Source organism: Ranitomeya imitator, chromosome 1 (genome assembly GCF_032444005.1).
Source record: "Ranitomeya imitator isolate aRanImi1 chromosome 1, aRanImi1.pri, whole genome shotgun sequence".
NCBI lineage: Eukaryota > Metazoa > Chordata > Amphibia > Anura > Dendrobatidae > Ranitomeya > Ranitomeya imitator.
The window spans coordinates 1,157,897,411-1,157,969,499 of NC_091282.1; the positions used below are offsets into that span (position 1 = coordinate 1,157,897,411).

General features: G+C 45.8%; 1 protein-coding gene and 1 long non-coding RNA gene across 2 annotated transcripts; one reads left to right on the top strand and one right to left on the bottom strand.

The window, feature by feature from the left end:
* Positions 1-43,011: 43,011 nt before the first annotated feature.
* LOC138657099 (uncharacterized) lies at positions 43,012-44,714 on the top strand. Its single transcript, XM_069744633.1, has 2 exons — positions 43,012-43,650; positions 44,126-44,714. Exons 1-2 carry the CDS (start codon positions 43,231-43,233, stop codon positions 44,651-44,653), a joined length of 948 nt encoding a protein of 315 aa, XP_069600734.1. The 5' UTR covers positions 43,012-43,230; the 3' UTR covers positions 44,654-44,714.
* Positions 44,715-44,837: 123 nt separating this feature from the next.
* Positions 44,838-45,273, bottom strand: LOC138657100 (uncharacterized). The gene is made up of 2 exons (XR_011317009.1): positions 45,219-45,273; positions 44,838-45,028 (listed from the first exon to the last, which is right to left on the bottom strand). It is a non-coding gene; the product is annotated as an uncharacterized lncRNA (long non-coding RNA).
* Between the last annotated feature and the right edge of the window lie 26,816 nt (positions 45,274-72,089).

Genomic DNA, 72,089 nt, shown 5'->3' on the forward strand with positions numbered 1-72,089 from the left:
GGGTTCAAAGTTCTCACAACACATCTAGATAAGTTCCTTGGGGGGTCTAGGTTCCAATATGGGGTCACTTGTGGGGGGTTACTACTGTTTAGGTACATCAGGGGCTCTGCAAATGCAATGTGACGCCTGCAAGCCAATCCATCTAAGTCTGTTACCCTTGGGAAAATACAAAACTGGGTATTAAACATAATTTTGGGGGAAAAAAATGATTTTTTTTATTTTCATGGCTCTGCGTTATTACCTGTAGTGCATCACTTGGGGGCTCAAAGGTCTCACAACACATCTAGATAAGTTCCTTTCAGGGCCTAGTATTTAATATGGGGGAATTTCTACTGTTTAGATACATCAGGGGCTCTGCAAATGCAACGTGATGCCTGCAGACCAATCCATCTAAGTTTGCATTCCAAATAGCGCTCCTTCCCTTCCGAGCTCTGCCATGTGCCCAAACGGTGGTTCCCCCCACATATGGGGTATCAGCATACTCAGGACAAATTGAACAACAACTTTTGGGGTCCAATTTCACCTGTTACCCTTGGGAAAATACAAAACTGGGGGCTAAAAAAAAATTTTGGGGGAAAAAACTAATTTTTATTTTCAGAGCTCTGCATCATAAACTGTAGTGAAACACTTGGGGGTTCAAAGCTCTCACAACACATCTAGATAAGATCCTTAGGGGGTCTACTTTCCAAAATGGTGTCACTTGTGGGGGGGTTTCAATGTTTAGGCACATTCGTGGCTCTCCAAACGCAACATGTCGTCCCATCTCAATTCCAGCCAATTTTGCATTGAAAAGTCAAATGGCGCTCCTTCCCTTCCGAGCTTTGCCATGCGCCCAAACAGTTATTTACCCCCACATATAGGGTATCGGGGTACTCAGGACAAATTTTACAACAACTTTTGGGGTCCAATTTCTCCTGTTACCCTTGGTAAAATAAAACAATTTGGAGCTGAATTTAATTTTTTATGAAAAAAAATTAAATGTTATTTTTTTTAAGCATTCCAAAAATTCCTGTGAAGCACCAGAAGGGTTAATAAACTTCTTGAATGTGGTTTTCAGCACCGTGAGGGGTGCATGTTTTAGAATGGTGTCACACTTGGTTATTTTCTATCATATAGACCCCTCAAAATGATTTCAAATGAGATGTGGTCCCTAAAAAGAATGGTGTTATAAAAATGAGAAGTTGCTGGTCAATCTTAACCCTTATAACTCCCTAACAAAAAAAATTATGGTTCCAAAATTGTGCTGATGTAAAGTAGGCATGTGGGAAATGTTACTTATTAAGTATTTTGTGTGACATATCTCTGTGATTTAAAGGCATAAAAATTCAAAGTTGGAAAATTGCAAAATTTTCAAAATTTTTGCCAAATGTCCTATTTTTTTCACAAATAAACGCAAGTAATATCAAAGAAATTTTACCTCTATCATGAAGTACAATATGTCTCGAGAAAACAGTGTAAGAATCACTGGTATCCGTTGAAGCGTTCCAGAGTTATAACCTCACAAAGAGACAGTGGTAAGAATTGTAAAAATTGGCCCGGTCATTAACGTGCAAACCACCCTCGGGGCTTAAGCGGTTAAAATATATATTTTTTTTCTGTTTAAAAATGTGATACAGTCCGCGTTTTCCAACCTTTTCATTTAGCAATTGCATATTAAAATTATTATTTTTTTGCAAACGTGATACATCAGCAGAGATCTAAGTTTGAAATTGGTTTTAGCCTATCTACTATATTATGTGCATCTTTGGCATCCAATTGGTCATGGTCATCTTTTATGCCTAGCTTGAGACATGCATCTGTTACACCTATCTTCTGACGAGCATCAAATGCTCTCTGGTAATTGGTGTTGGGTAAATGAATAATTGTTGTAGGCTGAATCCTGGATCTCATACCTCCCATAGCCACGCTGTTATTGATCTTGCTGTCTGATCCCATTTCTGCAGTCGTCATGGCCCTTTTCCTGATGAGTTGATGTAACGACATGTCGGCCATATTTCTGCCACAATCCTGCACCTTACTAGCAGCAACTGTAGGAAAGAGGGTGTTCCAAGGTCACGGACAATCTTCTAGATTACATAGGCCTCATCAACACTAAAAATATGTTTTATGTTAATAACGTGATACAGAAGGGGAGATTTGAGTTAAAATTGTTTTGAACCTATCTTCTGGATTATGTGCATCTTTGGCATCTAATTTCTCATGGCCATTTGTTATGCCTAGCTTGAGTCGTGTATCTGTTACACTTAACTTCTAATGAGCATTAAATGCTCTCTGGTAATTGGTGTTGAGTAAATGAGTAATTGTTGTAGGCTGGATCCTGGATCTCATACCTACCATAGTCACCCTGTTATTGATCCTGTTGTCTGATCCCATTCTTGCCGTCGTCATGGCCCTTTTTCTGGAACGACACGTCAGTCAAATTTATGTGGCAATCCTGCACCTTGCCAGCAGCAACTATAGGAAAGAGGGCATTCCAAGGCCACAGACAATCTTCTAGATTATACAGGCCTCATCCAAACGAAATTGAAATTTTTATACGTTACTAACCCGATTCAGAATGGGATATGTCAGTTTGAAATTGTTTTGAGCATCTAGACTATGTTATACAGGCCTCATCGACTAACATAATATAGTAGGGGACATCTCACGTACAAATTAAACAGGCCTCTCCAACACAATATATGTATATATATATATATATATATATATATATATATCTGTTGCTAATGTCATTCAGTAAGGAGCATTTCACTATTTCACTTTGAAATTTTTGGAGCAGATCTTCTTTGCCATACAGGCCTCATCCACACTTAAACAATTCTTTCTTCTGTGATTAACCTGATTCATCACGTCATATTTCACCTTCTAATTTTGTGCTGCTGATATTCATCTGTGTGCAGAGGTGGTGCAGAGTAAAAAAATCTAATTTTTAGTTGCTAATAGTGTGCTCCTAGCAATATGAATGTGATGCCTTTAGATGCCCACTTGTTTGGCTGACACTTTTGTTTCCCCCATAGACATGAACAATCATCCTGGCTATGCATTTACGTATTCTTAATAGAGAGAGATGAAAAAGCCACTGTCAGACATATCTGTCAGGAACTTATTTCCACTAAAAACAAAAGGATCAGATGTTTAATTTCAAACTCCTGATGATTCTCCCCTTCAACATTCCCTGTCATATAGGAGTTAGGAGATTGACATACATATCAGATTGTTGACAATTCACACTAAAAACTCACTTCTTTCTAAATTGTATTATGAACATTAGGCGTGTAATATCAAGAACTTATTTCTCAGTATAGTAATGACATATTAGTAAGCCTTTAGTGGATCTTCTTTAATACAGTTTTATTTCCTTCCTTTCATTTTTTAAATATTGTTATTAAAAAGTTTCAACAGTTAATGGATTTTTTGCCAAAATATTAAAAACTTTAAACAGAACAGGTGCCTATAACTATGAGCAGTTTGCACAAAATATAAGGCAAATGTTTTGTGTGTGTCTCTGTACCTACAGAATAAAGGAAACTAATAGTATTAACAGTAATTGCTGTCCTTTAATTCTTCTTTTCTGCTGTCTGGCAGTAAGGGTGCTATATGCTCTGAATGTGCAGCTTATATATGGACAAATCTCCAATTATGCTCATGCAGTACTCTGCTTTTAATCTCCAAGACTACTTTATATCTATAAATGTATGTTTGAGTCCATTTTATTCTACTTGCTTCTAGACTTTGGCTCAAGTTAATTTGCTCCATATTGATTCCTTTGCGCGGTTAGGATTGACGACCAAAGTAAATGTTCAGACTATTTCAAGATCAAGTAGTTTGCATTCGTAATGATGTACCTGTTTCATGCAAGCTGTTTGAAGACAATTGGTACATGAACTGGTAAGCAAATGGATTGTCTAGTGTTAGCAGCTTTAATGGGTTTGTCCAGTATGTAAAATATTCTTTCTAAATATTTAACTTTACACCCTAACCTCTTTTATATTTAGCTGTTTTATAAAATATCCAACACTTCTACTAATCCTTCTAATTGCTAAATGTGTTTTTTATACTTCACTTCATGTGACTTTTTGGTTGAGAGGAGTCTCAAACAAGATGTCACGGATGGCTGGGGCTGCACTCACTTCCCTGTATCGTCTATTGCCCTTCCTCTGATGATGTCGTGGATCAATCTGTGGGAGAGGTAACAGCAGAGTGATGGCGCTGCACTCGCCTTTCCCATAGATTCTATTACCATGACAGGGATCCACGAAATCCACGAAGGGCGGTGATGCCAGCATCTGTAGTAAGTAACTGCAGTGCTGTCACCAGATGATCTACTATTCAAGGAGAGATGATAGATGCTGCAGTGAAGTGACTGAAGCCCCAGCTTCCTGTCACATCTTATATGAGGCGCCCCTCAATTGAGACCTCACAGAACGTAAAATAAAAAAGCACATCTAGGGATTAGGTAGACATGGAAAAGTGTGGGGTATTGTATAATAAAGGTACTTACAAAAGTAGTTAGGGTGTAAATATAGTTATTTAGTAAGACATTGTAGGTGTCGGACCACCAGGCAGAAAAGTGGTAGCCAAGTGATTTGAAATGAGCTAGGTCTAGGAAATAGAGTGACCACTATTAAAGTCATTAAGGAATATCATTCTAAAATAATAAAATCAGAACTGAAGACTGCTACAAAATGCTGAAAGTTCCATTCCCTTGTATAATCAAATGCAATTATAAAGTGCTTAGCCTATAGTATTCCCTGAATGTCCATGTTTTCAACTTAAAATTTGGATGGTGGACACAGACACGATCTTCATTTTTATAAGTTAACTAGCTGAAGAACCCGGCGTTGCCTGGGCATAGTAAATATCTGTGGTTAGTTATAGCACCTCACTTCTCTTATTTTCCCATCACGCCTCTCATTTTCCCAATCACATCTTTCATTTTCCCCCTCACATCTCTCATTTTCTCCCTCACACCTCTCATTTTCTCCCTCACTCCTCTCATTCCCCCCTAACACTTGTCATTTCAACCTCACATCTGTCATTTTCCGATCACTCCACTATTTTTCCTCACTCCTCTCATTTTGCACTCACACCTTTTCATTTTCACCTCACACCTCTCATTTTCACCTCATCACCTCAGTATATACATGTTTGTCATCTCCCTTATATATAGTATACATCTGTATGTCATCTCCTGTATATAGTATACACCTGTATATCATCTCCCCTGTATATAGTATATACCTTCTGTGTGTCATCTCCCCTATATATAGTATATACCTGAATGTCATCTCCTTCTATATATAGTATATACCTGTATGTCATCTCCTCCTGTATATAGTATATACCTGTGCGTCATCTCCCCTGTATATAGTATATATCTGTGTGTCATCTCCTCCTGTATATAGTATATACCTGCATGTCATCTTCTATATATAGCATATACCTGTATGTCATCTCCTCCTGTATATGGTATATACCTGTAGGTCATCTGCTCCTGTATATAGTATATACCTGTGTGTCATCTCCTCCTGTATATATATGTACCTGTATGTCATCTCCTCCTCTATATAGTATATACCTGTGTGTCCTCTCTCCTGTATATAGTATATATCTGTGTGTCATCTCCCCTGTATATAGTATATACCTGTGTGTCATCTCCTCCTGTATTAGACCTCGTTCACACGTTATTTGCTCAGTATTTTTACCTCAGTATTTGTAAGCTAAATTGGCAGCCTGATAAATCCACAGCCAACAGGAAGCCCTCCCCCTGGCAGTATAAATTATCTCACACATACACATAATTGACAGGTCATGTGATTGACAGCTGCCGTATTTCCTATATGGTACATTTGCTGTAGTTTGTCTGCTTATAAATCAGATTTTTATTTTTGGAGGATAATACCAGACTTGTGTGTGTTTTAGGGCGAGTTTCATGTGTCAAGTTGTGTGTGTTGAGTTGCATGTGGCGACATGCATGTAGCAACTTTTGTGAGATGAGTTTTGTGTGGCAACATGCGTGTAGCAACTTTTTGTGTGTCGAGTTGCATGTGACAGGTTAGTGTAGCAAGTTGTGTGCAGCAAGTTTTGCGCATGGCGAGTTTTGCGCGTGGCGAGTTTTATGTGTGGTGCCTTTTGAGTATGTGCAAGTTTTGAGTGAGGCAACTTTTGCATGTGTTGCAACTTTTGTGCATGTGGCAATTTTTCTGCGTGTGCAAGTTTTGCGTGTGGCGAGTTATCCATGAGGTGAGTTTTGCACTTGTGGCGAGTTTTGCAAGAGCCTAGTTTTTGCATGTGGCGAGTTCTGCGCGTGGTGAGTTTTGAGTGGCGACTTTTGTGTTTCGACTTTTATGTGGCGAGGTTGGTGTATTTGTGGTGAAATGTGTGCTGAGGGTAATATGTGTTCAAGCACGTGGTAGTGTGTGGCGCATTTTGTGTGTATGTTCATATCCCCGTGTGTGGTGAGTATCCCATGTCGGGGCCCCACCTTAGCAACTGTATGGTATATACTCTTTGGTGCCATCGCTCTCATTCTTTAAGTCCCCCTTGTTCACATCTGGCAGCTGTCAATTTGCCTCCTACACTTTTCCTTTCATTTTTTCCCATTATGTAGATAGGGGCAAAATTGTTTGGTGAATTGGAAAGTGCGGGGTTAAAATATCACCTCACAACATAGTCTATGACGCTCTTGGGGTCCAGACGTGTGACTGTGCAAAATTTTGTGGCTGTAGCTGCGACGCCTCCAACACTTTTCCTTTCACTTTTTTCCCCATTATGTAGATAGGGGCAAAATTGTTTGGTGAATTGGAATGCGCAGGGTTAAAATTTCACCTCACAACATAGCCTATGACGCTCTCAGGGTCCAGACGTGTGACTGTGCAAAATTTTGTGGCTGTAGCTGCGACGGTGCAGATGCCAATCCCGGACATACATACACACACACACACATACATACATACACACATACACACACATTCAGCTTTATATATTAGATTGGTAATTGAATAACTACACTTTTTCAACTGTTCACAAAAAATAAGTGTCTGATCCAATGTTTGAATGGAGCAGTGTTTTTCGTTACACAAAAACTGAAGCTTTCAGTAATTTTGTATGGAACTAACAAAGGGTCAAACACAGTTACCTCCATCAGTACTTTAGGCAGTGGCAAACACTGCATTATGCCCCTTCCTTACTGTCTATATGACTGACAATGATAGTAAAGTACTGTACTTGGCTTTCAGTCCTAAACTAAATGAAGAGTGGAAGAGTTGAGCATGACTAGTGCATCAATAGAAAAGAGGGGTACAGGTACAAGTTCTCATTAAAATTTAGAACCCCAAGGTAATAGTTGTGTGACAATACCTGTAAGTATAATATGTATTTCATTAATTAAAGAAATTCTATATTCACATATAAAGGCAAAGTCAATGGTTACTTACAACAACACAAAACATTACAATATTCCATGCTGCCATGGGAACGCAATGTTTTTGTTAATCACATCAGAAGCAATATTGCTTTTCATAGCCTAAATAAGATATTTAGGAAGAAGTGCATCATATGCATATTAATTCAAATGAAACTCACATCAATAAGCTCAACTTTAAACAAACAAGAAATCACAGGGGATGATGTCTAATGATTAATCTGAAAACACTTGTTCCCTGCACATGCCTGCAATATAATGTGAAAGCTCAGAAGACCGGAAGTATTAGACGGAGCAGAAGAACCAATTAAAATTTAAAAAGACAAGTTTATCACACCATATTTTCTATTAATGTTTTATCTTAAAGTGTACCTGTCATCCCAAGTGACTTTTGCAATATTTTTTTTTCTGACCATTGCATAACTAGCATCTTGCATTTTTCACCAGTTTTAATATCTCACAACCACTTTATTTCCTCAGTGCACATAGAATAGCCACTATAATGTCTCCCATACACAGTAGAAGAATTCCTGTCTTCATGTCTGTGTAGCACATGTTCAGAGGCAGCATACATTACTATATATAGCAGTATTAAGCAGTGTAGCTGTAAATCCAGCTGGAGGTGATATTGAGATAATCACTAGAAAGCATATGCACAGCCTGTCTCTCTACGACTGTTGATATGATCCTTCCTCTTCTCATCTCCTCTTCATAAATTTTAGTAAATACTGGTAATAAGATACCTCATTTCTTATATTTGCTTGCAGAGATGAGCTGATCACTTTGACATAAGTCAAATTCACCTTAAATGTGAGAACAATAATCAGCAGGCTAGCAAGCATTTTTATACATTTAAAAAAGCAAGGAAAGCTAGGAAAGTGTTATGTGGAAAATTAAATTCTTTTCCATGCTCTGACATTGTCTAGGCAGCTCCTTTCTTCATCATTCTCTTCCAGTCTTTATTCATTCACAGTTTACTGAACTGCTTTTCTCGACAAGTCGCATCAAGTCTTTGCTGCCTGTGGCACCCATTAATCCTTGCAACATTGTGACTTCTCGGCCTGATGCACATCATAACATCATAATGTTGTTAGATCTAATAGGCATTGGAAGTACTGAGAACCCAAAAGTACCAGTGACATGACAGTGACCGACATCTGGAAGGGCTGGGGAAAAATGAATATTACTTACCTAATTTTTTTATATTCTGGGGTCTAAAGAGACCTTGAGGCATAATTTGACACATTCAATTCACAGTGAGTAAGGTCAATGTCAATCACATGTCCTGGTCAAATTCAAACAATCTACAAAATTTGAATTTTTCCAAATCATCACTATTAGCTTGTACTATTGATTACCGTATTTTTCCAACCATAAGACACACTTTTTTTCCTCCAAATTCCAAGGAAAGTGTGGGTGCGTCTTATTGTCGGAATGTAGCATGTGGGGACGGGGGGCAGTGGCTAGTGGGATTGCACTGTGATCCCACTTGCAGGAGGCAGAAAAATGTCCCAGCTTCCTGGAATCCAGCCCTGGGGAAACCACATGGTCCCGATGATTAAAGTGCAGTGAATATTCATTAGCCACTTCCCCGCCCACCTGTCAGCTGAGCAGTCAGGGGAGAGCAGCCATTGAATACTCCTACACTGAAACACATATGGTTTCACCACCACTGGATTCCTGCAGCAGCTGGGGAGATCTCTGTCCAGTGGAGAAAGGGCAGCAGCAGGGGCCTGAGGGGACAAGATCACTGCATACCTGCCTGGCTGTGCCGGATGCTGAGGCATAAGGACCTGGGTGATGTCATGAAATGGGCGGGCTGGAGCATCACATGATGGCAGAGAGCCCTCCCTCTTCTGATGTCATCACAGGTCCATCAGACTCCCCACTAGAATCTGCTGGCTTCCTCTTATGACCTGTGATGTGGAGAGGCAGGGAGGGCTCTGTGTGTGCAGTCATGGGATGCTCCAGCTTTTTACCTCACCACAGTGGCTGGCTAGCTGCCACAATTAAACAGTTAGTCTTTACAACAGACAATAAAGCACTCTGCCACTCCTGTGGTGAACTATAACTCCCAGCATGCCATAGGATCTGCAGGACATGCTGGGAGTTATAGTTCTCCCAATAGGATCTTAAAGCAGCACTCCAGTGTTATTTTTCAGTTCTAGAGTGGTGCTTTAAATATAAGCCCTGTGCCCCCATTCTTATACTCACCCTCCAGGGTCTTCATATAGTACTTTACAGACACTACACTGTTCCCGCAGCACCATCTTCTACCCGAAGCTTCCAACATAATAACATACTATTATTTATAATAACACCACATATAATAGTATGCTATTAAATTTTACCACTTTTTTTTTTTGCTTCAAATATTTTTTTCCCTATTTACCACCTCTAAAACCTGGGTGCGTCTTATAGTCCGGTGAGTCTTATAGTTCGAAAATACGGTACATAATTACATAGTTAGCACTGCTGAAAAAGAGACATTTGAAGAGAATGGGATACAGGTACATCTGAATGCATGATCCAATTTGCCCTAAAGAGCAGGTATTTCTATTCTTATCCTGAAAATCAATTATAATAATAATAATAATAATTTTTATTTATATAGCGCCAACATATTCCGCAGCGCTTTACAAATTATAGAGGGGACTTGTACAGACAATAGACATTACAGCATAACAGAAATACAGTTCAAAACAGATACCAGGACGAATGAGGGCCCTGCTCGCAAGCTTACAAACTATGGGGAAAAGGGGAGACACGAGAGGTCAATTGATTTGATCAATATTTAGAACAATAATTTTACATATGTGCATAACTACTTTTTCTTCTACAAAATCATCTAGGGTTTTTTTTTTTTTAAATCAACGATGATTCCCACTGGGACAAGATCCTCAGCTTGGCTGTATCACTGATTAATAAATATTATTATTATTATTATTATTATTATTATTATTTTGTTTTAGTGCACCATTGATTCTATGGTGCCATACATGAGAAGGGGTTTCGTACAAAATACAATTCTAAATTACAATGAATAAACTAACAATGGCAGACTAGCTGTAATGGGGATACTGTGACAGAGAGTAGCCAAATAATTGTGGCTTCTGGTTACCCAAACTGCTGCACTGGTTAGAACTGCTTCACAGTCATACAAAACAGTGCAAGTTTTCTTTGCTCTGGTATTACTATGGTTAGTGAGTTCAAATGGTCTATTTGTTGCTCTCCATCATGAATTGCCTCAGCTGTTCTGTGCAGGACACTCCCCTCTGGTACATATGCTTGCCACTTCCATTTGGGAATTGCCAGTGATAGTTCATTCTGCCTTGTTTGGAGTTGGAGGAGTTGTTCGGTGTTTGGAGTTGACGTTTGGAGGGTTGGTCTGTCAATTTCTTTGTGGAGTTTGCTTGTGTATTCATCTTCATCCTCTCCTATTTGGTTTTCACCAACCTTACCCCCCTGTGTGCCACTCTTTGTTTGTTTGTTTTGTTTGGTGAGTGTATTTTGTGTGTTTTCAGTTTTCATTTATCTGTGTTTGTTTTCCCTTATTTGTCTGATTAGTGTATTCCTATACACTTCGGCCTAACACCATCCTGGGTGGGTGACGGAGCAGATAAATGTAAGTTAGGAGCATAGCAAGGCACGTGACCTCGGCATCTTCACCTTCAATAGAGCACCCCCTAGGATGAAGAATAGGGAAGGAGCCCTTTTCCCCAAAAAATCCTGTAGCAGTGCCATGACAATACAGCATTTTTTCTTAATTCGGTCAGACAAATTTCACAGTAGGTCAGGAGAAAAAGGCCACTGTTCAGATGAGCCTGACCATTAACTCTTGAATTGATGTTTGTTATAGTTTATGGTGCTATCCTTGAAGAACAGGGATGCAGGGCCATTGAACAATCAATGTTTGCTAATATGTTGATTACCCATTGTATCAGTCCATGCAGCTTGTTGACCTGAAAACAATGAAGAATAAACTATGCAGATTGCCTGAATAGTCGAACAATGAGAGTTGACCTCAACCCTCCTTCCCCTGACCTGTGGACAATGGCCTGAAGGATAGATGTGGGTATACAAAGGGCATATCCTCCTTTGGTAAATTCAAAAAAGTTCATTTTTATTCTCATTAATGTACACTTTGCCCCCAATTTTGACTAAAAAAACAGAAATGTAGAAATTTTTGCAAATTTATTAAAAAAGCAAAACATATCACATGTTCATAAGTATTCAGATCCCTTGCTCAGTATTGAGTAGAAGCACCCTTTTGAGCTAGTAAAGCCATGAGTCTTCTTGGGAATGATGCAACAAGTTTTTCACATCTGGATTTAGGGATTCTCCTCTATTCTTCCTCGCATATCCTCTCCAGTTCTGTCAGTTTGGATAGTGAACATTGGTGGACAGCCATTTTCAGGTCTCTCCAAAGATGCTCAATTGGGTTTAGGTCAGGATTCTGGCTGAGGCAGTCAAGAATGGTCACATAGTTGTTCTGAAGCCACTACTTTGTTATTTTAGCTGTGTGCTTAGGGCCATTGTCTTGCTGGAAGGTGAACCTTCAGCCAAGTCTGAGGTCCAGAGCACTCTGGAAGAGGTTTTCATCCAGGATATCTCTGTACTTGGCCGCCTTTATATAAATACAATGTCACCAAAAGCAATTCAAAATACCGCGGCCGATGAGGACCAAAGCCTCACTCCCAAAATAAATGCATTAATGCAAAACTCACATAAACAGATGGAATGCTCCTATAGAATTGAGAAACACCAGAGAAATTGGAGTACATGAATCACCACACAGTAGATAAAATCCAAAAAGTTTATTATATTAATACAAGCAATAAAAGCCATACATATTGGCGACAGGGAGGTGAATAGGTGTGGAGACACACTGGTACAGCAAAGAAGATAGACACGGACTCAAGAGTATCCAGGGGTAGAGCAGATCAGAGCTCATATAGGAAAACCATAGCATCAACAGGATCAATAAATGGGCCACCCAAAACATATGCATATAATTAATCCATTAATCCTGCTCACCGATAATGACTGGCGCAGTCCTTGCGTCTCTTTCCTCGCCTCCTTGATGCGTATTTCACGTAGATGCTTTCTCAAAAGGGGAGTGTCTGGTGCCATGTCCTCACAAGTATGTATAGGGGAAGAAATGCCCCCCCCCCACAAAAAAAATGCTGGTTCATGTGGTGCACGCATCCCGGATCTCGTGGACCGGAAGTATCTCCTTCCACCGCCACCATGAAAAGCGGTGTGCGCATATCGGTGAAAGTTCACAAAATTATGTTAGTAGACATACGAACATCACAGATATGATAGTCCCAGGTGAACAGAGGTGGAACAGAGATCAAGGCGCGCATGCGCACCACAGCAGCCATCTTAAAGGAGACCAAAGGGGCAGACATAAAAGAGAAGACCGTGCAAATATCCATATAATATCGTGCAATGTGGCTACAAATAGATTTCATATTAAAGTAGAAGGACCATATACAACATACAATTTACAACGATGTAAAGGTCAGTCAGACAGCTAAATTGCTAAGTGATAATTAAGGTGACATAGTGCTAAATATCTTAATATGGCAGCTCAAGCATAATAAGTGCAGTCATGTTAATACAAAATATTAAAACTAAAAATAAACTGTCATGCTGCTGCAGTGCAGTATAATGCAACCTCCACCAAAGGGAGCTTGAGAGGGAAGGGAGACTGCGTACACAGAGAAGCACCCCAGAGCAGCAGCACAAGCCCCACCAAGTGTCGAGAGAGTGGTCAGACAGGCCGAGTCAAATTACAATCAGAGGCAGGAGTACTCAAAAAGGATAAGCAGTAAACATGTTCAGAAGAAAAGCCAGCAGGTTCAGCAGCGATCAGAAGTGGGCAAGACAAAGTCAGAAAACAGAAGCGAGTCCGAATACGATCCAAGTCAGGAACTAGAGAATCAAGCAGATAAACAGAGAAATGATGGGAAAAGGGCAGATAGAGGGAGTAAACATACATGTGACCAGTCAGGGATTACAGCAGGACAAATCAAGAGTTACCAGAGTCAGGTTCACACGCCGAAAACAGAACTATAGCTGACACGACCAACAGGATGCCTGGGAGCTAAATAGCAAACCTGAGCCCAGAATGAGGCAGAGCAAAGTTAACCCTTGACATGATCCACCCTGAAAAAGAGCAGCCAGGACTAAACCTTAGAACGGATCATGACAGTACCCTCCTCCCAAGGGGGGCCACCGGACCCCAGGTCTCCCAGGATAACGTGCATGAAATGCCTGGACCAATCGATCAGCATGGACAGCTTGCGCCGGGACCCAAGATCGATCATCAGGACTGTAACCCCTCCAATGGACCATATACTGAAGTGAACTACGGACCATGTGAGAATCAACAATCTGTTCCACTTCAATCTCGTTCTGACCATCCACAGAGACAGGAGGCGGAGGAGATGGAGGCCCAGCAGAGGATGGTACAAATGACTTAAGAAGGGACTTAAGGAACACATTGGGGATCTGAAGTGAAGGAGGAAGCCATAAGCGAAAGGCAACTGGATTGACCACCTCAATGATCTTGTAAGGACCAATAAGCCTTGGACCTAGGTTAGCAGAAGCAACCTTAAGATGAATGTTCCTGAGTAGACAACCACACTTTATCTCCTACCAGGAATATAGGTCCTACAGACCGTCGATTATCTGCAAAAAGTTTATGTTTGCCCTGAGCCTCCTCAATGTTCTTCTGGACCTCCCTCCACACCTCCCCCAATCGTTGCACTGCCGTATCAGCCCCTGGACATCCTGAATCCAGCCTAGAAAATTTGCCAAAATGGGGGTGAAAACCATAGTTACAGAGGAATGGAGATGTGCCCATGGACTGGTTAATCCAATTGTTAAATGCAAATTCAGCCACGGCAACGAAGAACACCAATCATCCTGCTGAGATGTAGCAAGACACCTTAAAATCTGTTAAAGTCACTGATTGGTCCTCTCCATCTGACTGTTGGTCTCAGGATGGTAAGCAGAGAAGAAGTTCAAGCAAACACCCAATCTTTTACAAAATGCCCTCCAAAATGTGGACACAAATTGTACCCCTCTATCAGAAACCACATTCAAAGACATGCCATGCAGCCATACAACGTGCTCAACAAACAGCTTAGATAGTGTTTCAGCATTAGGCAATCCCGCCAGAGGTACAAAATGTGCTTGTTTTCTAAATCTGTCAACAACTACCTAGATTACAGTTTTGCCATTAGAAGGAGGGAGGTCAGTGATAACATCCATGGACAATTGAGTCCAAGGTCTATCCGAAATTGGCAATGGCACCAATTCCCCGGCCGGCCGGTTATGGGAGCTCACAGCACGGGTACAGATATCACAAGCAGACACAAACACAGTGATATCAAATGTCATGGAGTGCCACCAAAACAGCCTAGCAATGGCTTTCCAGGTGGCAGAGATCCCCGGGTGTCCACTGAGAGCAGAATCGTGGAACTCTCGGAGAACCCTCAACCGGTACTGAACCGGGACAAAGAGCTTATTGTCAGGTAAAGAGGGAGGAGCAAGAATCTGAGCCTTCAGAATCTCTTGTTCCAATTCAGAGGATACCCCCAAAACAACCACCCCGTGCTGAAGAATGGAGGAGGGAGGTTTGTGGGGTGATATCAGATCAAAACTGCTAGATAAGGCATCCCCCTTGACATTCTTGGAAACAGGCCGAAAAGTGATTACAAAAGGAAAATGAGATAAAAAAAGCGACAACCTAGCATTAGTGATGGGCGAGCACTAAAATGCTCAGATGCTCGTTGCTCGGGTCGAGCAGATTGGAATACTCGGGTACTCAGCCAGAACAACGAGCCCAATGTAAGTCTATGGGAGACCCGAGTATTTTTACCATGATCCCCCCTGGGGGTCCTTTTAAGATATAAAAACATCTGAAAATGATGGAAACACTGCTCAAATGACACAGGGACATCATGGGGATCGCCCCTGGAAGCATTCCTGACTCCTAGTTCACAGCTTTAATCATTTTTTTCCGAGATTCATGCCATTTTTCCCGGTGCCACAAAAAACATGAAAACGAAACGGGTTTTGCTAGGAAATATGTCAGGTACATCCTTTGCAGGTTAATGACTTACCTGTAAGGCCAAACATTTAACCCCAGACCGAAAATTTCCTCTCCCACTTAGGCTTAGTTCAGACACAGTGTTTTTGAAGCGTTTTTCAACTTTAACATTGCTTTCAACCACTACAAATGCATTCACTGGGAAATGTCATTGCAACATTTAACATCCCTACCTGGCCATGTGGAGTGTGACACATAAGCAGACCCATCTTGTTTCATGTACGAAGGAGGGACTCTTAAAGTCACAGAGCCTATTTTACTGGTGCACCAGGTGGCATTAATCTTCTTAAAGGGCCATTATGAAACAGTGGGCCTCCTAAGCTGTTGTACACTCCCTGACAGAAGTTATGTCGCTTATCCATGTTATGTAAATAAAAGCTTATAACCTGATGTTATATTCATCCATTGGTTGAATAAATTATTCTTTTGAAAGCTGAAACTCTCCGAAATATTGTTTAGGTTATGAAAATAAATTGGCTTCAATGCAGAAATATTGATCAGTTAATGGACACAGAATGGTCAGATTTCGGCAAGACAAAAGTTTTGTCGCCCACAGAAAGTAATGTGATATTCAAAAAAATAATTAACTTAAAATACAAATATATGCTGCATAACATTGGTGAATGAAGTTGTGGTGCTATTAGGGTCATGTTTAATATTTTCTTTGACTTCCATGAGCTTGAAGGATGGCATCCATGCGGTTCAACAATGATTCATACAATTTATTAATGAAGTCTTCAGTAGTGTTGAGCATTCCGATTCTGTGTGTGTGTGCCGGGGCTCGGGGCAATGATTAAACTGTGTTAGAAAGCTCCCTTTGCAAGTGGTTATGAGACGAGGACAAGGCCCTCTGTTCCACAAACAGGTCTTGTATCATCACTGTCAAACTGTCCATTTGATCCGCCAAGGTATGGTGCGGATCCATAGAAAACAGAGCACAGAAAAAAATGCAGAAATCCCTTTAAATGTATTGGTCAGCTATAATGTCATGCTGCCGCAATGCAGTATAACGCAACCTCCACCAGACGGAGCTTGAGAGGGAAGGGAGACTGCATACACAGAGAAGCACCACAGAGCAGCAGCACAAGCGCCACCAAGTGGCAAGAGAGTGGTCAGACAGGCCGAGTCAAAATCCCATCAGAGGCAAGAGTACTCAAAAAGGATAAGCAGTAAACATGATCAGAAAACAAGCCAGGAGGTTCAGCAGCGGTCAGAAGCGTATAAGACAGAGTCAAAAAACAGAAGCGAGTCCGAATACGAGCCAAGTCAGGAACTAGAGAATCAAGCAGATAAACAGAGAAGTGATAGGAAAAGGGCAGACAGAGGGAGTAAACAGGCATGGGACAAGTCAAGGATCACAGCAGGACAAATCGACAAATCAAGAGTTGCCAGAGTCAGGTTCACACGCCGAAGCTAGAACTATATCTGACACCACCAACAAAATGCCTGGGAGCTAAATAGTAAACCTCAGCCCAGAATGAGGCAGAGCAAAGTTAACCCTTGACATGATCCACCCGGAAAAAGAGCAAACATGACTAAATCCTGGAACGGATCATGACATAAACAAATAATAATATAAAAAGCACAAAGGGCCTCCTAATGGTTCAAATCAGATCGGTTCTAAATGTCCATAGCATATGCCACAGGAACGGGAGGAACCGGGTCCACAGGACATCTAAAGATCAAGGATCCATGATCCGGCATAGTATGACTAAAAATAAGAAACTGAGACACAACTCAAAAATTAAAAATAAAGATAATAAAACACAGTGATAGAGACTCCAGGGAATCCATATGGACACAACTAAATTTATAACCGTGTTTAAGTGAGTCAGGACAACTACTTTACAGGCCACCAAAGAGGGTGGCCGCATTTATGTTTCCTTCAATGGTGACCAGTTGTCCTGTCCCTTCAACTGAAAAACACCACCATAGCATGAGGATGCCACCACCATGTTTCATTGTTGGGATTTTATTGGGCAGGTGATGTGCAGTGTCTGGATTTCTCCACACATACCACTTAGAATTATCACCAAAAAGGTCTATCTTCATCTCATCATACCAGAGAATCTTATTTCTCATAGCCTTGGAGTCCTTTATGTGTTTTTTAGCAAACTCTATTTGGGCTTTCATATGTCTTGCACTGAGGAGAAGCTTCAGTTGGGCCACTCTGCCAAAAAGGCCTGACTGGTGGAGGGCTGCAGTGATAGTTGACTTTGTGGAACTTTCTCCCATCTCCCTACTGCGTCTCTGGAGCTCAGCCACAGTGATCTTGGGGTTCTTCTTTACCTCTCTCACCAAGGCTCTTCTCCCACAATTACTCAGTTTGGCAAGATGGCCAGGTCTAGAAAGACTTCTGGTTTTCCCAAACTTCTTCCATTTAAAGATTATGGAGGCCACTTTGCTCTTAGGAACCTTGAGTCCTGAAGAAATTCTTTTGTAACCTTGGCCAGATCTGTGATTTACCACAATTCTGTCTCTGAGCTCCTTGGCTAGTACCTTTGACCTCATCATTCTCATTTGGTCTGACATGCACTATGAGCTGTGAGGTCTTATATAAACATGTGTGTGCCTTTCCAAATCAAGTCCTATCAGTTTAATTAAACACAGCTGGACTCGAGTGAAGGAGGAGAACCATCTCAAGGAGGAACACAAGGAAATGCACAGCATGTGACTTAAATATGAGAGTCTGAGCAGAGGGTCTGAACACTAATGACCATGTGATATTTCAGTTTTTCCTTTTTAATAAATATGCAACAATTTCTAAATTTCTGTTTTTTTTTCAGTTAAGATGAGGTGCAGAGTGTACGTTAATGAGAGAAAATTACCTGTTTTTGAATTTACCAAATGACTGCAATGAAAAGAGTTAAAAATTTAAAGGGGTCTGAGTACTTTCTGCACCCACAGTATTTTATCAAAAACAGTGATTGATCTGGTTAGTCATATTGGACTGCTATAATTTTGAACACTGTACAAATGCTGATGTCAGTATCTTCGTCTCCTTAGGGCTGTGAACTGAAAATACCATGTCAAACCAATCCATCTGAAATCTAGTAAAATATTTTTCAAATGTTTAGTCCTTCTTTTGTGTAACATCAGTCAAAGTTCCAGATTGCTGCATTTGTTTTTTCCACCCACTTTTTTATTAGTGAGCAAAATTATTTGACACTATCTCTTTAAGCAGGGCTGCCACTAGAAATTTTGGGGCCCCATACTGGCAAAATTTTCGGGGCCCCCTTGAGACTCCGCCCAGGCTCCACCCCAGCCCCACCTCCAGGCTCCACCCCTCGAACTGTCCACAGTCCCACCGCCATCTCTTGGAAAATCTCCACTTCTCACCTATCACACATTAACAGTTCCCATCACCAGATCACACATATAGCCAGCAGCTTTTGTTTTGGCCAAAAGATTTTTTAAGCCGCCACCAGAACACGGTAGACACTTTTGGCCGGGCCCTACTCTACTGTAACCTACTAAATATTTGTTAAAATATGCAATACAATTTAGGTATATTTTTATTTATTTTTCATTTTTTAAAATGACCTATAATACTACATACAAGGAACAAATACGACAGCACTATGACCAGATGACATATTACCACCACAGTGACCGAATAATATCAAACACAAGGAACAAATACCACAACACCATGACCAGACCGCATATTACCACCACATAGTGACTGAATACTACAATACTGATCAGTAATAAAAAAAAAAAAACACAATACTATCACCATCAGTGCCATTATACACAGGAGATCTGTAATTAGTAAGCAGTGTCTACAGGTAATACAGTGATCACCGGTGACATTATACACAGGAGCTCTGTATATAGTATACAGTGTATAGTGTCAGTGTATAGTTAACACTGACTCACCAGTGACGTCTCTAGGTGAAGTCCTTCATCTTTCATCCAGCACAGACCGCCATCATTTCTTCCAGCCAGGACTCGTCTCTGCAGAAATAACACAGTTATCTTGAGTTCCACTTGCAGAATACATTACTTAATTTTCACAGCCTCTACATTACACCACATAAAGAAGGTGACATAGTATCACTCTGCACAGTAACAGGACCTCCCCCCATTTAAAACAGTATACTCAAAAAATAAAATAAATACATCACTGCAATAATAATATCCCTTAATTAACACCTATGGTAATATTCGCCATCCTAGCCCCCGTGTGTCTCATTGCAGGCTCCAGCCATATGTTCTCCCATCCTGCCCTCATGAGTATCCATTCTGCCCCATATGATCTCCCCATCCAGCACACTCTGCCCCCTCTGCGTCCAGCACACTCTGCCCCCTCTGCGTCCAGCACACTCTGCCCCCTCTGCGTCCAGCACACTCTGCCCCCTCTGCGTCCAGCACACTCTGCCCCCATCTGCGTCCAGCACACTCTGCCCCCTCTGCGTCCAGCACACTCTGCCCCCTCTGCGTCCAGCACACTCTGCCCCCTCTGCGTCCAGCACACTCTGCCCCCTCTGCGTCCAGCACACTCTGCCCCCTCTGCGTCCAGCACACTCTGCCCCCTCTGCGTCCAGCACACTCTGCCCCCTCTGCGTCCAGCACACTCTGCCCCCTCTGCGTCCAGCACACTCTGCCCCCTCTGCGTCCAGCACACTCTGCCCCCTCTGCTTCCAGCACACTCTGCCCCCTCTGCATCCAGCACACTCTGCCCCAGCGTTCTTCCCTGGGCCCCCGGATCGCCGCTCTCAAGAAAAAAAAAAAAGTTCTTCTTACCTGCCGCGGTCCTACGGCGGGCGAAGTCTCCACGCAGCTGCAGCGTGCATGCACTCGCCGGCGACTGACAATGATGTCAGACGCCGGCGACATGCACGCACGCTGCGGCTGACGTCAGCGCCTGCCAGCCTCAGATTGGCTGGCGGCGCCGCGGCTGTTAACTATTGACGTGCGGGCCCGCGCCCGCACGTCAATAGCTTTAAACAGCTGCAGCGTTGGCGCTAAGGGCCCGGTTCAGCCTGCGGCTGCCGGTTGGGGCCCGGTGAGCAGATAAGACGGGGCCCGATGCGGGCCCCCTCTGCTCACCGGGCCCCATACGCCAGTCACGGCCGTCATGCCCTGATGGCGGCCCTGTCTGTAAGATTCTACTCAATGTAGTCTTCTGCCTGGTAATTGGTACAGTAAAGACATATATCTTTGTACTGTGTAAGGCAACTTTCACACTTCTGTCTTTTGTCCTCCGTCGCAATCCATCGTCATGGGCAAAAAACGAATCCTGCAAATGTGCTTGCAGGATGCGTTTTTTGCCCATACACTTGTATTAGCGACGGATCGCGACGGATTGGCACACGTCACATCCGTTGTGCGACGTATCTGTCATGTTTTGGTGGACGCGACGCACAAAAAAACATTCAATGTAACTTTTTTTGTGTGACATGTCTGCCATTTTCGACCGCGCATGCGAGGCCGAAACTCCGCCCCCTCCTCAACCGACTGCAGAATGGGCAGCGGATGAGTTGAAAAACTGCATCTGCTGCCCACGTCTTGCAGTTATTTCACAACGTCCGTCGGTACGTCAGCCTGACGCATTGCGACGGGCCTGTACCGACGGAAGTTTGAAAGTAGCCTTAGCCAGTAGATAGAAAAAAATTTCTATACTTATTCTGAAGGGACCTGAGTAGTCTCGAAAGCTTGCAATTTGTTACCATCTTTTCAGTTAGCCATTAAAAGGTATCAACCGCTGAGGACTCTCAATTCTAAATATTTTGGTAATTGGTAGTCGGTGTCGCAGAACTTAATACTTGTGCTTTTACTTTAGTCAGCGCTTCTAAATCACTCCAGGTACAGGCATAGATCACTCGTTTCTTCCATACAGTTCTGCCAAATGCTGTTAGGCTCTTCTCGGGGTCTGGAAGCTGTTTTGGCATGGTCAGCTGGTCCTCTGAACTCCATGGATGGTATTCAGTCACTGTAACCTTTTTTGTGTCACCTCTAGCCCACATCGGTTTGGGTATCTCATAAGTAGTGTTGAGCATTCCGATACCGCAAGTATCGGGTATCGGCCGATATTTGCGGTATCGGAATTCCGATACCGAATTCCGATACTTCCCGCGTATCGGATACCGGAATCGGAAGTTCCCAGAATTCAAACTGAACGCAGCAGCCAATGAGGAATGATTGGAAGTGTGGGCACATCCTGTTTAGCATGGTGGGCATGTAAGTACTGGCAAGGCTGTGATTGGCTGCTGAAATTATGTCACTCTGCACTATAAAAAACGCTGCCGCCATTTTGCGCTCACTCTGCTGTGATTTCAGTTAGGGACAGGACGCTGTGTTCTAACTGAGGGCCAGTTGAGATAGCTAATTGCTTTATTTTCCTTTCCAAAGGCTAATTTAGCAAAACGCTGTGTGTTCTTCACTGTTCACCTTGCTCTTGCCTTGCAGCGCTGTTTTAACAGCGTTCTGCAAGGTCTCTGTGTGTGTGTGTGCAGCTCACTCTGTAGTCTGTGTGCAGCCATATACCCAGTTGTATTCAGCTCAGGGGGGGTTCACACTGCCTCACACAGTTGTCCTTTTTTGCTCATAGTGCAGCCTGCTGCACATTTTTTCTCAAATTTCCTATTAGTGTTTTTCCACCCGTCTCCAGCTAAATTGTGGAAAAACACTACATAGGATAACCTAGAGGGGGGTTTTTGGGCCTTGCAGCGCTGTTTACGGCTGTCTGCACGGTCTCCTTGTGAGCCCAGCTCGCCCTGTAGTCTGTGTGCAGCCATAGCCGGTTGGATTCAGCTCAGGGTTCGTTACTGCCTCATACCTTGAGAAAAATTTTCCTTTTTTTCAAATAGTGCAGCCTGTTTAAAAATTTTTAAAAAAAATTCAGTGTTTTTCCACCCGTCTCCAGCTAAATTGTAGAAAAACACTACATAGGATAACCTAGAGGGTTTTTTTTGGGCCTTGAAGCGCCGTTTACGGCTGTCTGCACGGTCTCTGTGTGAGCGCAGCTCGCCCTGTAGTCTGTGTGCAGCCATAGCCGGTTGGATTCAGCTCAGGGTGCGTTACTGCCTCATACCTTGAAAAAAAATTTCCTTTTTTTCAAATAGTGCAGCCTGTTTAAAATTTAACAAAAAAAAATCCCTATTAGTGTCTTTCCACCCGTCTCCAGCTAAATAGTGGAAAAACACTAAATAGGATAACCTAGAGGAGGTTTTTTGGGCCTTGCAGCGCCGTTTACGGCTGTCTGCACGGTCTCCGTGTGATTTAAACTAGCTCTGTAGCCCGATCTGCAAAAAAAAGTAAAGTTCACCAAACACAACTTAACACTTGTGTAGGCCACATTTGAAAAATAATAAAGTTTAGTCCACACTTTACAACATTAGTGTTTCTTACACCTGTTAGGAGGAGCATTTCAGGAATAAGCACACTAAGGCCTTAGTACTTTTCTGCTTATCTTTATCTGTCAACCAAGATGAAGAGGGCAGGGAGTAAGGCACGTGGGCGTGGGCGCGGAGCAGGGAGAGGAGCAGGGAGAGGACGTGGTGATTCTGTGCCTGCTGCGGGCGCCGGTGACTCGTCGTCACTCAGTTTCAGCAGGGAACAGTCCTTCATGCGCAGCTTTGTCGGAGAGCGCCGTGCGCCGCTGCTGCGTGAAGACCAAATTGAAGCCGTTGTCGGGTGGATGGCAGCTAACGCCTCGGCATCGACTTCAGTTAGTGCCACATCCTCTCAGGCACAGAGCACTGGAGAGCAGCCATCTGTCTCTTCACCACCTGCCAAATTGGCCAGGCAGTCAGAGAGCACAGGACAGGAGCCGTCTCTACTTCTGTTCTCTGAATCTCTTGGCTTGGAAACAGGGGGCCAGCCAAGCAGCATTGGAGAAATGGAAGAAGAGGCAGTGTGCAGTGATGCCCAACACCTTTTTCTCTCTGACTCTGAAGAGGCAGGTGGGCCAGTGCCTCCGGTGACCACAGCGCAGTACGCATCTGATGATGAAACTCAGGTGCCGCTTTCTCGTGCGTACTGTGCTGCTGAGACTACCCAGGAGGAGCAGTTGGTGGCAGAGGGTAGTGGAGATGATGAGGTCCTTGACCCATCGTGGCGTGAGGAACAGGAAGGTGGTGGGAGCAGCTCAGAGGAAGAGCTTCCTCTTACGGGCCAAAGAGGGAGAGGGAGGGGGAAGACTGCGGAGCCTGTAGCCTCCACTTTGGCACCCGTTAGGAGCCTGTCTCTTTCCAAAGCCAAAAAGGGCGCTCCCAAGACTTGCAGTGCCTGGTCCTTTTTTGACACAGTTGCAGATGACATTTGTTTTGTCAAATGCAAGCTGTGTCATCATAAAGTAAAAAGAGGGAAAAATGTCAGCAACCTCAATACCACAAATATGTGGAAACATGTGCGGACCAGGCACGCGGTGGAGTTACAGAAACACACTGAAGATGTAGGCCAACCAACAGCGGCAGCTACCACCTCTTCAGCTCGTGTTGCCTCTTCCTCCAGCTCACGCACAGCTGGTTTGGCTTCCTCCCAGAGACCTTGTGTAATTCCACCCACAGCACCACCTTCCCAGTCATCCTCACACTCCCAGTCTACTCTACAGCCATCGGTAGTACAGGCATGGGAGAAAAGGCGGGCATTCTCGGCCAACCACCCCCGAGCACAGGCTCTGAATGCAGGCATTGCCAAATTGTTGTCCCTGGAAATGCTCTCGTTCAGGCTGGTGGAGACTGACAGCTTCCGTGACTTGATGGCATTGGCAGTCCCACAGTACAAGGTGCCCAGCCGCTTTTACTTCAGCAGGCAGGCTGTCCCTGCCCTGCACAGGCATGTTGAGGCAAACATAAAACATGCGCTACTGAACGCCGTCAGTAGCAAGGTCCACCTCACCACCGATGCGTGGACCAGTCAGCATGGACAGGGGCGATATGTTTCCCTCACTGCCCATTGGGTTAATGTTGTTGAGCCAGGTACAGATCGTGCGAGTGGCGCAGGACGTGTCCTGCCCACTCCAAGGATTGCAGGAATCCAGTCTGTACGCATCGACTCCTCCTCTTACACCAGTTCCTCTGATTCCTCTCTGCAGGATCCGTCACAGTCCACCCCCACATGGACCCGTGAACGTTTACCTATGACCGACATGAGCACAGCCGTGGCCAAACGTCAGCAGGCCGTCTTGAAACTAGTTTCATTGGGGAATCGAAGCCACACAGCGCAGGAGCTCTGGAATGCCATCAAGCAGGAGAGCGATGTGTGGTTACTGCCAGCGAATCTCCAGCCAGGCATGGTAGTGTGTGACAATGGCCGAAATCTGGTGGCAGCTTTGGCCCTTGGCAACCTCACTCACATCCCATGTCTGGCACATGTGCTCAATTTGGTTGTGCAGAGTTTTCTGAGGGACTATCCGGATCTTGATGCCCTGCTGCACAAGGTCCGCTTAGAGTGTGCTCACTTGCGGCGTTCCAGCTTGGCCAGATCCCGCATTGCTGCTCTGCAGCGCCGATTCCGCCTTCCGGAACACCGCATCATATGTGACCTACCTACCCGGTGGAATTCCACGTTACATATGTTGGAGCGGTTGTGTGAGCAGCAGCAAGCAGTTATGGAGTACCAGCTGCATCAGGCGCAAAGAAGTCGCAGTCAGCGCTGATCAGACTTCACAACCACAGAGTGGGCCACTATGAAGGACGTCTGCCAGGTTTTGCGTCCTTTTGATTATTCCACGCAGATGGCAAGTGCAGATGATGCACTAGTCAGCATGACTGTCCCCCTTATCTGCCTGCTTCAGCAAACTTTGCAAGGGTTAAGGGATGATGTTGTGGAAGAGGTGGAGGATGAGGAGTCACCTTTTCCATCAGCTTCTGGAGAGTCAGCGCCACGTGGTTCCTCACAAAGGGGTACGCAGGGGCCAATTTGTGAGGAGGATGAGGAGGAGTCAATGGAGGAGGAAGAGCTCCGTCCAGAGGAGGGAGCGACACAATTGTCCAGTGGTCAGTGTGTACAGCGAGGGTGGGGTGATGACGAGCGGGCAGAGATCATGTCTCAAGCAGGGGACAGCGTTTCTGGGCCAGTTGGCAGTCTGCAGCACATGGTGGATTTCATGCTGCAGTGCCTGAGAAACGACCGCCGCATCGACCACATTCTCAACATGCCTGATTATTGGGTGTTCACCCTCCTCGATCCTCGCTACCGGGACAACGTCCAAAACCTCATCCCAGCGTTGACCCGGGAGCGTAAATTGCGGGAGTACCACGACACACTGGTGAATTCCATCATCTTCTCCTGTCCAACTGAGAGGAGTGCTGCTAGTGCTTTACAAAGCAGCTCAGTGCGTCGAGGCAGTGGGGGAGGCTCTGCCCAAAGAGGGAGCAGAAGCAGTGCCTCTGCCCAAGGCAAGCCCAGTATGGCACAACTCTGGCACACTTTTGTGTGCCCGCCCCAAATATCTACACCATCACCGGCGGCTCCAGTCAGCAGGAGGCAACGGTTCCGTCAGATGGTGACAGACTACATGGCTTGCCCTCTTACTGTACTCCCAGACGGCTCTTCCCCGTTCAAGTTTTGGGTCTCTAAGCTGGATACATGGCCAGAGCTAAGCCAGTATGCATTGGAGGTGCTGGCTTGCCCTGCGGCTAGTGTCTAATCGGAACGTGTCTTTAGTGCCGCAGGTGGTGTACTAACAGACCGTCGCATGCGACTGTCCTCCGATAACGTTGACCGGCTTACTTTCCTGAAAATAAACCAGGCCTGGATCTCGCAGGAATTTGCCACTCCTCTGCCTGATTAAGTAATTGGGTGTCATCCAGGTCTCCTGCTGTGTTCATCTTTCTACCACCTGAACTGCTATTCCTGGGCTCCAACACCTCCAGTTGCGGCTCAGAAGTGCAGGCTGCACAGTAAAAACATACGACCCAGTGTTATTGGGTTTCAGTAACGTCAGCTGATCCCCAGCTGTGTAGCCGGCAATGTGTCCTGCGACCGCCACGCTGGCACAACAACCTAAATGTAAGGGAACCTGTCCCCCCCCCCCCCCGTCGTTTGTTACTGAAAGAGCCATCTTGTGCAGCAGTAATGCTGCACAAGGAAAAGGTAGCTCTTTTGGTTTAGCTCCTTGTACACACAGAACTTAACACTTATAAAATGTGTTCACTGATACCGTTATACCGTCCCGGAGCTGGGACTTTCCTTCGTAATGTCACAAAGCACAGCCGTCATTCCTACCCCCTTGGTGCCATGCGCTGCCTCCTCAGCGTTGTTTTAAGCTGTCACGGAGCCTGCGCTGTTCTGTTATCCCTTGGGCATGCCCTATTTGCGCTGCCTGTCTTCTGACATAATTTGGTGTCAGGCTGGCTGCGCCTGTGCGGCCGCGCTGCCCGAGATCCCGCCTCGCAGTGTCTTCTGATTGAGTCACACTGCGGGCCTGGGATCCATGGGCATGCGCAGTGCATATACTAGCCTCTCACTCCCCTTCTTCACGCTTCTTCAGACTAGGCGGCGTCAGCTGATCCCTAATAGCATGCCACGGCCGTGACGCCGCACAGTCTGAAGAAGCAGGAAGGAGGTGAGTGAGAGGCGATGATATGCACTGCGCATGCCCATGGATCCAAGGCCCGCAGTGGGATTACGTTAGACGAGACTGCGAGGTGGGATCTGGAGCAGCGTGGACGCACAGGCACTGACAGCCTGACACCAAATTATGTCAGAAGACAGGCAGCGCTAATTGGGCATGGCCAAGGGCTAACAGAACAGCGCAGGCTCCGTGACAGCTTAAAACAACGCTGAGGAGGCAGCGCACGGCACCAAGGGGATAGGAATGACAGCTGTGCTGTGTCCCATTACGAAGGAAATTTGCACCTCCAGGACGGTTGAACGGTATAAGGGGACACATTTTTAGTGTTTACTTCAGTGTTTGCAAGGAGCATAATTAAAAGAGCAACCTTTTCCTTTTGCATCCTTAGTGCTGCACAAGATGGCTCTTTCAGCTACAAACGTCTTGGGGGGGTTAAAGGTTCCCTTTCAACTTGCTCCAATCAGGCTTCGGCCTACACTCTGTTCCTCTGCTCCTCCTGCTGACCCTGGGCTCTAACACCGCCAGTTGGTGCCTGGAAGTGCTGTGTGCACAGTTAACAGTCGCTCCTCTGTTATTGGGGTTCAGTAACGTCAGCTGATCCCCAGCTGTGTGTGCGGCAATACTTCCAATCTGCTCCTCCTGCTGTCCCTGGGCTCTAACACCGCCAGTTGGTGCCTGGAAGTGCTGTCTGCACAGTTAACAGTCGCTCCTCTGTTATTGGGGTTCAGTAACGTCAGCTGATCCCCAGCTGTGTGTGCGGCAATACTTCCAATCTGCTCCTCCTGCTGTCCCTGGGCTCTAACACCGCCAGTTGGTGCCTGGAAGTGCTGTCTGCACAGTCAACAGTCGCTCCTCTGTTATTGGGGTTCAGTAACGTCAGCTGATCCCCAGCTGTGTATCCGGCAACGTGTCATGCGACCGCCACGCTGGCACAACTAAAATGTAAGGGGACCTGTCCCCCTTCCCCCCCCTAGGCGTTTGTTACTGAAAGAGCCACCATGTGCAGCACTAATACTGCACAAGCGAAAGGTCGCTCTTGAAATTATGCTCCTTGCAAACGCTGAACTACACACTCATGTAATGTGTTCCCTCACACCGTCCAACCGTCCCGGAGGTTGGACTTTCCTTTGTAATGTGACGCAGCACAGCCGTCATTGCTACCCCCTTGGCACCGTGCGCTGGCTCCTTAGCGTTGTTTGATTCCGTCATGGACCCTGCGCTGTTATGTTATCCCTTGGCCATGCACAGTTTGAGCTGCCCGTCCTCTGACATCATTTGTTGTCGTCCTGGCTGCGCCTGTGCGTCCACGCTGCCCGAAATCACACCTCGCAGTGTCGTCTAATGTGATCCCACAGTGGGCCTGGTATCCATGGCCATGCGCAGTGCATATACTAGCCTCTCACCCCCCTTCTTCACGCTTCTTCAGACTAGGCGGCGTCAGCTGATCCCTAATAGCATGCCACGGCCGTGACGCCGCACAGTCTGAAGAAGCAGGAAGGAGGTGAGTGAGAGGCGATGATATGCACTGCGCATGCCCATGGATCCCTGGCCCGCAGTGGGACTACATTAGATGACACTGCAAGGTTGGATCTCGGGCAGCTTGGACGCACAGGCACTGCCAGCCTGACACCTACATGATGTCAGAAGACGGGCACCGCTAACTGTGCATGGCCAAGGGATAACATTACAGCGCGGGCTCCGTGACAGAACCAAACAACGTTGAGGAGGTGGCGCACGGCACCAAGGGGGTTGGAATGACGGCTTTGCTGTGTCACATTACAAAGGAAAGTCCCACTTCCGGGACGGTTTGACAGTGTGAGGGGACACATTATATGAGTGTGTATTTCAGCGTTTGCAAGGAGCATAATTTTCGGAGCCACCATTTTCCATGTGCAGTATTACTGCTGTACAAGATGGCTCTTTCAGCAACAAATGCCTGGGGGGGGTTAAAGGTTCCCTTTCAACTTGCTCCACTGCAGTCTTCGGCCTACACTCTGCTCCTCTTTGATTCCCTGGGTTTCAACACTGTCAGTTGCCACCTGGAAGTGTTGTCTACACAGAAAAAACACTAGGTGATGTGTCAGTGGGGTTCAGCACCGCCAGCTGTTCCCCTGCTGTGTAGTCGGCAACGTGTCCAGCACAAGCCACGCTGGCACAACAGAACAAAAGCTGCCACCAGTGCAGGCTTCGGCCTACACTCTGCTCCTCTCCTCCTCCTGCTGGCCCTGGGCTTAAACACCGCTAGTTTTTGCCCGGAAGTGCTAGCTGCACAGAGAAAAACACCAGCCAATGTGTTAGTGGGGTTCAGCAACGCCAGCTGTTCCCCTGCTGTGTAGCCGGCAACGTGACCTGCAAACGCCACGCAGGCACATGAACTGAAATTAAAGGGAACCTGGCCCCACCCCCCCAGGTGTTTCTATGTATAACAGCCACCTAGTACAGCAGTACTGCTGCATTTGTACAAGGTGGCTGTTTTTTTATCCTTGCCCACGCAGAATTAAACACGTAAAATATGTGTCTCATTACAGACCATTACAATGTCCCTGAGGTGTGACTTTCCTTTTTAATGACACGCACCACCCCCCTTGGTAGCGCTGCCCGTCTTCGGACATCATTGGTTGGCTGCCTGTGCCTGTGCGTCCGCCCTGCCCGACACAACCCCCCTCGTTTCATATATTTTGGCTGCGAGGGTGTGATTGATGGGCATGTGCAGTGCATATGTTCGCCTGTCTTAACTCATCTCCTTCCGCCTTCTTCAGACTGTGCGGCCTCCTGGCCGTGGTAGGCGATAAAGGATCATCTGAGGCCGCCCAGTCTGAAGCAGGTGTAAGGACATGTGTGAGCGGCAAACATATTTACTGCACAAGGCCACAAATCCCAGCCACGCAGTGTGATTTTTTAAAAACACTGCGGGCCTGGGATTCATATCCATTGCTAACCGCAACGGCCAACATGAAATGAGGTGAGAAGACAGGCAGCGCTCACAGCGCATGGCCAAGGGATCACAATAGCGCAGACTCCTGTACAGCTAATAACAACGCTCAGGAATCTGCGCCCACCACCTAGGTGTAAATTTTGACACCTGTGCTGCGTCTCCTTAAAAAGACAAGTCACGCCTCCACTACTGTTTGACAGTATAATGGGCTAAATAGTGTACGTGTTTTATTCAGCGTGTGCAAGGAGCAAACTAAATAGAGCAACCTTTTACTTGTGCAGCATTAATGTTGCACAAGGTGTGGCTCTTGTACCTTGCAACACCTGAGGGGGGGTTAAAGGTTACCTTTGAAATTGGTTCATCTAGGCTTCGGCCTACACTCTGCTCCTCTCCTCCTCCTGCTGACCCTGGGCTCTAACACCGCTAGTTTTTGCCCGGAAATTCGAGCTTCACAGAGAAAAACAACAGCCAATGTGTTAGTGGGGTTCAGCACCGCCAGCTGTTCCCCTGCTGTGTAGCCGGTATCGTGTCCAGCACAAGCCACGCTGGCACAAGCGACCAAAAGCTGCCACCAGTGCAGGCTTCGGCCTACACTTTGCTCCTCTCCTCCTCCTGCTGACCCTGGGCTCTAACACCGCTAGTTTTTGCCCGGAAATGCGAGCTTCACAGAGAAAAACAACAGCCAATGTGTTAGTGGGGTTCAGCACCGCCAGCTGTTCCCCTGCTGTGTAGCCGGCATCGTGTCCAGCACAAGCCACGCTGGCACAACCGACCAAAAGCTGCCACCAGTGCAGGCTTCGGCCTACACTTTGCTCCTCTCCTCCTCCTGCTGACCCTGGGCTCTAACACCGCCAGTTTTTGCCCGGACATGCGAGCTGCACAGAGAAAAACACAAGTCAATGTGTCAGTGGGGTTCAGCAACGCCAGCTATTCCCCTGCTGTGTAGCTGGCAACGTGTCCTGCAAACGCCACGCAGGCACATGAACTGAAATTGAAGGAAGCCTGCCCCCCACCCCCAGGTGTTTCTATGTATAACAGCCACCTTGTACAGCAGTACTGCTGTATTTGTACAAAGTGGCAGACTTTTTCTCCTTGCCCACGTTTAATTAAACACGTACTAAATGTGTCTCATTGAGACCATTCCACTGTCCCTGAGGTGTGACTTTCCTTTCTAATGATACGCAGCACCACCCTTGTTAGCGCTGCCCGTCTTTTGACATCATTGGTTAGCTGGCTGTGCCTGTGCGTCTGCCCTGCTCGAAACAACGCCCCTCGGTGTCTTATTTTTTTGGACAACGAGGATGTGATTGATGGGCATGTGCAGTGCATATGTTTGCCTGTGTTCACTCATCTCCTTCCGCCTTCTTCAGACTGGGTGGCCTCATGACCGCGGCATGCGATAAGGGATCAGATGAGGCCGCCCAGTCTGAAGCAGGTGTAAGGACATGTGTGAGCGGCAAACATATTTACTGCACAAGGCCACGAATCCCAGCCACGCAGTGTGATTTTTCGAAAACACACTGTGGGTCTGGGATTCATGTCCATCGCTAACCGCAACGGCCGACATGAAATGAGGTCAGAAGACAGGAAGCGCTCACAGTGCATGGCCAAGGGATAACAAGAGCGCAGACTCCTGTACAGCAAATAACAACGCTCAGGAAGCTGCGCCCATGCACCAAGGTGTTATTTTCGACACCCGTGCTGCTTTTCTTTAAAAAGACAAGTCACGCCTCCACTGCTGTTTTACAGTAGAATGGGCTAAATAGTGTACGTGTTTTATTCAGCGTGTGCAAGGAGCAAAATTAAGAGAGCAACCTTTTACTTGTGCAGCATTAATGCTGCACAAGGTGTGGCTCTTGTACCTTGCAACACCTGAGGGGGGGTTAAAGGTTACCTTTGAAATTGGTTCAACTAGGCTTCGGCCTACACTCTGCTCCTCTCCTCTTCCTGCTGACCCTGGGCTATAACACCGCCAGTTGTAGCCTGGAAGTGCTAGCTGCACAGAGAAAAACACCCGCCAATGTGATAGTGGGCTTCAGCACCGCCAGCTGTTCCCCTGCTGTGTAGCCTGCATCGTGTCCAGCACAAGCCACGCTGGCACAACTGACCAAAAGCTGCCACCAGTGCAGGCTTCGGCCTACACTCTGCTCCTCTCCTCCTTCTGCTGCCCCTGGGCTCAAACACTGCTAGTTTTTGCCCGGAAATGTGAGCTGCACAGAGAAAAAAAACAGCCAATGTGTTAGTGGGGTTCAGCACCGCCAGCTGTTCCCCTGCTGTGTAGCCTGCATCGTGTCCAGCACAAGCCACGCTGGCACAACTGACCAAAAGCTGCCACCAGTGCTGTCTTTGGCCTACACTCTGCTCCTCTCCTCCTCCTGCTGACCCTGGGCTCTAACAACGCTAGTTTTTGCCCGGAATTGCTAGCTGCACAGAGAAAAACACCAGCCAATGTGTTAGTGGGGTTCAGCACCGCCAGCTGTTCCCCTGCTGTGTAGCCGGCAACGTGACCTGCAAACGTCACGCAGGCACATGAACTGAAATTGAAGTGAGCCTGCCCCCCACCCCCAGGTGTTTCTATGTATAACAGCCACCTTGTACAGCAGTACTGCTGCATTTGTACAAGGTGGCTGACTTTTTCTCCTTGCCCACGTGGAACTCAACACGTACAAAATGTGTCTCATTAGAGACCATTACAATGTCCCTGAGGTGTGACTTTCCTTTTTAATGACACGCAGCACCCCCATTGTTAGCGCTGCCCGTCTTCAGACATCATTGGTTGGCTGGCTGTGCCTGTGCGTCCGCCCTGCCGACACAACGCCCCTCGTTGTCTCATATATTTTGACTGCGAGGGTGTGATTTATGGGCACGAGCAGTGCATATGTTCGCCTGTCTTCACTCCCCTCCTTCCGCCTTCTTCAGACTGTGCGGCCTCATGGCCGTGGCAAGCAATAAGGGATCAGCTGAGGCCGCCCAGTCTGAATTAGGTGTAAGGACATGTGTGAGCGGCGAACATATTTACTGCACAAGGCCACGAATCCCAGCACCGCAGTGTGACTTTATGGAAAGGCACTGTGGGTCTGGTATTTATGGCCATCGTTAACCGCACCGGCCAACATGAAATGAGGTCATAAGACGGCCTGCACTAACAGGGTATTGCCAAGGGATAACACAAGAGCGCACTCTCCTGTACTGCAAATAACGGTAAGGAGTCTGCGCCCAGCACCTAGGTGTAAATTTTGACACCTGTGCTGCGTCTTCTTCAAAAGACAAGTCACGCCTCCACTACTGTTTGACAATATAATGGGCTAAATAGTGTACGTGTTTTATTCAGCGTGTGCAAGGAGCAAAATGAAGAGAGCAACCTTAGACTTGTGCAGCATTAATGCTGTTCAAGGTGTTGCTCTTGTACCTTGCAACACCTGAGGGGGGGTTAAAGGTTTCCTTTGAAATTGGTTCAACTAGGCTTCGGCCTACACTTTGCTCCTCTCCTCCTCCTGCTGACCCTGGGCTCTAACACCGCTAGTTTTTGCCCTGAAATGCTAGCTGCACAGAGAAAAACACCAGCCAATGTGTTAGTGGGGTTCAGCACCGCCAGCTGTTCCCCTGCTGTGTAGCCGGCATCGTGTCCAGCACAAGCCACGCTGGCACAAGCGACCAAAAGCTGCCACCAGTGCAGGCTTCGGCCTACACTTTGCTCCTCTCCTCCTTCTGCTGACCCTGGGCTCTAACACCGCTAGTTTTTGCCCAGACATGCGAGCTGCACAGAGAAAAACACCAGTCAATGTGTCAGTGGGGTTCAGCAACGCCAGCTGTTCCCCTGCTGTGTAGCTGGCAACGTGTCCTGCAAACGCCACGCAGGCACATGAACTGAAATTGAAGGAAGCCTGCCCCCCACCCCCAGGTGTTTCTATGTATAACAGCCACCTTGTACAGCAGTACTGCTGCATTTGTACAAGGTGGCTGACTTTTTCTCCTTGCCCACGTGGAACTCAACACGTACAAAATGTGTCTCATTGAGATCATTCCACTGTCCCTGAGGTGTGACTTTCCTTTCTAATGATACGCAGCACCACCCTTGGTAGCGCTGCCCGTCTTCTGACATCATTGGTTGGCTGCCTGTGCCTGTGCGTCCGCCCTGCCCAACACAACGCCCCTCGTTGTCTCATATTTTGGCTGCGAGGGTGTTATTGATGGGCATGTGCAGTGCATATGTTCGCCTGTCTTTACTCATCTCCTTCCGCCTTCTTCAGACTGTGCGGCCTCATGGCCGCGGCATGCGATAAGGGATCAGATGACGCCGCCCAGTCTGAAGCAGGTGTAAGGACATGTGTGAGCGGCAAACATATTAACTGCACAAGGGCACGAATCCCAGCCACGCAGTGTGATTTTTTCCAAACACACTATGGGTCTGGGATTCATGTCCACCGCTAACCGCATCGGCCAACATGAAATGAGGTCAGAAGACAGGAAGCGCTCACAGCGCATGGCCAAGGGATAACAAGAGCGCAGACTCCTGTACAGCAAATAACAACGCTCAGGAATCTGCGCCCAGCACCTAGGTGTAAATTTTGACACCTGTGCTGCATCTCCTTAAAAAGACAAGTCACGCCTCCACTACTGTTTGACAGTATAATGGGCTAAATAGTGTACGTGTTTTATTCAGCGTGTACAAGGAGCAAACTAAATAGAGCAACCTTTTACTTGTGCAGCATTAATGCTGCACAAGGTGTGGCTCTTGTACCTTGCAACACCTGAGGGGGGGTTAAAGGTTACCTTTGAAATTGGTTCAACTAGGCTTCGGCCTACACTCTGCTCCTCTCCTCCTCCTGCTGACCCTGGGCTCTAACACCGCCAGTTTTTGCCCGGACGTGCTAGCTGCACAGAGAAAAACACCAGCCAATGTGTTAGTGGGGTTCAGCACCGCCAGCTGTTCCCCAGCTGTGTAGCCGGCAACGTGACCTGCAAATGCCACGCAGGCACAACAGAACAAAAGCTGCCACCAGTGCAGGCTTCGGCCTACACTCTGCTCCTCTCCTCCTCCTGCTGACCCTGGGCTCATAACACCACCAGTTTTAGCCTGGAAGTGCTAGCTGCACAGAGAAAAACACCAGCCAATGTGTCAGTGGGGTTCAGCACCGCCAGCTGTTCCCCAGCTGTGGAGCCGGCAACGTGCCCTGCAAACGCCATGCAGGCACATGAACTGAAATTGATGGGAGCCTGCCCCCCACCCCCAGGTGTTTCTATGTAAAACAGCCACCTTGTTCAGCAGTACTGCTGCATTTGTACAAGGTGGCTGACTTTTTCTCCTTGCCCACGTGGAACTCAACACGTACAAAATGTGTCTCATTGAGACCATTCCACTGTCCCTGAGGTGTGACTTTCCTTTGTAATGATACGCAGCACCCCCCTTGGTAGCGCTTCCCGTCTTTTGACATCATGGTTAGCTGGCTGCGCCTGTGCATCCGCCCTGCGTGAAACAACGCCCCTCGTTGTCTTATTTATTTTGTCAGCGAGGGTGTGGTTTATGGGCACGAGCAGTGCATATGTTCGCCTGTCGTCACTCATCTCCTTCCGCCTTCTTCAGACTGTGCGGCCTCATGGCCGCGGCATGCGAAAAGGGATCAGCAGAGGCCGCCCAGTCTGAAGCAGGTGTAAGGACGTGTGTGAGCGTCGAAAATATTTACTGCTCAAGGCCACGAATCCCAGCACCGCAGTGTGACTTTATGAAAAGGCAGTGTGGGTCTGGGATTTATGGCCATCGTTAACCGCAGCGGCCAACATGAAATGAGGTCATAAGACGGGCAGCGCTAACAGGGCATTGCCAAGGGATAACACAAGAGCGCAGACTCCTGTACAGCAAAAAACAACGCTCAGGAAGCTGCACCAAGCACAAAGGCGTTATTTGGGACACCTATGCTGCGTCTCCTTAAAAATACAAGTCACGCCTCAACTACAGTTTGACTGTAGAATGGGCTAAATTGTGTACGTGTTGCATTCAGCGTGTGCAAGTAGACAAATTAATAGAGCAACCTTTTACTTGTGCAGCATTAATGCTGCACAAGGTGTGGCTCTTGTACATTGTAACACCTGAGGGGGGGTTAAAGGTTACCTTTGAAATTGGTTCAACTAGGCTTCGGCCTACACTCTGCTCCTCTCCTCCTCCTGCTGACCCTGGGCTGTGACAACGCTAGTTTTTGCCCGGAAGTGCTAGCTGCACAGAGAAAAACACCAGCCAATGTGTTAGTGGGGTTCAGCACCGCCTGCTGTTCCCCCACTGTGTAGCCGGCAAAGTGTCCTGCAAACGCAACGCAGACACAAAGCTGACTCCAGTGCAGGCTTCGGCCTACACTCTGCTCCCCCTGCTTACCCTTTGCTCCAACACCGCTAGTTGGGGCTGTAGGAAGACAATGTTTGATAGGCAACGCATCCGGGTTCCAGCACCGCCAGCTGGTTCTCGGCAGTGTTTTTGTCACAGGTACTCCCTCGTGCCAAACCTGGTTTCAGCACCGTCAGCTGTTTCCGGGTTGTGTCAAGCTCACTGAGACGCCTATGCTTGCCCCGTCGTGGTGCGGTCGGGTTGGCCAACTCCAGGGTGCCTCCAGTTTAGGAGCTTCCTATGTGGGCTGCGTGAACTGGTAGTCAAGGCTGGTTCTGTAGTGCCAGTAGGCCCAGCTCCCCCTGTAGGACTGTTGGGGTTCGGTAACTGCGGCTGCCTCGCGGCCTAGCTGTTCTCTCCTCTCCTGTGGGCCTTCGGGTCCACCACCTGGTTCCAGCACCGTCAGCTGGTTCCGGGCCGAGCCTTTGGCTTAGGTGCCTCCTCCTGGGTATCTGAGTTCCGCCAACGTCAGGCGATCCTTGGTAGTGCTTTTAAGCGCGGGCACCTACAGCTTAGTAACCGGGTTCCAGCACCGTCAGCTGGTCCTCGGTCGTGCCATTGGCTCTTGCACACTGGGGCAACGCATCTGAGTTCCAGTACCGCCAGCTGGTTCTCGGCAGTGTTTTTGTCACGGGTACTCCCTCGTGCCCAGCCTGGTTCCAGCACCGTCAGCTGTTTCCGGGTACTGTCAAACTCACTGAGACACCTATGCGTTGCCCCGTCGTGTTGCGGTCGAGTTAGCCAACTCCAGGGTGCCTCCAGTTTAGGAGCTTCCTATGTGGGCTGCGTGAACTGGTAGTCAAGGCTGGTTCTGTAGTGCCAGTAGGCCCAGCTCCCCCTGTAGGACTGTTGGGGTTCGGTAACTGCGGCTGCCTCGCGGCCTAGCTGTTCTCTCCTCTCCTGTGGGCCTTCGGGTCCACCACCTGGTTCCAGCATCGTCAGCTGGTTCCGGGCCGAGCCTTTGGCTTAGGTGCCTCCTCCTGGGTATCCGACTTCCGCCAACGTCAGGCGGTCCTTGGTAGTGCTTTTAAGCGCGGGCACCTACAGCTTAGTAACCGGGTTCCAGCACCGTCAGCTGGTCCTCGGTCGTGCCATTGGCTCTTGCACACTGGGGCAACGCATCTGGGTTCCAGCAACGCCAGCTGGTTCTCGGCAGTGTTTTTGTCACAGGTACTCCCTCGTGCCAAACCTGGTTTCAGCACCGTCAGCTGTTTCCGGGTTGTGTCAAGCTCACTGAGACGCCTATGCTTGCCCCGTCGTGGTGCGGTCGGGTTAGCCAACTCCAGGGTGCCTCCAGTTTAGGAGCTTCCTATGTGGGCTGCGTGAACTGGTAGTCAAGGCTGGTTCTGTAGTGCCAGTAGGCCCAGCTCCCCCTGTAGGACTGTTGGGGTTCGGTAACTGCGGCTGCCTCGCGGCCTAGCTGTTCTCTCCTCTCCTGTGGGCCTTCGGGTCCACCACCTGGTTCCAGCACCGTCAGCTGGTTCCGGGCCGAGCCTTTGGCTTAGGTGCCTCCTCCTGGGTATCCGACTTCCGCCAACGTCAGGCGGTCCTTGGTAGTGCTTTTAAGCGCGGGCACCTACAGCTTAGTAACCGGGTTCCAGCACCGTCAGCTGGTCCTCGGTCGTGCCATTGGCTCTTGCACACTGGGGCAGCGCATCTGAGTTCCAGCACCGCCAGCTGGTTCTCGGCAGTGTTTTTGTCACGGGTACTCCCTCGTGCCCAGCCTGGTTCCAGCACCGTCAGCTGTTTCCGGGTACTGTCAAACTCACTGAGACACCTATGCGTTGCCCCGTCGTGTTGCGGTCGAGTTAGCCAACTCCAGGGTGCCTCCAGTTTAGGAGCTTCCTATGTGGGCTGCGTGAACTGGTAGTCAAGGCTGGTTCTGTAGTGCCAGTAGGCCCAGCTCCCCCTGTAGGACTGTTGGGGTTCGGTAACTGCGGCTGCCTCACGGCCTAGCTGTTCTCTCCTCTCCTGTGGGCCTTGGGGTCCACCACCTGGTTCCAGCACCGTCAGCTGGTTATCGGCAGTGTCTTTTGCTCTTGTACCTTCTGCTCCCCATCCTGGTTCCAGTACCGTCAGCTGGTTCCGGGCAGAGCCTTTGGCTTAGGTGCCTCCTTCTGGGTATCCAAGTTCCACCAACGTCAGGTGGTCCTTGGTAGTGCTTTCAGGCACGGGTACCTCCTGCTTAGTAACCGGGTTCCAGTAACGTCAGCTGGTCCTCGGTAGTTCCATTGGCTCTTGGACCTTCGGCTACCCATCCGGGTTCCAGTACCGTCAGCTGGTTCTCGGCAGTGTCTTTTGCTCTTGTACCTTCTGCTCCCCATCCTGGTTCCAGTACCGTCAGCTGGTTCCGGGCAGAGCCTTTGGCTTAGGTGCCTCCTTCTGGGTATCCGAGTTCCGCCAACGTCAGGCGGTCCTTGCTAGTGCTTTTTAGCACGGGTACCTCCTGCTTAGTAACCGGGTTCCAGTAACGTCAGCTGGTCCTCGGTAGTTCCATAGGCTCTTGAACCTTCGGGTAGCCATCCGAGTTCCAGTTCCATCATCTGGTTCTTGGCATTTTCTCAGCCTTCTTGTACCTTCTGCTACATTTCCAAGTTGAAGACCCTAAAGTCGACGACCAGGAAGACCACCCCGATGACGACGACGACAACCCGGAAGACCACCCCGATGACGACGACGACGACGGCGGAGACGACGACGGGAAAGACGACGACGGCGGAGATGACGACACTGGAGACGACGACATGGAAGACCGAGAAGCAGAAGAACAAGAGGCTGCAGAACAAAGAGCAGAAGAACATTAAGCATAACACTTAATATCAGAGCAAAAGATATTATCTCAATTATATGCAGAAGAAGACTAAGCAGTGTATGGGGGTGAGTCCGTTCCTCCTCGTGGTGCCCCTGGATAAAGCCTGATGCTGCAGGCCAAACTGAACGTGGACAAATGTAACTTTTGTGACTGGCAGAACGGAAGGTGTAATCTTCCAACTTTTATAGATAACAACTACGGGAATGCCTGTCACAAATGAGAATATGATGAAGAAGTATAATAGGAAGAATAATAACAGTTGAATAAAATGAATATGTAGAATAGGAAGAATAATAATAGTTGAATAAAATGAATATGAAGAATGTAATAAAAAATAAAAAAAGGTAAAGGATGAAGAAGAAGATGAATAAGGTGAAGAAGAAGTTGATGTCAAAGATGCTGATGATGATGAAGATGAAAGTGTGGGAAAAGTAAAAAAAAAAAGAAGGGGAAGGGCGTGGAATAGTGAAACATCAATATCTGACAAAATAAAAAAAATATTTACATAGTCAATATCTTTTTCACTCCGAACGTCTTTAAAAAAAAAAAAAAAAAAACATGCTATTCTATTTGATTGGGCTAAACCTCTATGACTTTAATGTCTTCGCCACCTCCCCAAATACATCCTGCATTATTCTTAGTTGTTTTCCTTCATGTAGAATGAACCTACAAGGAAAGAAAGGGTTTATTTTAATTCCGATATTTTGGTCCCATTGACTTGCATTGGGATCGGGTATCGGTATCGGCGATATCCGATATTTTTTGAATATCGGCCGATCCAATCCGATACCGATACTTTCCGATATCGGAAGGTATCGCTCAACACTACTCATAAGTGATAGATGTCTCATCTTTCACCATGATCTGTGGACAGTCCTGTATGATATAGGCTAGTTTTTAAAGCAGTGGAGGAGGAAACGTTTGGTCTGTGCTGTTGGGAATCTGTTTTTATGACATGGGTGTACACCTTTCATCATCTTATGTTGTGGAGCACCACACCTAGTGTCTCTGCAGTCTGAGTGTTGATTTCCAAAGTTCCAACATGTATATATTGCAGGTCCATTGTATGAAGAAGGCGCCTGTGAAGTAGCACTGGCAGCAATACTACTTGTTAATTTGTTCAAGGGTCATACACATGATAATGATAACAAAACTTATCGCCCTTACAAACTTCTTTGTAACCACCCCTCTACACATCTTTTGAAACTTTAAAAAAAACTATGGGATGTGCCTTCCAAGACATGATCTTTCAACCAACCACCATTATTCTTTATAAACCTTTCCCTTTTTACATCATTTTTAAACACCACTTTCCTCATTTCTCCACTGCACCATTTCCTTTTCTCAAATATCTGATATGCATTGCCAACAATTTTATTCTCATTCTCATCTTCTTCCATCGGCAGATTTCTTCCCATCTTGCTTTATTCTTTACTTAAGCACAGATTCCTTTACTGAATCCATTTTCACAGCAATCTTATTCTGGACTTTCAAAGCAAGGCTAACAGCTGCAGGGCTATTGCACCTTCCTTCTCCCTTCTCATTCTATCTAGGCTTTTTGTACATCTGCCTCACAGAGTGAAACCAAGGGGAGTTTCTACCCTTATTCACAACCAATGCAAAATTCTATGGGGTGGGAATCCTTAACCTATTACTTTACGTACTCCACAGACCAATGACAAACAAAAACATGCTAGTACAATTAAAACCAACAAAGAAGCAGACAGCAGCAATCGTTTTCCGGGGGAAAGGCAACATTTACTAACTCATCAAATCTGTTTTAATACAGGATAACTGACCGGACTTAGTATACAGCTCACCAGACTCAGAAAGCATCAACAGGTAGAAATAGATGAATTGTAAGAAAACATTTCTTACCTTGGTGTTTGTACGTGGCCACTTTATCTGTACATTCTGGGAGACATCAATAAAGTGGACCAGATGGAAGTAATTGTTGTTCAGTCCATTTCGGGAGCCAAATTTACTGTGGACGCAACTGGCTAACCAAAGTTGATGTGCAAGGCCAGATTAGAGGTGTTGTTATGAATGTAATGGAGAACCAATGAACAGCACACAGTGGCCAGCAAGAGATTCCACTTTAATGAAATGCGGTTGACGTTTATATACAACCTTGAACAGGAAGGGCTTTATATCAGTAAGCAAGCAACTGTTTTCTGGGATTTAGAAATAAATGCGTCTAATGGTACCGTCACACAGTGCAATTTAGATCGCTACGACGGCACGATTTGTGACGTTGCATCGTCGCTTAATTATCGTTTCAAACATCGTAGACTGCGGTCACACTACACGATGCACGACGCTGAAGCGATAAATTCATGACGTATTTGCGATGTAGAAGTCGTATGGGACAGTCGTACGGTCGTGTCACACACGACGATTCAGAGCAAATTTTGCATAATCTGTGCGTGACGTTGTTCACAAGGGGCGTGTTGTGCCACTAGTTAGTGTGGTGATAGGCCAAAGGTTCTGTGCACACAATTGGTTGGAAAATTTGTCACCTGAGCGCTATTGTTCCCAATGCCACTTCACTGCTTTCAAAATTTCCTTTCTTCACTTCGTACTTGGACACTTGGTGGACCTGGACATCGGAATTTTGTACCTCGCTGAATATACCACGCTTTGCACCGCTGCTTCGAGGTATGTAAACCGCTTGGGCGTGGTGGATGGAACGCTGTATGGACGGCATGAGTGCTTCGTTCCACCACTGAAGCGAAGTGGATGGTACACTGTTGTGACTGGAGGGCTACAATGTGGCAGATGGTACGCTGTTGTGCTTGGTTGTGACTGGTGGGCTACAGCGTGGTAGATGGAACTCAGTTTGTTCGGCATGACCGCTTCGTTCCACCGCTGAAGCGATGCGGATGGTACGCTGGTGTGACTGCTTATGACCGGTTGTGTGTGATGAGCTAGAGCGTGGCAGATGGCACAATGTATGGTCACCATGAGCGCTTTGTGTGGCTGCTGTAGGGAAGCGGGCGGTACACTGTTTTGGGTTATGGTGGCCTATGGCGCGGCAGATGGAAGAAGCGATGCGGATGGTACGCTGTTGTGACTGGTCGTGACTGGTCGTGACTGGTGGGCTACAGCGTGGTAGATGGAACTCAGTTTGTTCGGCATGACCGCTTCGTTCCACCGCTGAAGCGATGCGGATGGTACGCTGGTGTGACTGCTTATGACCGGTTGTGTGTGTTGAGCTAGAGCGTGGCAGATGGCACAATGTATGGTCACCATGAGCGCTTTGTGTGGCTGCTGTAGGGAAGCGGGCGGTACACTGTTTTGGGTTATGGTGGCCTATGGCGCGGCAGATGGAAGAAGCGATGCGGATGGTACGCTGTTGTGACTGGTCGTGACTGGTCGTGACTGGTGGGCTACAGCGTGGTAGATGGAACTCAGTTTGTTCGGCATGACCGCTTCGTTCCGCCGCTGAAACGATGCGGATGGTACGCTGTTGTGACTGCTTATGACCGGTTGTGTCTGTTGCGCTACAGCGTGGCAGATGGTACAATGTATGGTCACCATGAGCGCTTTGTGTGGCTGCTGTAGGGAAGCGGGCGGTACACTGTTTTGGGTTATGGTGGCCTATGGCGCGGCAGATGGAAGAAGCGATGCGGATGGTACGCTGTTGTGACTGGTCGTGACTGGTCGTGACTGGTGGGCTACAGCGTGGTAGATGGAACTCAGTTTGTTCGGCATGACCGCTTCGTTCCGCCGCTGAAGCGATGCGGATGGTACGCTGTTGTGACTGCTTATGACCGGTTGTGTCTGTTGAGCTAGAGCATGGCAGATGGTACAATGTATGGTCACCATGAGCGCTTTGTGTGGCTGCTGTAGGGAAGCGGGCGGTACACTGTTTTGGGTTATGGTGGCCTATGGCGTGGCAGATGGAAGAAGCGATGGTAGGCATGAGCGCTTTGTGTGGCTGCTGTTGTTAAGCGTTTGGCACACTGGCAAAAGTATTGTTAATAGGACTCTTTGTCAACCATGTAATTTTTTTTTATAATTACTTTTTAGATGTCAAATCGTGTGGAGTTCATCAGGGATTTCATCGAGATTTATCAGTCTTTTCCCTGCCTCTGGAAAATAAAATCTCCTGAGTATTGTAACAGGGAAAAGAGGAGGGAGGGTTACTTACAGCTCATTGAGCTTTACAATCGTCAGGCACCAGATGAGGCAGCTAATGAAGCAGTTATTAAAAAGAAAATCCAGGCGCTCCGCATGGTCTGGAGGAAGGAGCTGAACAAGGTTCTTCAGACTACAAGGTCCGGAGCTTCCACTGAAGAAGTTTATGTGCCAAAACTGTGGTATTTTGAGCATCTTAATTTTCTGAGGGACCAAGAGGTGCCACGGACTTCAACGTGTCTTCGATTGTTGGCACCTGTGGAACCAATAGTTTCGGAGAACCACGCCGAGCAGGAGTCACAAGGGCAACAAGTAAGTAGCTCTTTGGACGAAAGTTCACCAATGTGTCCTATAATTACATAATTTTTCTCTGCATTTTAGGTTTTATACTTCTGATTATCACATCAGTTTGAAGTTGTTACAAAAACATGTACACATAAGTAACCCTGTCGCAGTCAAGTATTATATGGGGAACTTAATATGTATGAAATGGAGATATATGTAAACCATACCATCTAAGCAATATAGAAAATAGTATCGCTTCAAGCTGCCGATGTACTCTTGTTGAGACTATTTAGACTATAAAATATTGGTCAGGTTCCCATAGCAGTCAGAACAGTGTAGTTCAAAGTATTCAATAAAAGGGAGGGTTAAAGAATATTACTAAGCATCAAATATATTATAATCTTTTTGTTACCTACTATGAATATATAGTTTGGATGCGGTTATGGTGGTACTACTTTTTGTTGCCGGGTTCATAACTTGTTTTTTCCCCCCCCCCCCCCAGGATGACAGTGCGCAGGAGAGTACACTAGACTGTTCACAGGACTGCACAACAACAGATTTAGTGGAGGCTGCACCTGCCAGGACTCAATCGAGGCAAGGTCCAAGAAAACGGAAAGCCACCTCAGACGCCTCAAATGAACTATTGAGCCTGGCAAAGAAGGTGTTGACAAGAAATGTTAGCCCTGCGTTAGAGGGGTTTGGACACTATGTGGTTGACAAACTGGCCAAAATGGACGACAACCAAAGAATACTAGCAGAGCGTCTGATTCTGGAAGCAGTAAACAAGGGTACTGATGGCGATTTGGACAAGAACACTTGTTTGGTCTCTTCCCGGCCAATACAGCGGACAGAGCCATCAAATTTCAATGGTTGGTCACAGGGTCAGACATCGATGCGACACAATCCTCACGTTTCCCACTTCGGCCAGCCACCCCCTAATAACTCCTACACGCCAATACCTTTACATATGGCTTCGCCCATCAGGCACCAAAATTTTCAGCCGGAACAATCGTCGTATCATAATTTGTGATTTCCTAACTACTTTTACATTCCTTTTTTTTTATTGTCTTGTTAAAATAATGTTTCAAATAAAAGCTTTTACTATAAATTCTATCACTACTTTTTGATTGGTGTGTCTCAATCACAGCACTGTATGAGGGAACAAATTAACGTAACAAATTCATGTACAGTTAACTAAAAAAAAAAATCGAATGAAAGTTTAACAAAATCTTTTAATTGGAACAACAAAAAATGGATTATTGGCCCGCCTACAACTGCTGGCACATGTCCCGCAGCTTCTGCAGCTCCTCCATTGCCACATTGTGCTGCTCCTGAATATGTGCCATAGTGTGGAGTAACTTGTCTATGCCGGCTTCAATATCCTCCTTGTTGACAGTGACGAGAGCTGTGGGTCAAAAAACATAACATTAATAACACAGTAGTCTCCCGATGTGTCTTTGCTTCTGTGAATGAAAAAAAAAAAAAAAGTAAGCAAAACTGACTTGGGGGGGAAGGGGGAGGGGGTGGGGGTTTGGGTTGGGGGTGAAAGAGTGGGCCTGCAACAAAATCAAAATAACTTAATTGTGGGAACCTACTAGGATGTTGAGGCACGGAGGGCACTTCTGGATCTGAGTCGCTGTTGAATGCCTCCTGCTGTCGGCGGCGGCGCTGTCTCTTTGCCTCTGTGAAGGAAAAAAAAAAAACAAGGTCTGTCAGCATATATGGCAACAGTGGCTGCCGGGGGAGGGGGGGTGTTAAGAGGGGACCTGCAACTTAATCCAAATCACATAATTGTGGGAACCTACTAGGATCTGGAGGAGTTGACCCGGAGGGCACAGATCCAGGAGAGGCTGGGCGGGATGCCTCGTGGCGGCGGTGGTGCTGTGTCTTTGACTCTGTGAAGAAAAAAAAAAAAAAATTTTTTTTAAAAAGTTCTGTTAGCATATATGGCAACACTGGCTGCCGGGGGGGGGAAGGGGACCTGAAACAAAATCCAAATCACATTATTGTGGGAACCTACTAGGATCTGGAGGAGTTGACCCGGAGGGCTCCGGGACATTGGACCCTGAGGGCACAGAGCCAGAAGAGGCTGGGCGGGATGCCTCGTGGCGGTGGCGGTGCTGTGTCTTTGCCTCTGTGAAGGAAAAAAATTTTAAAAAAAAAATTAAAAAAAAAAAAAAGGTTGGTAAGCATATATGGCAACACTGGCTGCCGGGGCGTGAAGGGGACCTGAAACAAAATCCAAATCACATTATTGTGGGAACCTACTAGGATCTGGAGGAGTTGACCCGGAGGGCTCCGGGACATTGGACCCTGAGGGCACAGAGCCAGAAGAGGCTGGGCGGGATGCCTCGTGGCGGCGGCGGTGCTGTGTCTTTGCCTCTGTGAAGGAAAAAAATTAAAAAAAAAAAATTAAAAAAAAAAAAAAGGTTGGTAAGCATATATGGCAACACTGGCTGCCGGGGCGTGAAGGGGACCTGAAACAAAATCCAAATCACATTATTGTGGGAACCTACTAGGATCTGGAGGAGTTGACCCGGAGGGCTCCGGGACATTGGACCCTGAGGGCACAGAGCCAGAAGAGGCTGGGCGGGATGCCTCGTGGCGGCAGCGGTGCTGTGTCTTTGCCTCTGTGAAGAAAAAAAAAAAAAATAAAAATTTTAAAAAAGGTCTGTTAGCATATATGGCAACACTGGCTGCCGGGGGGGGAAGGGGACCTGAAACAAAATCCAAATCACATTATTGTGGGAACCTACTAGGATCTGGAGGAGTTGACCCGGAGGGCACCGGGACATTTGACCCTGAGGGCACAGAGCCAGAAGAGGCTGGGCGGGATGCCTCGTGGCGGCGGCGCTGTCTCTTTGCCTCTGTGAAGGAAAAAAAAAAGTTAGGTCAGCAGTTCGCTGTGCCACATAGTACTTTTCACCGTTCATACTGTCCCATAGCTGTGGCACTGCAACGTTGAAACTGTCCCATAGCTGTGGCACATAGTGGCTCTGCAACGTTCAAACTGTCCCATAGCAGTGGCACATAGTGGCTCTGCAACGTAGAAACTGTCCCATAGCAGTGGCACATAGTGGCTCTGCAACGTTCAAACTGTCCCATAGCTGTGGCACTGCAACGTTGAAACTGTCCCATAGCTGTGGCACATAGTGGCTCTGCAACATTCAAACTGTCCCATAGCAGTGGCACATAGTGGCTCTGCAACGTTGAAACTGTCCCATAGCTGTGGCACATAGTGGCTCTGCAACGTTCAAACTGTCCCATAGCTGTCCAACATACTTTTGGGAACCTGAGTACTAACCTCTGCTAATCTCCTGGCGAAGCTCCTGCAGGCGCTCTGGCCTTTTCGACTTGAGATCGCCCCATTTTTTAACAATCTGGGCCTTGGTCCGAGTTATCCCAAACCGCTTCCTGAGGCCCTCAGACACCACACGGACAACTTCCTCCTTGTGCTGGTTGCGGTGCAGCACCATCCCTGTGGTTTCATACTGCATCCTATCCATTGTTCCAATAAGGAACTTGAGCTCTGGGATGCCCATAGGTGGACCACGGCGACTGGCAGCCATTATCACGATGTCAGGGGACAAAAACAAGCTAGGGCAGGCACGCAGGAACGCTGTAACGTCATCACGCCGTCATAGACCACGAGCGTACATTACGTGCCACTCCGGCGTTATATAACGATACTTCGAACGGCATTTACTATGTGCGTTCCTTTCTTAACGCTCAGTCGTCACAAATGTGACGCTGTTCATAAACGGCAACGCTATTGCGATGCCAATGGCGCGGCAGGACGGCGGAGCGCAGCTCCTCCTCTGGGCGTTGCTCTTCAGGGTCATTCCATCTAAAATGGCGGCGAGAATGCGTTCTGCTCCTCTGGGGCAGCCAGAACTCCTTTTTTTTATTTCTCAGATGGATGCCATGGATTACGAGGGTCTGGAGAGCCGCCCTGCCCACCCACACATCCACAAGCGAGAAGTGCTTGGACAAATAACAAGAATGATGGAGAGGAGGTTTGGTGTCTGCCGCAGTCAGCTTCAGCTGCGTAAAAAATGGGCTGACCTCCGCTATAAAACGCCACAAATGTTTGCGGAGTTGCGTGCGGAGGCAAGGCGAGGCAAGTACTAGTATGGGGGGATTGGGAGATGCATGCTGTCAGGAGGGGGGGGGGGGTTTGGGAGGGAGTCTTGCGCTCATGGTTGCCAACGTGACCTCAAATGCATTAAAACACATGCCCCGTTTTTGTACAATTTAGTTATTCTCCAAGCAGAATATGCGTTGTCCGTGAGAAAACTTGTCGGGTTCCCTAATCTCAACCTCCATCTTGAAATTATTAAGATGTCCATAATTTTTACTTTCTCAATTTCCCATAAATATTAACGGAGGAGGTTGGCCTACAGATGAAATAATACGTTTTCCAAAGACAGGAAGACCATTGAACCCCAGAGCCCACAGACATGTCAGAGTATCGCACCCCTGTAAAGTGTGATCTCGATTTTATGTTTGAGTATATTGTAAGCTTTGCTCTGCAGCACTCAACATTTGTGTGTAAACATTGTGATTCTTTACTTTAGGTGGAGAGAGACAGCGGCGGCAAGTCAGACCCACCATTGCCACCAGTACCCCATCTTCAGGCACCAGTGGGAGCCCACAGTCCGGGACATCACGTAAGTTCACAATCATTTATTGCATTTTTTTTAACATCACACGGGACATAACAGGGTACCTGAAATATTTGAAGACATTACAGACGCAGTAATGACCCAGCGGCCTACCACACCTCCACCATCTGTTGCGACCATGCACCCTCGCACCCCTGTGAAGTGTGATATAAATTTTATGTTTCAGTATATTGTTAGCTTTGATCTGCAGCACTCTACATGTGTTTTTAAAGATTGCGTTTGTAAACTTTATGTGTAGAGAGACAGCGGCGGCAACAGGTACCTGCCATTGCCAGCAGCACCACAGCATCCACCACCAGCGGGAGCCCACAGTCCGTGACGTCACGTAAGTTAACAATCATAGATTACAGTTTTTCAACTGCATACGGGACATAAGAGGGTAGCGGAAATATTTGAATACATTACAGACGCAGTAATGACACAGCGGCCTACCACGCCACCACCAGAGAGCAGACGGCCTCGCACCCCTACACCACCCTCAACACCTCCCTTTCGACACTCCTCTTCCTCCCCCGGGTCCGCGGCATTCTCCCCAGAAGCTAACATATGTAAGTGACCAAAACTGCGAGCGCTTCCCAACGGCGTGTTCCATAGTTAACCAGATCTGTTATTATTTGCTTTTAGGTGCTGCAGCAGTGGCCAGATCGCTGGGATGGGACATTAGCAGCTCTGGTTCTGGCAATGAGGAACCGGCGTCCCTTCTCCGTAAGTATCAAGATAATGCGAGTGGTTTTCTGCTGGATGTCACCATAGACAACCAAAACTGTAAAATTTAATAAAATTTACATCGCCCTGTGGTGCCGGACCAAATATAAATTTACAACACAGAAAATTAGGTCCTGCACCAGAGGTCGAGATGTATTTTCAGAGGAATCAACGTTGGTTCTCCAACCTCTTCTATCCACAGAAACGGCCACCGTAAGAGAGCTCCTGGCGAGACAATTGCGACTGGAGCGGACAGCAGCGCTCCTGCAGCAGACAGCAGCGCTCCTCCAGAGTCAAGTGGAGCAGCAGGGCGTGACGCTGCGACACCTCTTGGGCAGGAGATAATATTTTTTTTGGTGGGGGGGTTATGTTATATTTTGTTGTAAAATAATTTAAAACCAAGAAAGTGTTACAAAAAAAACCAAAAATCTTCGCATTCTTTCTTTAATGTTTACCAAGCTATAAGGGTTAACAGCACCATTGTATAGGCATCACATTTAAAGTTATTTAGAGAGGTTTATATGACAGCAAAGCAAAAAAACAAATTTTTATGTTATACGGCGCGATCCTGCCACGGTACAGCTCCAGAACCATTAAAGTACTGACAGTATTTTTCGCGACAGTCCCTTGCATCGTCTGCCTGTCTGCCAGATCCAAGAGCTTGAAGAGCTGTAAAATTTTCAGGTTGTGTACGCCATTCCCCGGGCACAATATCTCCGGTTCTTGCGTCCACTGCATCAATAAACGAAGGAGGAGAATAGGAGTTCGTATCATGACGTCTCAGGAAATTATGGAGCACACAGCATGCCAAAACCACAATGTCTATAGACGGCAGCTTCAAGTTGATAGCTGTGTGGAACACTCTAAACCGATTTGCCATTATCCCAAAGGCATTTTCAACCACACGACGGGCCCTCGACAACCGGTAATTAAAGATTCTGCGCTCCGGTGTGAGTGTTCTCTGTGCAAATGGCTTCAGCAAATGTGGATGAAGAGGGAAAGCTTCATCAGCGATGAAGACAAAATTTGGGTTTGCTTTTGTGTCTTCATTTAGTGGCAACAGCAGTTCATTGTTCCTCAAGCTTTCCCCAAATGAAGTGTGTTCAAAAACACCACCGTCGGAGACTCGACCATTCATGCCAACATCCACATCGACAAACTCATAGTTTGCATTGACAAGGGCCATGAGGATCACACTGAAATATCCTTTGTAGTTGAAAAAAAATGATCCAGAGTTGGCTGGTTGCGTGATGCGCACATGCTTTCCATCTAATGCACCACCGCAGTTTGGAAACTGCCACAGCTCATCAAAATCGGAACCAATCCTCTTCCAGTCATCCGCCGTCTTGGGAAACTGCAAGATGAGAAGGAAACATGTGCAAATTAGGTCAAATATATTATGCACATACACTCTCATGTGGACATCCTACAGTGATTGAGGCGCAGTATGGATTAGTATAACAAAGTCAACAACACAGAGTATGCAGGCAGCCATTTTTTTACAGATGGCTTCGGTGACTCAGAGGGGGTGCTAAACAATATATCTAAATAATAGAATCAATAAAATTACGTTGGGAGCAGCAAATAAAAAAGGGTGGCGCAGGGTTGGAGCAGCACATATCAGAATGGAGCCGCAAAATGGTAGCAGCACATGTCAGAATGGAGGCGCAGGATCACAGCAGCACATGTCTGAATGGGGGCGCAGGATGGGAGCAGCACATGATAGGATGTAGAACATATACCTATAGAAATGCTCGCCATCAGGGCGTAGAACTGGTTCAATAGCTAGTATAATATATCGACATAACACAGCAGCCAAAAAAATATAGTAGTACCTCCATATAATGCCTTAAGCTCTGCACAATGGCCTCGCATGTCTCCGGAATCACAACGCTCAGGAAAGGTCTGGAAACAGCTGCGGAAAACTGCAAATCCTGAAGAGACCTTCCTGTTGCCAGGAAGCGCAGTGTCACCGCCAACCTTTCCTCCACGGGCACGGCTGCACGCATCGGCGTATCACACCTTTGTATGAGTGGCGTAACAGCAGACAGTATTATTTTGAAGGATTCCTCGGACATCCGAAGGTAGTTTCGGAAATCTTGAGGGTTATTGTCACGTAACTCTCTTATGAGACCCATGTGTGACAATGTGGATCTTTTCTGCAGCCAGCTCCGGGTCCACATGCGACGTTTTCGTTTAGGACGTCTCTCCTCTTGGAGACGTGCTGCCTCAAACACCAGGGCAGCAGCAACAACAGAACTCTCATCGGAAGTGAGCATAGTTCCTAAAAAGAAAACAAACGTACAATAAATACACGTGCTTACAAAACAATTTTCTGACCATTGATCTAATAACTATATATGTTACTACTGGTATTAAATGGGGCAGTCAACCATCTCGATCTGTAAAAGGATTAATTAATTGGGCCACGCTACAGCTGTGTACCTGAGGTTCTCAGGCCTACTCAAAGGAACAATCAACCACACTCCAACGTTTATTCCCGTTGAAGCGCAACATATGCTACGCTGTAGCATTATACATACCTTTAGCGGTAAAAGTCTAGTAGTTAAAAGTCCAGGGAATCCAGCGAATTTAGTTCTGTTTACAGCACGTGCTAGAGAGAAATGAATAGCGCGCTCGAGAGCTCCGGTTTTATCCGCTGGGAACAATAGTCCTTTGTCGAATGAGCGCACAGTATTGTACCGCCCAATCAGCACACGGGAGGTGGAGAATTCAGCGCTCCTACGTAGCCAGCTCCTCCGCCCTTTACATCGTATACAATATCGTGCACACCTTTGTCACACCATGCGATCATGCCGCCACAGCGGGACACTAGACGACGAAAGAAAGTTTCAAACGATGTGCTACGACGTACGATTCACAGCGGGGTCCCTGATCGCAGGAGCGTGTCACACGCTGCGATATCGTACCTATATCGCTCGAACGTCACAAATCGTGCCGTCGTAGCGATCAAAATTGCACTGTGTGACGGCACTCTAAGTGTGTGGTTTGATTCAGTTTCAAAGAAATTAGAAATGCATAGGGGAGTTCTGTGTAAAAGTGCAATGTGATAGGCTTAGCATAAAATGGTTGCTGAGAAGACAAAATGGATCCTTATTTCCCACATAGGCTGTTTTATGGTATAAAGACACCATTGGAGAGGAAGGTGAATGACACATAGCATCATCTGTACTGTGAATATCCTGGGTGTAAATTTATTGTTATCTCAATTGTTTATGGTCATGCACACTATAAGATATTGCTACCTGCTGTATCTTGGAACTTTAGTGTGTGTCTTTTACAGAGAGCAAGAGGACTAGATCGGGCTGGTTGAGTTGGCTTTTATCCCAAGTCAAATAGCAAAGCTTTTTAAAAGGGTCAATATTGGCTTTTAGGATTGTTACTTGCATTAGGTGGCACTACAGTTCTAGTCCTCTTAAGGCCCCGTCACACTAAGCGACACTAAAGCGATCCCGACAACGATACGACCTGTCAGGGATCGTTGCTGCGTCGCTATGTGGTCGCTGGTGAGATGTCAAACAGTGAGATCTCCCCAAAGACGCAGCAGCGATGCGGGGACCTGTAGCGACCTGTACAACGATGTCGTTGGTCGTTGTGACCCTGTCACATGGCAGCTATTTTGACGATTCAGACCTCGGTCAAACACAGCGATGTGTGCTACCCAGCGGGACCTCAACAATCAAAAAAAGGTCCAGGCCATTCCGACACGACCAGCGATCTCACAGCAGGGGCCTGGTCGCTGCTACGTGTCACACATAGCGAGATCGCTACTGAGGTCGCTGTTGCGTCACAAAACTTGTGACTCAGCAGCGATCTCGCTAGCGACCTCGCTTAGTGTGACGGGGGCTTTACTCTCTGAAGAAGCAATTTGCATAATTAATTTCCAGAATAGAATTTTATGACTTACAAGTTTGCTTACACTTATCCTGCTCATTCTATGATACTTTCACTTACTGTTTTTTTGTAATATAATGTGCATAGACTTCTACCTGTCCTGACCAACTCAATATTTTTTTTTTGTTTCAAGACAGTTAAAACTTTTTAATCTACATAATGTTTGTCCAGATTCTGCATTGTATTTTCTTTTCAAAATATTATATGCCTATTTCATTTATGTCCATTTATTGGCATTTCTGCTTCAAAACTTAGACTCGGGTACCATGATTCACATGAGTGTGCATATCGGTTCATATTATATTGCGTAATATTTTTCTTCCCATTACATCTGTCTATTTTGCTTCATATAGGGTGTTATTTTATCTGAATATATTATAAATGTTATTTCACATTGTCTCTCATTATATAATTTCAAGCATACTCAGTCTTTTATATCTGTCTACTTTGCTTCATATTTCATGTAGCATCCAGGGCAGATGATAAATGTTATATTGCATTTACTTTTATCAATTTAAGCTGTATTCATTCCCGGCCAATTGGTTTTAATCATGTCTATGTGTTTGTAAGTTTAATTAGATTGTGACTATTGTCTTTGTATATTTAATAAAGTGAGACTAAGTATTTTACTTTGATTAGAGTGGTCATTTTATCGAGGTTATTGTAAGCATATTTGGTTTCAATAGTTCTCGATGTCCACTTCTTTGATTGAAGTTACTTCACAGTGTTATGTTCCTTTGATTTTCTGTTCTCTTTTACTTTTTGACCTGGCTTTCAAAAAGAGCATAACATCAGTCTAACTATGTCTTAACGACACCATGCAAAGATTATTTTTGGATTAAAACTACATAAAATGATGTAAGTATGGAAATGATTCCCTTCTAATGTTCAAAAATATTTAATAATTTGACATAGTTAAACTTATTCACATACATAGTTCACACTGATAAGTTCTCTTTAAAATCTTTATTCTTTACTGTTATATCTGTCAGAAACCATTGGCTCAAAATGGCTATCTTGTACAGACTTTGCGAAAGCCACTCCATCTGGCAGATTCAAGAGGAACACTGGACTTTACTCATTAAGAGAAAAATGGAAAATTTAGCTCACCCTTTTGATGCTTTCATAGTCCTTGAAACAGATCCGAGCACGGACAAGCGTCTCTGCTACACGCTGTTCTCAGCGTCGCAGCTCTTCCTGTATGAGTGGTCACGTGGTGCCGCTTATTACAGTGATGAATATGCGGCTCCACCCTTTTGGGAGGTGGAGCCGCATATTCATCACTGTAATGTGCGGCACCACGTGACCGCTCATACAGGAAGAGCTGCGACGCTGAGAGGATGGGAGCGCCGAGGGAGCTGGGTAAGTATTTTAATGCCAGGGGGCGGATGCACAGGGGGTGGGAGGGGGGAGATTAACGAGAACTTTATTTTAAAAACAAAAAAAATTAAAAAAAATGATTTTTCATTCCTTCTCTCCAGCAAACACTGGTGGAGAGAAGAAATCAATGGGGCTTCAGCACCACAAGCTGCACATGGACAGCATCCTTGTGCGGTATGTGTTTTACACGGACACATTGACTTTAATGGGTCCGTGTGATCCGTGCGTTCCCACAAACACTGACATGTCTCTGTGTTTTTCAAACGGACACACGGTCCGTGAAAACAAACTGACATGTGCAGAGACACATTAATGTGTCTACGTGAGTCAGTGTCTCCGGTACGTGAGGAAACTGTCACCTCACGTACCAGAGCCACTGACGTGTGAAACCAGCCTTAAATAGCTTGCGTCCCCACCCAAACCAAACAGCAGATAAATCTAATTTTCCCAGTATGGATGGGACTACAAGTCCCAGAGAACACAAAACTAGAACTATCTCCATGCGTTACCTGCAATGACAGTGTTGCACTGCCAGGTGACAGAATCAGAGGCAGAAAGACCAGTGAATGACACAGATACCATATTTACCATGTATTCCTTTGTTGTATCACTTTATTATTTAATCTTCACCTGGTCCATCAACAGGGTTTGTGTATTAAATATTATATAATTAATATATTGGTTTTCACAGGCACAAGTTATATTATAACATCGAGCACATTACAAATGTTGCATATTCTTTAGCTTTATAGTATCCACAACTGTGTGAGAACTTCCCACCATTATAATCACACTGTTGTATTGCTTCCTGGCTCTTTCCTCACATATTTTTCAGCTATATAACTTTATGAAAGGATGTTAAAACGATTTCCGGGAGTCTCTATAAATGTCAAGTATTGATCCAAACTCAGTGTGTAACTTTTAAATACAACTGAAATATTGTTTAGTAAATGTAACAGATCAAAGTGGTGATAAAATACCTTTATGAATGATAGTAAACATATTTCCCAGTGGTGTACATTTTTGGCTACTTTTTTAGACTCAGTGTGCGTACAATTTCTTTTTGGACTGTTTAATGTTTTCTCATTATTCATACTCCCATCTTCTTTACGTTGCTGAAAACACCCCACATAATCATAGTTATTATAATTATAACAAATATTATTTAATGAGTGAATTGTTCTATCTTGAAAATGAGTGATAGTAATAAATCCAAAATTGTGTGCTGTTTTATTTATAAAGAATCAGAGTTTTTTTTTTATGCCATCCCTCTCATCCTCCTCCTTGCTGTCCCCATGCATGAATATTTTTGTTGACATGTTACCCCTCCCCTGCACAATGGCATTGATAGACAGTAGATGCATACTAGTTCCTTGACCACAAGCAGGGAGGACAGGGAAAATTTTACTTAGTTTTTACTGGCACACATTTGGCATTTAGGGCTAAAAAATCGTCATTAGAGAGGGTATTATCCAGCTGATAAAACCCTTCTTAGGGTATGTGCACACGTTGTGGATTCTCTGCGGATCCGCAGCGGTTTTTGAGGTGCAGAAACGCTGCAGATCCGCAATTGATTTACAGTACAATTTAAATCATTGAGTAAAAAAAAAATGCTGTGCACACTTTGCAGAAAATCCGCTGCGGAAACGCTGCGGTTTAAAAGAAGTAGCATGTCACTTCTTATTGTGAATCTGCAGCGTTTTTGTATCCATTCCATTATTGAAAACCACAGGGGTAAAAAACGTAGCAAATCCGAAAAAAAACCGCAGCAAAAACGCACAAAAAACACTGCGGAAACGCACAAAAAACACAACAAATTCGCAGGTGCATTTTCTGCCAGGAGAGGCAGAATCCGCACCAGAAATTCCTAAGCCTAATCCGCAACGTGTGCACATAGCCTTATACCTTCTATGGGTAAATCCTGATGACAAGTTCCAATTTTAACCCCTTTCTGACCTCGGACGTGATAGTACGTCCGAGGTCAGATCCCCTGCTTTGATGCAGGGCTCCGCGGTGAGCCCGCATCAAAGCCGGGGCATGTCAGCTGTTTTGAACAGCTGACATGTGCCCGTAATAGGCGCGGGCAGAATCGCGATCTGCCCGCACCTATTAACTAGTTAAATGCCGCTGTCAATCGCAGACAGCGGCATTTAACTATCATTTCCGGCCGGGCGGCCGGAAATGACGTCATCGCCGACCCCCGTCACATGATCGGGGGTAGGCGATGCTTGTGAATGGTAACCATAGAGGTTCTTGAGACCTCTATTGTTACTGATCCTCGGCAGCTGTGAGTGCCACCCTGTGGTCGGCGCTCACAGCACACCTGCAATTCTGCTACATAGCAGCGATCAGCAGATCGCTGCTATGTAGCAGAGCCGATCGCGTTGTGCCTGCTTCTAGCCTCCCATGGAGGCTATTGAAGCATGGCAAAAGTAAAAAAAAAAGTTAAAAAAAATGTGAAAAAAAATAAAAAAAATATAAAAGTTTAAATCACCCCCCTTTCGCCCCAATCAAAATAAATGAATAAAAAAAAAATCAAATCTACACATATTTGGTATCGCCACGCTCAGAATCGCCCGATCTATCAATTAAAAAAAAGCATTAACCTGATCACTAAACGGCGTAGCGAGAAAAAAATGCGAAACGCCAGAATTATGTTTTTTTGGTCGCCGCGACATTGCATTAAAATGCAATAACGGGCGATCAAAAGAACGTATCAGCACCAAAATGCTATCATTAAAAACGTCATCTCGGCACGCAAAAAATAAGCCCTCAAATGACCCCAGATCATGAAAAATGGAGACGCTACGGGTATCGGAAAATGGCGCAATTTTTTTTAGCAAAGTTTGGAATTTTTTTTCACCACTTAGATAAAAAATAACCTAGTCATGTTAGGTGTCTATGAACTCGTAATGACCTGGAGAATCAAAATGGCCAGTCAGTTTTAGCATTTAGTGAACCTAGCAAAAAAGCCAAACAAAAAACAAGTGTTGGATTGCACTTTTTTTGCAATTTCACCGCACTTGGAATTTTTTCCCCGTTTTCTAGTACACGACATGCTAAAACCAATGATGTCGTTCAAAAGTACAACTCGTCCTGCAAAAAATAAGCCCTCACATGGCCAAATTGATGGAAAAATATAAAAGTTATGGCTCTGGGAAGGAGGGGAGTGAAAAACGAACACGGAAAAACGAAAAATCCCAAGGTCATGAAGGGGTTAAAAACAAAAATAAATTAAATTAAAAATGATTATTCATTCCTTCTTTCCAGCGAACGCTGCTGGAGAGAAGAAATGAATGGGGCTTCAGCACCACAAGCTGGGGGCACAGCGCTTACTGTAGCGCTGTCTCCTGCACGGCACACGGACTGCACACGGACAACATCCATGTGCGGTACATCTTTTACATGGACCCATTGACTTTCTATGGGTCCGTGTAATACGTGCGCTCCCACGAACACTGACATGTCTCTGTGTTTGCCAAACGGACACACGGTCCGTGAAAACACGCTGACATGTGCAGAGACACATTGATTTTAATGTGTCTATGTGAGTCAGTGTCTCCGGTACGTGAGGAAACTGTCACCTCACGTACTGGAGTCACTGACGTGTGAAACCGGCCAAACACAGCGAAGAAAGTGGATATCTTAGCCTCATCCAAGAAAATCAGAGCCCACTGTGATCACACTCTAAATCTAGTTTGATCAGAGTGCAATTAGCATAATTACCTTGATTATCTTGGAATGAGAGAATATACACTGGTGTGAAGGACTAAAAGGTGAAAGGTGAATTACCAAGCTTGTAAAATCAATGATCAAGACTGGGCTGTGGCTCCTCTACCTATAAAAATTGCAGCAAATTATACTTAAATTTATGCAGAAAAATTCTTCAAATGGGAGCAGTTTATTAAAGAATGAATATGTACATTAATTTAGCATGGTAATACAGATTTTTTAGTAGCTCACATTGCATGAAATAATAAGTGGGCATTTATGTGTGTTTTTTTGAAAATCTTAGAAAATCTTAGAACAATTGTCTAATTTTTGGTGGCTGGAGCCAATATTGTTACGACGGACAGGTATGGTATAGTGTTGCTTTTTTTTATTTATGGTTTATTACAGGAAATCGAATTAAAAATTTTATATGGGGACAGACACCCTTGCCAAAAAATTGACAGACTGTAGCAGCACAGAACATGTTAACTCTGGCGATCTAGCAGCAGTGGATGATGAGACGTGGAGGAAGGCCTCATTAAAAAATAGGCCCAATTTAAAGGAGCGGTTCTCCTCCTAGACTCGTAATGCCCATACAGTAAGTGTATGTTCTAGCAAACATTTCTCCATGGGAGGTACATTTTTTAAATTTTGTTATGGGGATCATAGACAACCTTGCCAAAAAATAGACTGGCTGTAGCAACACGGAGCACGTTGACCCTGGTGATCTAGTGGCGCTGGATGATGAGACGTGGAGGAAGGCTTCATAAAATAACAGGCCCAATTTAAAGGAGTGGGTCTCCTAGACTTGGAATGCCCAAAAACTAAGTGTATGGGCTGACAAACATTTCACCATGGTGAGTACATTTTTAAATTTTATTATGGGTATCATAGACACCTTTGCCAAGAAATAGACTGGCTGTAGCAACATAGAACACATTAACCCTGTGTACTAGTGGTGGTGGATGATGAGACGTGGAGGAAGGCCTCATTAAAAACTAGGTCCACTTTAAAGGAGCAGGTCTCCTAAGCTCATAATGCACAAACACTAAGTGCATGGGCTGACAAACATTTCCCAATGGGGGTACATTTTTAAAAAAAAATTGGGGGGATCATAGACACCCTTGCCAAAAAATTGACTGGCTATAGCAGCACTGAACACATTTACCCTGTTGATTTAGTGTCGGTGGCTGATGAGACGTGCAGGAAGGCCTCATTAAAAAATAGGCCCAATTTAAAGGAGCGGGTCTCCTAAACTCGTAATGCCTGTACACTAACTGCACGGGCTGACAAACATTTCACCATGGGGGTAAATATTTTTAAAATTTTTTATGGGGATCATAGACACCCTTGCCAAAAAATTGACTGGCTGTAGCAGCTTAGAACACGTTCACCCTCGTGTTCTACTGGTGGTGGATGATGAAACGTGGAGGAAGGCCTCATTAAAAAATAGGCCCAATTTAAAGAAGCGAGTTTCCTACACTCGTAATGCCCATACATTAAGTGCATGGGCTGACAAACATTTCCCCCTGGGGGAGTAACATTTTTTTTTTCTTCAAATTAGTAACGGGCATAATAAAAACACCCTTGCACAAAAATTTAGTGACTTTTGCATCACGGAATATGTTCACCCTGGTCTTAAAGTGTTTCTGGATGATGAGGATGAGGATAAGGAGGAGGATAACACCAAATGGACAAAATCCGGAAGCGTATACCCATGTGTGGTTGTGAAGACGTACATGAGAATACACCTCCACAAAAAAGACAAAGTATTTGAGGTTATATTTTGTTGTTTTCATTCGGTGGTATACAGAAGTCTTGCCCAATCCAGCCCTTGTTCATTTTTATAAGAGTCAGCCTGTCAGCATTTTCAGTTGACAGGCGGATGTACTTATTAGTTATAATTCCACCAGGGGAACTAAAAACCCGCTCTGACAGAATACTAGCGCAGTGCAAGCCAGGATCTCCAAAAAGGAGCGGGTTCATGCCTCGTGTCCAGCTTGGATACCCAATAATTAAAAGGCACAGAGGAATCACGGAGGACGTTTGTACGATCAGCAAGGTACTCCCTCAGTAACTTCCCAAACATTGCGCTTCTTATGACAGCACCCCTTGCCTCTGTGCCGGCAAGATGGGAGGGTCTAAGAAAACTGTCCCAAAACTTTGTCATTATTCCCCTGCCTGTGCTGGATTGTACTTCTGGTTCTCTCGCCTGTACTCCTTGGTTGTACAACAAACTCTGACGTCTGTTGCCAGCATTCTCATATAGCAATTTTTTTAGTATTTCCACTACTAGGGCCTCTGGTACTGAACCATTTTAGTAGACCTGTCTGCCTCTGGAAGAAGAGATTGAAACTTTTCCTGTAGCGTGGGTCTAGAAGTGTCACCAACCAGTAATGAGTGTCACTGAAAATTTTAATAATACGAGGATCACGGGAAACGCAGTGCAACATAATGTCAGCTATGCGTGCCACACTGCTAACAGGTAAGACTTCCGTGTCCTCAGCAACAGAATGACTGACCAAGCTGTCCTTCTCCTCCTCCCTGTCCTTTGGCCATCCATGCTAAACAGATGGTATGACAGCTGTGCTTGTAGTACTGTTTATAGCGCATGAAAGCAGCTCCTGTTGTCACGACCGTGCATAATTACCTGCCTTCTCCCATCCCTTAGCGCGCTCCCTACTCTGTCCCTCGCTGCTCCTACGCTCTTTTCTGGTTCACGGTGTGTCCTATCTTCGCTCATGCGCAGTTGCGCCTCCTGCGCCACATGGCTCCCTGGGAGGTCGGGACCCAATGGCTTTGCCCCAATATGGTGGCACCCATCGGGTATTTCTTCCTGGCATCTTCCCAGATGCCTGAACTTCTGAGGTTACTTGCTGTTCCTTGTTGTCAGCGTTCCTTTGTCTCTTTCAGGCTCCTCCGTGTCTCCACTATACCAGCCCTGTGTTTTTGCCCTCTGTCTCCACTTTACCTGTCCTGTGCCTGTGCTCCATGTCTCCGCCATAGCTATCCCGTGTCATTACTCTGTGTCTCCGCCTTACCTGCCCTGTGCCTGTGCTCCGTGTCTCAGCCATACCAGCCCTGCGCCTTTACCCCATGCCTCCGCTGTATTGGTCCTGTGTCTTCGCCATACCTGCCCAGTGCTAGTGCCCGTGTTTCCGCCGTACCAGTCCTGTGTCTCCACCATACCTGCTCCATATACCCATCATACCTGCCCTGTGCCAGTGCCCCGTGTCTCTGCCTTTCCAGTCCTGCGTCTCAATCATACCTGCTCCGTGTCTCTGCCAGATCTGTCCCTGAGTCTCTGTCTTTCTTGCCCTTTATCATTACATGTACTTGTTCTGCGTTTAGTCTTGTCTTCTTGGATTTATTACTTCTGTCCCTTTTTTTTGCACCATCAGTTCTGTCCCTGTCCGGTTCCCGAAGTTCCATCATATACCCAGCTTTCCTAATTCAAGTCTTTTCCGTTCTGCCTTCAGTCTCCTTCTCTCTGACTTAGTCCCCCCTTTGGCTCTAGCAGTTGTGTCTCCATCCTCCTTGGGCCTGCTCCTAATGCTCCCTGTATAGGGGGTGGTTCCATCAGGTCCGCTGTTGTGAATTCCGCTCTTGGGCTCCCTCCGGTGGTTGTAAGTGGCACTTTTGTGAGTTCTGCTCTTGGGCTCCCTCTTGTGGTTTCAAGTGGTATGGCTGCTCCTTGGAGTTAGCTGTCATCAGCTGCCTCCACTTATCTTCTCTTCTGCTCAGCTATTTAGGTCTGGCTGTTCCTTCAGCTAGTGCCACTTGTAAATGGTTTCTGGTTGGATTCACATCTCTTTGGATTTCCCTGTTTTCCTGACCAGTTTAGCAAAGCTAAGTTCTTACTTGCTCTGTTCTGTTCACAGATTGTGGACTTATCCGTTCAGTGCTTTCTATGTTTGTCCAGCTTATCAGTATGAATTAATTCTGTCTTGCAGGAAGCTCTGGGAAGCAGATTTACCCTCCACACCTTTAGTCAGGTGTGGAGATTTTTAGTAAACTCTGCGTAGATTTTTGTAGTGTTTTATACTGACCGCACAGTATTCCATCCTGTCCTATCTATCAAGCTAGACTGGCCTCCTGTGCTCATCCTGGTTTCATTCTGTGTATGTCTTTTCCCTCTCCACTCACAGTCATTATTTGTGGGGCTAATCTATCCTTTGGGGATTTTCTCTGAGGCAAGATAGTTTTCCTGCTTCTGTCTTTAGGGGTAGTTAGCTCTTAGGCTGTGACGAGATGCATAGGGAGAGTTAGGAGCATTCCACAGCTGCTTCTAGTGTTGTGTTGAGCTTAGGGACTGTGGTCAGTACAGTTACCACTTCCTGCAGAGCTCGTTCCATGTTGCTCCTAGACCACCGCATCATAACAGTCCGCTGACCCTCGGGAGCTCTAGAACCACAACCCAGAGGGTCCACTCTCGGATTCTATTCAGAATGCTTACACCTGTTCTTCCTCCTCCTCTTCCTCATTGTCTACCAATCCCCATTGGGATGACATGAGGCTGGGCTGTGTGTAATCTCCCTGTGTGGTTCTTTGCTCCATGTACTCATGCTTTGCCTGCAATGCATCCTCTTTAATTATGAGCAGTGAGGTTTTCAGAATGCAGAGAAGTGGGATGGTGACGCTAATTATGGCGTCATCGTTGCTCACCATCTTGGTGCACTCCTCAAAATTTTGGAGGATGGTACATATGTCTGAGATACATATCCACTCCTAAGTTCTTATGTGGGAGTCTGAACTGAATAATCATGGCCTTTTTGATGCTGGTAGTCAACAACTGCCCTCTTTTGCTCACACATCCTTTACAACATATGCAATGTAGAGTTCCATTGTGTGAGGACATCATGCACCAGTTGGTGAGCCGGAAGCTGCAAATGCTGCTGAAGCACGGCAAGAGTGACTGAAGCTGTAGCTGACTTTCTAAAATGGGCAGACAGGTGGCATACTTTCACTAGCAGATCCGGCAGCTCCAGGTAGCTTTTGAGAAAATGTTAAACGATGAGGTTAAGAACATGGGCCATGCAAGGTACGTGTGTGAGCTCACCTTGCCTCAAAGCCACCACAAGGTTTTGGCCATTGTCACACATGACCATGCCTGGCTGTAGGTTCAGCGGTGTCAGCCAACTCTTCAGCATTGTGCGGTTTGTCACCTAAGCAGATTAGCTTCAGCACAGCCTGTTGCCGCTTGGCTGAGGCATTGCTGCAGTGCTTCCAGCTCTGACTGCTGTGCTCATTTCAGAGATGAAGGTGGAAGAGGAGGAGGAAGAGGTGCAGGAGCTGTAGACTGTGGGGTCAACCCTGATTGCCCGCAATTCTCGGCGTGGGGAGGATGTGTTTCATCCCAAGGTCCGACTGGGTCCTGGCTTCCACTATGTTAACCCAGTGTGCCATCAGTGACATGTACCCTCCCTGCCCACAAGCACTTGTCCACGTGTCTGTGGTTAGTTGGACTTTCCCTGTAACAGATTGTTGAGGGCACGAGTAATGTTGCTGGACACGTGATGGTGTAATGCCAATACGGCACACCAGGAGAAATAGTGGCGACTGGGGACCGAGTACCTTGGGATGGCCGCCGCCATCAGGTTGTGGAAAGCTTCTGTCTCAATGAGCCTAAAAGGCAACATTTCGAGCGGAAGCAGACAAGAAATGTGAGAATTTAGTACTGTGGCCTGTGCGGCGATGGCTGCGCATTTACGCTTGCATTCCAATGACTGGGGTATTGACAACTGAAGGCTGCACTGGGAGAAGGACGTGGACTGGCCTGATGATGGTTCTAGTTGACTGTGTGGCAACAACAGGTGCAGGGCTCGAGGCATCTTCACATGCAACGTGGACTGGGGGTTCGCTTGGATGCAAAAGAGTGGAAGAAGCAGTGGTGTTACCTGCAGACAGTTATTCTGGAGGCTGGGGTTCAGACCCAAATTGGGTGCTTTGCTGCCATGTGCCTGATCATGCTGGTGGTGATCAGCCTGGTAATTTTGCTACCCCTTCTGATGCGGGCATGGCAGGTGCTGCAAGTGGCCTGTTTGTGGTAATCAGGAGAGTCTTTAAAAAATAACCAGACTTGGGAAGATCTAACCGTTGGAATGGCAACTTCTGTCATGTTGGTGTTATGGGGAATGGATGCACGCCTTCTGTCTGCGGCCACCACACTACTTCTTCATGCCTGTTGGGGTGCTATGCCTCCTTCCCCATGTGTGCTGCTGTCCTCGATCTGCATGTCCTCCTGCCAGTGGGGACAGTTATTTTGTCATCCACCACCTCGTCTTCCACATCCGCACCCTTCTCCTCCTCCTTACTGTCTAGCAATTGTGTCTCATCATCGTCCACCTCATTTTCCAATCATTGCCTTCGTGTGACCATGGCAGGTCAAAATCTTTGGGCATCACAACATGCGATCTTATCTTGCCCCAATTCAAGTTGACCGGCCGAGAGGCCAGAATCTTTAAAGGGTAAACTGAACAGTTCTTCGGACTGTCCAAGTGTGGACACTCAGGGCACTCGGCATGGTAGGAGGAAGGAGGATCAGGGTGAGTAATATGTGGTTCAGACTTGTGTGGAAGACGTGGTGGTGGTGGCTAAGTGACTGGAAGCATAATCCGCTATCCAACCAACAACCGTTTCTCACTGCTCTGGCTTCAATAGTGGTGTGCTGCGGTCCCCTAGAAACTGGGACAGGAAGGTCGAGCGAGAAGATGTGGATCTTTGTTGTTGCCCAATTTCAGCTTGGCCATGGCCTCGTCCTCTGCATGCATCATCAGCATCACTTCCACTTTCCCATCCCTTGACCCTTGCCTTGCCCATTTTAAATGGACTAATGAAATATTTTAAAAGTTCAATACAAATTGATTATATTTGAGAAAACTTAATATGTGATTAGTGTGCCAAAAAACACACTTTAAATTCAATGGAATGTTGGTAATTTTTTTATTTTGTTTTTAACAAATTTTATTAATAACAAGGGTAAGACACACCAAAACAGGTTCAAAGGAGCACTCAAATGCAACAATTTTTGAACCACAGATAGAGGAGTCGTCTGACAGATAAATAACAATTTTCAACATGTGGCCTTTTTTTTATTTTTTGAAAACAAAATTACTGTCATGAAGTAGGCCAACACAATGCCAAAAAGTGGAATGTATGCCTGAAAAGCAAAACTTTGTAGCCCACAGATAGACTGGGCGTCGGACTGAGATAACAGACTGTTGTAATATGTGGCCTGGATTTAAAAAAAAAAATTTAACCACAAAATACTGCATAGACCAAGGGTAGCAGACAAAAAAGTGGAATGCATGCCTGAAAAGCAAGTATTTCGAAAACACAGATAGACTGCTTCAAGATGTGGCCTGCATTTTTTTAAATATTTTTTACCAGAAAATACTGTATAGATCAATGGTACCAGACAGACAAAGAAGTTGAATGCATGTTTGAAAATCAAGTATTTGTACAGCACAGATAGACCAGGCATTGGACAGAGATAACAGACTGTTGTAATATGTGGCCTGGATTTTTTAAAATATTTTTAACCACAAAATACTGTATAGACCAAGGGTAGCAGACAGATAAAAAAGTGGAATGTATGCCTGAAAAGCAAGTATGTGTAGCCCACAAATAGACCAGGCATCAGACGGAGATAACAGACTGATCAAAATGTGGCCTTGCTTTTTTTGTGCCCACCAAGCTTGTGTCAATAAGTAGGCTATGACACAAAAAAATTGGAGTACTATAATTGTAAAATATTTAGCGCAATTATATGCGAAGCGCGTGGTGTACAAATCACAGTGATAAATATAAGAACTGTAGCTAAATATTTTTGGGCCAGCTACAGATTTTTTGGTCAACAAAATGGTGTCCAAAAATGTTGTAAGACACTCCAAAAAATACTATAGTACCAAAAAAAGGCCAGAATTTTCTGTGCACTCACATTTGATGTCTGGGACAAAAAAAAAACCTTTTTAAATTGTTAGATTTTCACGCTCTTGTATTGAAATGACCTGGCTGTAGTCTGTAGTGTGACCAAGCAAATAAATGTAGAAAAAAAGAAAAAAAAAGGGGGCTATTCATTGCTTTCTAATAAAATTAGCAGGTATAAGGTGCAAAATAAGAAAAAAAATCCTAGCCACGGATACCTGCAGCTACGTATATATAAAATATGCAGCAGACAGTAATGGAGCCATTTGATGTATGCAGTGAGATCCATACACTCACATACAGTGCCTGCATGCCTTGCACTGATGTGGAAATGTGCACATAGACTCCCCTGCCTACCTAGCACTGCAATCTATGTACCTCCGAATTAGCCCTAAATTGACTGTTGGCTTATCAGGTTTGTGGATTGAACACTAGTAGACCCACACTAACTAATTAAAGAACAAATCCAACTGTATCTCAGCAGCAGCTCTCCCTACATTAGCTGAGTCTGGAGCAGAATGCGCTGAGCAGGGCGGCACCAGGTCTCCTATAGACCTGATGACACTGTATGGCCAACCAATCACTGTAATACCACTACAAGGATGGCTCCGGTATTATAGTGCATGGCAGACAATCCCTGCATGTTGATTGGTGCTCTAAAAAGTGCCAAAATTAAAAGGAGGAGACCCAAGCTTCCACCGAATAATACCGGAAATGATCAGTGCTCGCTGAGTACACAGAGCGCAGTGTGCTATCTGATGTGTGTAGCTTGGCATCAGTGTCTGGAAGCTATGTGCTGTGTCTGCTCCTTGTCCCTTTTGTGTTTTTCACTATCCCCTATGTGGTACCATCTGCAGTGGTGAGGCTAGCGCTCCTTGCCAGCCAGTGCACTAGCCAGGGCAGTGTGAGATGACAGCGAAGGATGAGGTTCCTGGTGGTGGTGGGGGAAGGACCCACTTAGGGCATTAGTAGAGTGCAGGGACAGGTTCAGGTTTGAGCAGGAGGTGACCATTCCATCATTTCCCTATTGATAGGGCCTTCCTTACCCCTTTTCCATCCCGTTGTATGTTTGCCGTACCGTCTGCTGACCGACCCCCAGTGGGTCGTGTCACATCGTGACACTGAGTGAATTAAGAAAAAAATAGATTCAGGATAGTCTGATTTTTTTTGTAAAATTGAAGGCAATTCTTTAACCTACACTAGTGTAAATGATAATCCCTCCAAATTTTCATTTAGTCCAGATACGTGCAATAGTTGCAAATCTGAAAGCATCTACTGGAAAAGAGCTGCAGGAATGTCATGTGATGAATTGATAATTTTAGTCAACTACATACTAATGGAGAAAGGAAACAGCAGCATAAGGAACAGAGAACAAACACTTAAAAATTATATTTTCAATAGAAGATTTTTAGCGACTATTAACATAGCGTAAAGTATTATCCTAATGATTGGTGTTATTTTTGCTTGTTTGATGTATTTTGCTTTCTTTGTATGTTTTTGCACATTTTATATTATATCTGTGCTATATGACTTTCTGAAATTAATTTCTGTGCTCAGCAGAGGCACATCTCTACTAAAGTTAACTTTCTATTTAATGAATAATTTTTAAATATGAATGAGCCCTGGTTTGAAGACTTTTTATGTATTCTCAAAAATCATATTTTTTGTTTCTTCTTGATAATAACTGATTGTGAGTTTTCACGGGGAGAATTTTAAGTGCAATTCTAGATTCATTTGTTTTTGTTTATGGTGATGGCACAAAATCTTTCATGCATTCTTTTTCATCTCCTGTCTTGATATTAATATGAAATGAATATGAAAAGGGATATAATGTATCAACTTGATCTTAAGAACAGAATGTTAATAGCATATTGGGAATACCATGGCTATTGAAATGTATCACAAGGAAAAAGGTTTCTTTTCACACTTTCAAAAGACATTAACTTAGCGTGTTGTACTCCTATATAGTTTATTATAAAAAATGGATATACCAAATTTCCTGTCAGATTATTCAGAATATGTACTACATAAACATATGAAAACAGTTGGTTTAATGCTCTTCCAAATTACCAGCAAACAAACTTTATAACAAAAAAGGAATTTATGTTTTGATGTGTACGTGGCTGAAGGCATTTTTGGGCTTAGATAGAAAAAAAAAAAAAGTCACAATTAATTCATATTTAAAGCATTAACCCCTTGGAAATACAGCCATGTTTTCACTATTGTTTGCTACTACTTGCCTTCCAAGTGGCATAGCTTTAGTACTTATGAAAAAATGGTGACAAGATCAAAGAGTCATCAATTTTTTTGGGGGGTTGCTAAAGTTGCATGAGGGTTTTTTTTATGAGAATGAGAAGTAGTTTTTACTGGTATCACTTTGGTTACTTCAACTTTTTGATCTATTTCATCACTCCCTATATTTGATTACTCACTCGCTCATGTCATCTACACCTCAAAAGCATCTCTTGAATTCGACCTTTTCTTACCTTTGACTCTGGAAAAATTATTTCTGATGCTCTTATTCATTCTTTTCTGAACTATAGCTACACTCTCAATCTTATTAAACACTACCTTCTCCAATCCATCCTGAATCCAGATGCCAGGATCATATTTCTCTCCAACTGCTACAGCAATACTGCTATCCTGTACTAGTCATTGCATTGGTTGCATTGGTTGCTTATCCACTACAGATTCCAATATAAACTTATCACTCTCACCCACAGTTCTGCATCACACCACATCTCCTCCCTCATCTCTGTCTATGTAACGCATGGGATTCATGGACCCATTGCAGCCAACTTACTCTGAAGGGTAGGAACTAAGCAGATACCTGGTGTTCACTGGAGCCTCTGATGGTGATGTTAGGTGTGTGCAGAACATAGCTGCCTGGTGGAATTCCAGAGCAGTGTCTGGAGCAGTAGCAGCTGACCCCAAGGATCAGATAAACTGGTTTGGATTGTGTGCTCCAGACAGGATAGGACAGGCACAGGTACAAGTTCAGGCAGTGCAGTGTCTAGATAGCAGAAAGGACAGGTAGTGGAACAGGTTCAGGCTGTGCTCCTTCAGGATAGCAGACAGGAATGCTACTGTGACAGGTTTAGACAGTGCAGTTTCTGGATAGTAGAGAGGACAGTCACTGGAACAGGTTCAGACTGTGCAGTTTATGGATAACAGAGTGGATGGTCAATGGCACAATTCAAACTGTGCAGCTTCTGAGTAGCAGATAGGTAATACATGCAAGTGGGATACAGGTTAAACAAAGCAGCGTCATATTAGCCAAAGCAGACAAAGGGACATAACAGCAGACAGGCAAGTATATGCTAACATTCTGCAAACATTGCTCAGGCACCTCCTGAGAGGTGTAGGTGCTTTAAGTAGTAAGAGTCTCGCAGCTATTAGTTGGGGACGCTTTAGGACAGGGTGCACTGTCTCTTTAAAAGACAGGAAGCATGTGTGAGCCCTAAGAACACTGCCAGATTTGTCAGAGGTTTCACAGGCCCAGGGGAGCAGGAGCAGAGGCAGGAGATATGGATGGGCAGCTTCCTTGCCGAGGGAAGGAGAGGAGGCATGCAAGAACACCAACACTACAGTCTATCCCACTACCTGTTTCCTCTTTTCCACTAATGACCTAATACTGACATCCTCAATAGTGATGAGTGAACATGCTTGAATAACGTCATATCCAAACATATTCAGGTGTCATCCAAGAATCTTGGAGGTGCTTGTATATTATATTTGTCTCCCCATGGCTAGGGCCACCATCAGGGTATTACAGCCATTACTGGTGTATGGCTGGCGGGGCCTGGGGTCAGAGTTTTCATAAACAGGAGCGGTGTGTGGAGGGAGCAGTAGGAGGAGTGTTATTGTGACCGACAGCTGAGCGAGGCAGCCAATGCTGAGCCACTGGAGGGCGGAAGTCCACCATCCAATCCCCGCTGAGCCTGCTCTCCTGCAGTATTATTCCCAGTCTGTCATAACAGCAGTAGGAACAGTGCCGCCCCCCCCCCCCTTGGGGTGAGTGCCTGAACTTGTGCCAGTGGATGGTGTCCTGACAGGCTCCAGTCCACAGGTGCAGCAGACACATAGTTAGTGAGTTGGCTGGTGTGCTCAGTGACTGCATCAGCCATACTATCAGCACAGCAGTTGGCTCACCGAGGATGCTGTTATGTCTTGACCCCTTTCGGTGTCAGCTATAGATACTGATAAGAGCACAGCACGGTCTGTGCCGGTCACCTCTCACCTACTGCAGAGAAGAATAAGGCTGGCTGAGCCCAATATGCCCCCTGACAGGACACAGCAGCCCCTCTAAAGATTTCTACAGGTGTCATTGACTCTCCAAACTGCTCTGAAAATGTTCAGTCTTCAGAACTGAGCTTCTGTGTCCTGTCAGGGAACCGATTGGGCACAGCAGCCTTATCCTTCTCTGCAGGTGGTGAAGGGGGTCATCACTAGGGTTGAGCGACCTTTACTTTTATAGGATCGGGTCGGGTTTCACGAAACCCGACTTTTGAAAAAGTCGGGTCGAGTGAAATCGGCCGATCCTATAAAAAAGTCGGGGTCGGGGTCGGACGAAACTCGAAACCCAATGCAGTGCATTGGGTTTCCATGGTTCCCAGGGTCTGAAGGAGCGGAAACTCTCCTTCAGGTCCTGGGATCCATATTTAAGTGTAAAATATAGAATTAAAATAAAAAATATCGCAATACTTACCCTCTGACGCGCCCTGGTACTAACCGTGAACCTTCCTTCCTTAGAATCAGCCTTCCAGGACCTTGCGGTGACGTCACGGTGACGTCGCGGCTTGTGATTGGCCGCGCGGCGCCCATGTGACCGGTCGCGCGGCCAATCACAAGCCGCGACGTCACCGAAGGTCCTGGAAGGGCTGATTCTTAGGAAGGAAGGCTGCCGGAAAGAAGCAGGGCGCGTCCGAGGATGAGTATATTCCTATTAGGTATATACTCACCCTCGGAAGCGCCCTGCTTCTTTCCGACAGCCTTCCTTCCTAAGAATCAGCCCTTCCAGGACCTTCGGTGACGTCGCGGGTGACGTCGCGGCTTGTGATTGGCCGCGCGAGCGGTCACATGGGCGGCCGCGCGGCCAATCACAAGCCGCGACGTCACCGCGACATCACCGCGACGTCACGGCAAGGTCCTAGAAGCGCGGATTCGAAGGAGGAAGGCTGCCGGTTAGTACCAGGGCGCGTCAGAGGGTAAGTATTGCAACATTTTTTATTTTAATTCTTTATTTTACACTTTAATCTGAATTCCGATACCAATTCCCGATATCTTAAACATATCAGGAATCGGTATCGGAATTCCGATTCCAGATTCAAAAGATCGCCGACTTCATGGCCGACCCCCCACTGGGGTCGGGTCGGGTTTCATGAAACCCGACCTTGCCAAAACTCGGCGACTTTTTAAAAATTTCGACCCTTTTCGCTCAACCCTAGTCATCACTACACTGAGGTCATCAGTATTTATAGCTGACAAATAGATTCACCTTTCAGAGATGTCATGTAATCATAAAAATAAACTATATACAGGTGATTCTCATAAAATTAGAATATGATCAAAAGTTAAATTATTTAAGTTTTTCAATAGAAAAAGTGAAAGTCATATATTATATAGAGTCATTACAAACAGAGTGATCTTATTCAAGTGTTAATTTCTGTTAACCCTTTTCTGACAATGGACGTAATGATCTGTTCATGTGCCCTGGGTTGACCATGGACAGATCGTTACATCATCGCAATCGCCACCAGGTGTCAGCTGATTCTGACAGCTGACACATGGCACTAGGTGCCAGGAGCAGTCACAGACCACTCTCGGCACTTTAACCCCAAAAAAATGATTATTTTTATACAAATGGACTTATTTGGTCATATTCATGTTTGTGGTCTCCACATCCTCTTTCTATGTTCATAGTGGGACAGAGTACAAAATAATAAATAATAAATAATTGTAAATATATTTAAGAAAAAAATCAAAAATAATAATTTAAAAAATCAATATATATTCTGTCTCTAAAGAAATATTTGAATAAAAAAAATAAAAAATAAAAGTACACATATTTCGTATCACCGAGTCTGCAACGACCAGACCTATAAAACTTTCCAACTACCGTAGTTAACCCCTTTATTGAACATC

Coding starts and splice junctions, on each gene's coding strand:
- LOC138657099 (XM_069744633.1), top strand. CDS start 43,231: ATGTCAAATCGTGTGGAGTTCATCAGGGATTTCATCGAGATTTATCAG. Junction 43,651..44,125: donor AGGAGTCACAAGGGCAACAA/GTAAGTAGCTCT, acceptor CCCCCCCCCCAG/GATGACAGTGCGCAGGAGAG.